Raw genomic sequence first — 72,089 nt, forward strand, 5'->3', positions numbered from 1 at the left:
ACAATGCATATCCTCACACAATGGGGTTGACGAACTAATAGTTCATCATGCAACTAGAATGAGCATTGCACAACAACAAACTATGCCGTACACTTGGGATTGTGTAAGACCAATCTCATCTTTGATGCATAAGTTCATACCTCTTCCATTGACAGGTAACAGGCTAGTAGCATATGAGGTGAAGGATTTGATTCAAAGAAAGCGGCTACAACTCTCGGAGATGTCGGACATGCACCCCCTTGGTTAGAGGTTGGTGATATCGTTCTAGCAACCAAAAGTGATGGTGAAGATGATCTTGTACACGCAGTTGTTAGAGAGATTGACCACCAGGGCAAAAAATGCAAATTAGCTTGGCTAGTACATGATAGTTTTGATCATTGCACATGGAGGATACAAAGCCAATAGTATGAAGAGAGAGATTGGAACTCATGCAAAGTGGTGATACATGATTTTATTGTAGTTAGTAGGAGGTGCATGTCTTCAAGAAGTGGTGCACAATTAAATTTGCCAGTAGTTTGGAGATGCAAAAGTGCTTAGCCTTTGATGTATCAAACATTAAAATACTTTAATTGATCGGAAAAAAAAATTTGTTGTGGTTTTTAAGTTTTATACACTTTATATGATTTAAGGTATAACTTGTGACATTGTAGCTATTACATGGCTTCTCCATCTGAAACAATGTCTCTCAAAGAGACAATAGCAATGCTAGAGAAAAGGGTAAAAGAGCTAGAATCAAGTGGTGGAGAGTCCTCTAAGGCTGATCATAAGAATAGTAAGGCAGCTGGAAGATTGTCTCAACGGCATAGCAAGGCTATACAAGTTGCAAAGGAAGACACAGTTGAAAAACCAGTTCCGACATATGAGCAACTCTTTGGCTTCCCACTCAAGAAAAGTGATAGAGATCCAACACTCTTGTATGGAAAAGAGTTGCTTGCAAAGTATTATGCTGACAGTGTACATGCAGTCCATCGCTCCAATCTGAGAACTGTTAGAGGTTGGATGAAAGCATTTGATTCCAAGCTTTGTGACCTACGGCACAATCTAGAGGGGAAGGATGAACTTGTGAGCTTCATTCAAGAGCACCATGATGAAATTGAGGAGGTGATGTTCCGTGGTGCAGAGTACCATTGGAAAGTGGAGGACATCTACACATTCTGCTTGCGTCACAGGCAAGCAGAGCGAAAGAATGAAAAGAAAAAATCAACACTGGTCAATACCACAAATTTAATATCTGTAAGCCACATTATCATTATTTTTTCATTGTTTTTAGCTATCATATAAGATTGATTATGTGAAGTTGTGCACTGTAGGGAACCGACTTAGTGAATGCAAAGGCGGAAGACAAAGAAAAACAGCTTGTGGAAGTTTCTACATTCTTTGTTTTTTTTGTTTAGTTTTAATAAAAGTTATTTAGAAATGTTATACATGAATTGTAGATTGAGGAAAATCATTTACAACCTATCAATGAGGAAGTGTATCATCCTCAGATTGACTTTGAGAAAGACGAGAATTATTCAGAGGCAATTTTCACTAGTGTGCAAGTTGAAGCCCTTCTAGATGTATGTTTTCTCAACTTATACTATGTCGAATTATTTTGTACACTTTCTTTAATCTAGTTATTTACTATTAGGATGTAGAAGAAGAGGATGAGGCTTTAGCTTCAAATGGTTCTTTCTTGGCTCTTATTGAAGATGTCACAAAGGTATGTCTATGTTATTGTCCTTTACAATAATTAAACTAGCTATGTATTTAATGTGTTTTATTTTGAGAACATGCAAAGGTTGATCTCATTAAAGAACAAATGGATTTTGAGAGCTCTCACGAGGAAGATCAAGTGGATGTGAGCTCTAGAAAGAGCAAGCGTGCACCTAAGGTTTACTCACATCTTTTAACTTTTATATGCTTCATATCCTTGTATGCTTTGAGTTTTAACTTAACTTTTTTGATGTAGTGGAATCAAAAGATGATGGATATGATGCAGACTAAAAAGGCAAAAAAAGATTGCACCAAGAAAAAGGTAGTTGTTATCTATTGCTCAAAATTTCATAGTCTAGAGCTCTAACTAAACTTTTATGCTTTTAATTTTCTATGCATACAGAGTGTACTGAAGAATGTTCTTAATGAGAGTGTTACTCTTCAAATACAAAGGCCTTCAATGAACTCTCAAATGGGTTTCATGAATATGTAAGGAGATTGACTCTAGTTGTACTCATCTTTTGGCATGGATTAAGCTTTTTCAATTAAGTAGTGACTTTTTACAATTGAACTTTTATTTAGGAAATGAACTTTGATAAAGACGACCAAGAGACGATTTTAATCAAGTTTTTAGAGGTTCCAACAGTTGATGCATTGTATATTACGCTGAAGGCTAGTTTCAATCTAGCAAAGCGTAGTACGGATTTCACAGGAGATGGTCAAGAGCAAAGTGTGGATAGAATGCGCTCATCATTTGTAGTGTACCTTTTGGCCACAAACAAAGTTAGAATTTCCAAATGTGACTCTTCTCCACTAAGTGTGGATTATGTAATTGTGGTTGAGTGATCTTATGCTAATTTGATTAGTTTAATGTAACCTTGAGACCCAAAGAAAGGGTGAACATTCTTGCATCAACTATTTTCAATTGTTAAATTTATGACCTAGATTGAATTCTTCAAAAGCCTACTGTGAGTTACTCTTATATGTTGTTCTTTTCTTATGAGGTAGTCTCTGCTCCAAATACCCACGCATAATGAGTTCGATGCAAAGATTTAGTTTCTTTGATGCAAGATCTACGACATATTTGTGAGAGTTGTTATTATAATATTATTATTTTAATTATAGAGTCAATAAATTTATATATAAGAAAAAACTTAGATTTAGGTTAGTCACTTATGTGACTCTTTTTGTCTAGCTATTGTATATAAAACTAACGTGAATATTACTATATAGATTTTCTTCCGTTCCAATTACTTTGTAGTTTTTTCTTGTGCATATGTTGGTCAAAAATCTATATAGTTTTCTTTTCGTGCATGTTGGTCAAAAAGCTACATAGTTTTATTATGTGGGTCATTTTTACTGCATATATATACAATAAAAGGTTCCGTTTTTACTAGTATGGACTTTTCCTACATATGTTCAAGTTTTATCTAGAAAAGTCTTTTTTTTTGCTATGTAGGAATTGAATTAAAGTTACTTGTGCCAGTTGCTTCGTTACGATAATCCATAGACGACAGTTGAAGAAGCTTTTGTGTTTGTTGCTTATCATACAGTGGAAATGTTTATGCACCGCACTTACTGTGTATCAACTTGAGTCAGCAGGTCTACATAACCCCCTTGGAGGTCGCCTCTCTTTGCGCCTACTAAGGGGGCTGAAAAGGGCGCGTATAAAGTGAGAATGCTAGGTCGCCGGTAGGATAGCCGTCGTTCGTCTCTCTCTCTCTCTCTCTCTCTCTCTCTCTCTCTCTCTCTCTCTCTCTCTTTGCGTCGCTGTGTGGCCAGAAGGCTACAGGGAACACTGGTCGCTTGAAGGAGCTTGCGCCATGTGGCAAGGGGGGGGGCCGGAATCCCCACCCCTTTTATTATAGTACTAGTTCAAGCGGTGGGCTTCGCCCGCCTCTCTCTCTCTCTCTCTCTCTCTCTCTCTCTCTCTCTCTGTGCGTCACTGTGCTCTCGGAGCTGCAGGCCACACCCGCCGCTTGAAAGACGTTCTGACGCGTGGTAGGGAGGGGGAACCGGAATTCCCTCCCGCTTTATCCTTAGTATAGATAGATACACATGCATGGACATGCCAATGAGACCCTTTCACAGAAGCACACATCACTTTAGTACTTTGTCTCAATTCTAATTCCTAATTCCTGCGTTTTTAAACAAAAAATATGTTTCTAAGAAACGCACCCAAAAGCCTTTAGTGCCCAAGTGTCCAAACCCAATAGCCGAGACGAGTATGTGCCAAGGAGAAAAGTATTTTTATAATGGATCCAAGTTAGAGAGCCTTTTTCAAACAATATCAAACAATTGTGCAAGGGGTGCAGTGATGCTCTCTCTCTGTCTCTCTCTCTCTCTCTCTCTCTCTCACACACACACACACACACACACACACACGCGCACACACACAATTGTGCAAGGGGTGTAGTGATGCTCTCTCTCTCTCTCTCTCTCTCTCTCACACACACACACACACACACACACACACACACACACACACACACACACACACACACAAACATCTGTCTTTTGGCTTTACTTGTATGAACACTAAATACACATATTCATGGATGTGTAACAATCATAAAAACAACTTGATAACCATTTGATAATGTTAAAATGAAATGGAAGAAAAATTATTAAATTATAAAAACTCTGGCAATACCTAATCTATACGCTATGGAAGGCTAAAATTTAAGATTCATGGGTTGAACCAAACGGAAGAGAAAGTTTTTGGAGTCTTTGAAGTTCAAATAATGCTTTTGTGTAACATGGGTATTGATGTGACAAGTTTCTGCACATGGTGGCATCCCCTTGAGGCTTCTACGAGGGGCTTGGTGGGATGTGGGTGCTTGGCTCACCCGTAACAGCCCGATCTTCTGGTTCAGGTGGTTTATGATTTCTGGCATTGACAAAACTGGCAAAGTACTTTTGGTATTGAAAGAAAGGCTATGGGGATTAAGACTCTTGGTTCAGAAGAGATCGTGGCATTTGTTGTTCAAAATGATATATATGCTATTGAAAGTTTGGGGATTTACAAATACCATACTTATAAGTACTTCTTTAAAATCTTTGGAGTAACTAAACAAAAAAAAACTAAGAAACATGAACACTTTGGACAATGGTTTTAAGTTTTAAAAGTTGTAAGATAGACATGGATAACAACGATACAGTCCACTGACACCTATAAAACACATCCAAGACTAGCGTATCTGTTGTCTTGTTTGGATGGATACAGGTGAGGACGCTATCCTTTCTTGGAACTTTTTTGGCTTAAAGCTATTGTCTGTCAGATAGTACATTTGCTCCTACCTCTTGGGAAGTAATTCTTTATTGGATCACTACTAGAATGAGGCTTTATTCTCATATGCCATGTACAAAAATAATTCCAAGACTGAGTTGTTTTTTAACTAATTTTTGGCTTTTCTCTAAAGCTAGTTTGTCTTTTGAATGTAAAAGTTCATTTATGTCTTATAAGATAAGTTAAAACAGCTACACACACATGCATGTGTGTGTGCATGGTAAATGCTTAAGTAAGGGTCTATGTACGTCTTTGGGGAGGTTTCTCTTCAAATTGCAGTGATTTTCGCAAGACCACAATCCTCTAGCGCAATGGGTTGAAGAGGAATCCATTATCTGCATGTACATAATGGGTGAGTGTAGCAGCATGGCCTCTCCACTTTACTTTATCTCTTCATGCTCGGCATAACTTCACTATCAATATTGAATGGATTTCTATAGTCTGTTAGAGAGAGAGAGAGAGAGAGAGAGAGAGAGAGAGAGAGAGAGAGAGAGAGAGAGAGAGAGAGAGAGAGGTTTTGATGGTGTGCAGCCCTGATGTCTATATTGATGGTGCTCTAGGCCAAAATTTGGCAGCAGCAAAGTAATGTTGTTGTTGCAAGGTGTCCATGAGGCATAACTAGAAGTCCCTTGATGACAGGATAGGAGATTGGATAGCTAAGAGATGAAGAGTGGACCAACATAAGGGATCGGCCATCCAGACCTTGGGCACCATTAGTGAGGTGCGCATGAGGTGCATGCCTCATCTCAGTACCATTTTAGTTCATTGGATCTCTGCTTACTGCCAAAACTTCTCATAATATGGATTGTGGTTCAGGCACTCCAACGTCTTCTGTAAAATCTATTCCAACGAGTGATCCAACTTCTCATAACACTATTCATGGTTATGCAACAAGTAGTCCTCTTGCAAGTAGTGGGCCACCAAAAACTCTATCATTGGGTCTATGTTTGTGTACTTTGATGAGAAGGATATTCATACAATGATACTCTTTTGCTCTGTCGTAGGCAACCACGCCGTTGGAGATAGAGGGAGTCTCACTCGTAGACATTAGAACCATCACTTTTGACATCTAAAGGGATTCCCTCTTTTGACATTGGGAAAGAGTTGGTGTAAAAGAAGACTGATGTTCCAAACCAGCATACTGGACGGTTTGGATTATTCTGCCTTTTTTGTTTTTTTTTGGGGAGAGAGAGAGAGAGAGAGAGAGAGAGAGAGAGAGAGAGAGAGAGAGAGACTACAAACAAGCTCTACCATTTCAATGACCGGGTATACAGAATCCAATTGTTAGGCATAAAAAATAATTGATCTAATCAAATCAATGAGAGGCTTGAAATCCATATATATTTCTTGTTAGGTAAAAGAAATAATTGATCTAATCAAAACGATGAGAATCCCAACACTCGCACTATTGAAAATTTGAAGGAACAACCTTTAAGCAAAACAATGAGAATCCCAACACTCGCACTTTGTCTCAATTCTAATTCCTAATTCTTACGTTTTTAAACAAAAAATATGTTTCTAAGAAACGCACCCCAAAGCCTTGAGTGCCCAAGTGTCCAAACCCCATAGCCTAGACGAGTATGTGCCAAGGAGAAAAGGATTTTTATAATGGATCCATGTTAGAGAGCCTTTTTCAAACAATATCAAACAATTGTGCAAGGGGTGCAGTGATGCTCTCTCTCTCTCTCTCTCTCTCTCTCTCTCTCTCTCTCTCACACACACACACACACACACACACACACACACACACATGTCTTTTGGCTTTTTTGTATGAACACTAAATACACATATTGATGGATGTGTAACAATCATAAAAACAACTTGATAACCATTTGATAATGTTAAAATGAAATGGGAGAAAAATTATTAAATTCTAAAAACTCTGGCAATACCTAATCTATATGCTATGGAAGGCTAGTATTTAAGATTCATGGGTTGAACCAAACGTAAGAGAAAGTTTTTACTTCGTTAGCGAAGTGGCAATTTTTCGCTCCTTAGCCCCTCAACAACCCACGTGGCTGCACCTCATCTCACTGTAAAGCTCTAAAAAAACACCGTCGACGCGCTGTAAAGCTCTAAAAAAAACAGCCGACGCACTACACCGCCGACGCACTGTAAAGCTCTAAAAAAAACAGCGGCTTTTGCAGTCGTTCTCTCTCTCTCTCTCTCTCTCTTGTGCGTTGACAAAAAATCCATCTCTCTACGACGTTAAAATACTCTCCTTCTTCTTCTTCTTCTTCTCTCTCCCTCTCCCTCTCTCCGTTGGTGACAGAGCTGTGGCGACTATTTCTTCCGGTAATGATGTTGCCATAGGTACCATGATTACTGATGCCATCGACAACGTTGGTCCAGATGGTGTGTTGTGAATTGAATCATCATCGTCCTTTGAGACGACAATCACAGTCAAATAAGGAATGGAGATCAACAGGGGGTATATCTCCCCTCAATTCGTGACTAACCAGGAAATGCTCGGAATGGAGATCGACAGGGGGTATATCTCCCCTCAATTCATGACTAACCAGGAAAAGCTCATTGTGGAATTTGATAATGCAAGAATCCTTGTCACTGATCAGAAATTAGCCACCATCAAAGACATTCTATCAGTTCTAGAGAAAGTTTCATAGCTGAATGCTCCTTTGGTGATTGTTGCTAAGGATGTATCAGGAGAAGCTTTAGGAACTCTGGTGGTGAATAAGATGAGAGGAATCGTGAAAGTGGATGCTCTCAAAACACCAGGATTTGGTGAGAGACGGAAAGCCTTACTGTAGGACATTGCCATCGTCACTGCTGCTCTCAAAGCACCAGGATTTGGTGAGAGACGGAAAGCCTTACTGTAGGACATTGCCATCGTCACTGGTGCTGAGTTCATAGCAAGTGATCTTGGCTTGAAGCCTGAAAGTGTTACTGTTGAGCAGCTGGGGATTGCCCCGAAGGTGACAATGACCAACAACTCAACGACCATTATCGCCGATGCAGCCACCAAGGATGAAATCCAAGCTCGCACTACTCAAATCAAGAAAGAACTTGCAGAAACCGACTCTGTATATGACCAAGAAAAGTTGTCGGAGAGAGTAGCAAAGCTCTCTGGTGGGGTTGTTGTCATTAAGGTGGGAGCAGCCCACAGAGGCTGAGCTGGAAGATAAGAAACTCAGAAATGAAGATGCAAAGAATGCTACTTTTGCTGCAATTGAAGAGGGCATATATTGTTTCGGGTGGAGGGGCAGCCTTTGTTCACCTTTCTGCCTTGGTCCCTGGTATCAAGGACACAATTGTAGATCCTGAAGAGAAGCTCGGTGCTGATATTGTACAAAAGGCTCTACCAAATCCCGCTGCTTTGATTGCAGATAACGCAGGGACTGAAGGTGCTATTTTTATTGAGAAGCTTCTTTACAATGCTATGATTGACAAGTATGAGAACTTATTGGAGGCTGGTGTCATTGATCCTGCAAAGGTGACCAGATGTGCATTGCAAAAATCTGGCTTCTCATCCTCCCACGTGGCACATGACCGTTCCTTTGCTCATCTTTTTTATCGACGTCTTGCTTTCACACAGTAATTTTAGAGCAGCGGCACATAGCATAGCGAAGCGCTCTCTCCATATGCAATCACCTACGCATGCATCTTTTTTTATCGCAGAAAACTCTACTCCAACTGCAATCACCTGTGCAGCATAGTGAAGGCATGTGGCTCTACACATGCATCTTGAAGGCATGTGGTTCTACGCAAGGTGCTGATATGGGCACGGAAATTCACAATTATATTGTTATTCAGAGGCTGTTGAAAAAAGAAGCCGTGCTTGGCTTTGTCTTCGTCGATATGTGTGCCACTCAGTAGCTGCAAAGTGAGGGTCTCTCTCCATATGCAATCACTTATGCAGGTTGCGGAAGGCATGTTGCTCTACGCATGCATCTTGAAGGCGTTGGGACAGGGCACAGAAATTCACAATTATATTGCTAATCAAAGACTGTTGAAAATAGAAGTCATGCTTGGCACTGTCTTGGTCGATATGTATGTCAAATGTGGTGCACTTGAGAAGCTTCCTATCCAGAACGTCGCCTCTTGGACTGCATTGTTTGCAGGATGTACTCAACGAGAGAAAGCTCTGGGCTATTTTCAGCAGATGCGAAGCGAGGGCCTCTCTCCGGGTGCAATCACCTACACATGCCTCTTGAAGGCATGTGCCTCTACTCAAGATGCTGATGTTGGCAGAAAACTTCACAATCAGTCGAAGACTCTTGAAAAAAGATGTTGTGCTTATTACTGTCTTGGTCAATATGTATGTCAAATGTGATGCGCTTGAGAAAACACTAAGTGCTTGAGGAGCTCCCTGTCCGAAATGCCACCACTTCCAATAAACGCAATGATTCCATAATGTGCACAACGAGAGCATGGTGAGCGTCCATGTGACTGTCCTCTTTTTTAACATTTATTAGCTATGTGGGAAATCTCTTTGTCGGTATGTATGCCAAATGTGGTGCACTTGAGAGAGCACAAAAATTGCTTCAGGAGCTTCCTATCTGGAATGTCAGTATTGATTGCGGGATGTCGCTATAAGAGCAGGGCCAGAAAGCTCTTGGTTGTCTTCATTGGATGCAAAGCGAGGGCCTCTCTCAAGATGCAATCACATAAGCGTGCATCTTTACTGCATGTGGTTATACGCAAGATGATGATATGGGCTTAAAAATGAACTCTGAAATTGTTAGTCAGGGGCTGTTGAAAAAGATTTCCGTGCTTGGCAATGCCTTGGTCGATATGTATGCCAAATGTGCTACGGGAAAGCTGTAGGTTGTTTTCAGCGGGACGCAAAGAAAGTATATCTCTCAAAATTCATTCAAGGCATGTGGCTTTGCGCAAGTGCTCGAGGAGCTTTGTGTCATGAGTGTCGACTCTTAGAATGTGTTGATTGCATGATTTGCTCCACAAGGGCAGAGCCATCAAGCTCTATTTTGTTTTCAACAGATGCGAAGCGAGGGCCTCTCTCCAGATGCAATCCTGTACACATGCATGAAGGCATGTAGCTCCACGCAAGAGGCTGATATGGGCAGAAAAAGTGCTTGAGGAGTTTCGTTCCCGGAATGTCGCCTCTTGAAATGGATTGATTATAGGTTGTGCAAAACAGATCCCAAGAAGGGTCTCTATCCAGACGCAATCAACTACGCCTACATAGGAATCTAGAAAGCATGCGGGTCAGTAGATGCAATGACATACACAGCCATAGATATTAGAATTCACGATATGATCGCTAGTCAACGTTTGTTGGGAGTACGATTTCATGCTTCATGGTGGTTTGATCGATATGTATACAAAATGTGGTGTTCTCACAATAGCACAAAATCTTCTTGAAGGGTATTCTCCCAGGGATGTCGTCTCTTGCAGCGGGTTAAGTGCAGGAGATGCCCAACATCGTTGATACAAGCAAGTCCATTGGCGATAGACATTCAATCGCGCGGTGAGTAAACATTATTATTTTTTGATTTTTGACACTCAGAATGCAGTTAATGAACACACTGAAAATTGCACGCTGCCGTGGGAATGGCACGTTCCCTCGTATTATAAAAATTGGGGAGGACTCTGCAAACTCCCCCATGCAACGAGACTTGCATGTTTCCTTTTTTTAAAAACATAAAAATGGAACAACAAACAGTTAATAACATTGTATGATCATGAACATTGAGCTTGACAGAACTCTTAACACTCCTTGTGGTTTTTGGCTAGGTATCCCTCTGAAGCACTACGATCGGTAACCAATTTATGCAGAGCTACACGACTAAACCACGACGATCGGTATCCCAAACAATCTCAGGTAAAAAAACCTAACACTCTTTCATGAAATCTCTCTCTCTTCTCTCTCTCTCTCAGTTTCCAATATTTTATTCGATCTCGATTCGATGGAACATAGCTAACGAAGCAATGTAGTTGGAGTCTTTGAAGTTCAAATAATGCTTTTGCGTAACATCGGTATTGATGTGACAAGTTTCTATGCATGGTGGCATCCCCTTGAGGCTTCTACGAGGGGCTTGGTGGGATGTGGGTGCTTGGCTCACCCGTAACAACCCGATCTTCTGGTTCAGGTGGTTCATGATTTCCTGCTCTATCTCCATTTTGGTTCCTGGCCCTCATGAGGCACGGTGATACTGGTGGTAGCAATGATGCGATGGTGGCACCTTGAGAGGCGCTCCTGATGGGTGATGGGGACTCCCTTCTTCGTATGTTCGTTATGGTGTCTTGTCGAGGGTGGCTCCCTGTTCAGCCGTTGTATGTAATGGGTGCTGAGGGTTTAGTCGAGGGTGGCTCCGTGCTGGTGGTTGGACACTTTGCGGTGCCATGGCTCAATCCGTGCATGGCTTGGCTTTGTAAAGTTTTTTGATTTTGTTAATATACTACACTCAGTAGATTGTGAGTTCTGAAAAAAGAAAAAAAAAAGAGTTAGCAGCATACGCCATTCTTCATAAGTCTACTCAAAGCACATTTCGTGAAAACCAAGACACCCTTAGTTCATCAAATTCTATATTTTTTAACTTTTCCTATGTAACTGTGGCCATGCCCTATGCCCCAAACTATATTTTTTAACTTTTCCTACGTAACTGTGGCCATGCCCTATGCCCCAAACTATACCACTCTATTGCCAAGCATGATGTGCAACATTCTGTCATTAAAAATCTCATCACGAATCGGTCTACCCATATCTATTGTCTCACAATCACTTGAAGCATGTCAAAAGCTTGCTATGCTTTTCCACCAGTGTCAACCATAAGCACAACCCTTGACCTTGACCATGAATCTCATAACTAATAGTTGTCCCATGTAAAACTCTTGAATTATGTTACATACTTTCATCCTTCAAGCGTAGGTAATTCTATATGGAGAAAATCCTTGGCTTTTAGTTTACTAAATCTACCCAAAGCTTTTGGGCCTTATCCATATCGGACATGAACGCTCAATCCAAGAGAACCCCTTGGAGCACCTCAAAAGGACTTGTTGTGCTTTCATAAATAGACCACCCTCCCATGTTGTTGATGCTGCTAAAATTGCAGCACATAACCAAAAAGAGCAAGCAACCAAGGCTAAAATGTTGAGGAAATGGACAAATTTGGCAAGGCCATCAAGGCCAATCCTAGTGGTGCAAGGGAATTGACTCTCATGGCAACATGATGGATGCCCGAGGCTATTGGGTTGAAGCTTCACATACATGTGACCACATCAAACTGATAGCCCCAACAAAGTAGAGGAAGATGATCGCTATGTATGCTCTAGATACTATATTGAATTGATGAGCCATGAAGGAGCTGAAAAATAACTTTATACCCTAAAAAGAGGACACCTATTGTCAAAAAAGCATTGAGTTCAGATGCATTAAAAAAATTGACAAGGAAAGGTAGTTGAGGTGATGCTACCTTGCCTTGCATGCCACCACTTTCATGCTTTTGCTACTCTTCTTTGGACATCCTTTCATCCAACACACAGGCTGCATCCTTGCTCATTTGCATTTAATGCATTACGCAAGGGTCTTTCACATGGAACATGTACATGAGAAAGAGGTGAAACATAAAGGGAAGTTATCTTGACCTTGTCGCCCCTTCTTCTCTTTGTTGCTAGAACCATTCAACTCTTCCCAATCTCCTATGTGCGTCAATAGGCTAGATGCACGAATCTAGATACTTCCTTTGTTGTTTTCCCCTCAGGATGAGGAAAAGCTTTCGGAAATCATAAAAGGGAACAAAAGAGAAGGGTTGGAATTCAAGTTGGAAGATGTCTATTGTTATTTTTTGGAAAAGGGTAATTTGTGAGGAGCCGTTGAAGCTTTGGTAATGGCCTGCACTCAATCTATCTATACTAATATAAAAGGGGGAGGGATTCCGGCTCCCCCCCTTACATGTGGCGCAACCTCTATCAACGGGCATGTGCGCCTTGCAGTCCCCGGCCACACGGTGATAGCGCAACGATAAAGGTGTCGGCAGGAGAGAAAGAGAAAAGGTAAGTTCCTCTGACGGAGCCTGCTTTTCACACAGTACAAGAGAGACAAAAAGAGATAGTTGCAACTCATCTGATGGCCCCCGCATTACTGCAACCCCTCTCTGTCTCGCGCCACACCCTGACACGTGGCAGACTCTAGACCATCCGGCCGGGTGTTCTTTGGAACCGGCGATTCAAGACTGAGAGAGAGAGAGAGAGAGAGAGAGAGAGTTTCTTGATGGCTCCACAACACGAGGGAGGGGCTCAATCGGTTGCGACCGAGAGAGAGAAAGAGATGGTAACATTTTTTCAGCTAACGAGGGAGCCAGAGAAAGAGCTCTGCCTGCTACACAGAGAGATATGCTTCAAAAGCAAAGCCGAGAGAGAGAGAGAGAGAGAGAGAGACCCAGAACGTTGAAGACCTTTGCGCCAACGACCTCCCTAAGCTCTGCGCCAACAACCTCCACAAAACCTCCCTCGATCAGCTCTACGCCAACCAAGCATGTAACTTTCGTCAACCCTGCAGTGTGTGTGTGTGTGTGTGTGTGTGTGTGAGATCAAACTCCATACCGTCACCTTCCTGCATATCTCATGTTACTACACATGCACATCCTCCATCAAGCGTACAATAACTTGGCAGAGCTTGCACAGAGAGAGACAGAGAGTCGCCATCACAACCTTCCATCATCAACCCTGTAGAGTGTGTGTGTGTGTGTGTGTGTGTTTGTATGTCTCAGTCGAACTGCATGCATTACCTTGCTACACATCTCATGTTACTGCACGTGCATGTCGTCCATCAAGCGTACAACAACTACCGCTACTGCTCCTTGCACATAGAGAGAGAGAGAGAGAGAGAGAGAGAGAGAGAGAGAGAGAGAGCTGCAAACAATGCTTATGAGGGTGCAACCATGGCGGTCGGCAGCAACCCTGAGGGGCTTTGTTATTGTGTGTGTGTGTGTGTGTGTGTGTGTGTGAGTGAGTGAGAGAGAGAGAGATTTTTGTGCTGCCGGATGTCGTGCATCGTCCAGATTGCGAGATAGAGCGTTGTATGTCTCGAGTAGCCACCATGCATGTTTCGCTATTAAAACACAAACAAATGATGGATGGCTTTTAGCTCTTTATTTTGAAAGTGGATCTTGATTCCTGATGTAGACAAATTTTTCGCCATCGTGCATGTTTCCCAATTAACACAAAAAAAATGGTTTTCAATATGGATGGTATTCAACTTTTTTCATAAATTTTATTTTCAGAGTCAGATGGATCCTGATGTAGACAAATTATCGAATTAACTTGCATATAGTCTAAGCCCATGTTTTGGTTAGAAACTAATTCTTGTCTGGTCCTCCACAAGAAAGGCCTGAAAACTTGGTCTCAGCTATGGGACCCCGGCTCTCATTCTTGGAAAAGTGACATTGACTTCTCCCTTCACTTCAGAGTTAAGCCTTGGGACATTCCACTTATTCGCTCCAGAATAAGGCTCTTTCCTCTTGAGTTGAGCTGGACCCTGCAAACTCCCATTCCCCTGGATCTCAGAGCGGTTACTTGGGTGGGAAGGTTTAAACTCCATAACCCGGTTTGGCATAGAGATAAGGCAGCCTCTTCTCTCCATTCTGTTCTAAACAAAAGATGGAAGTTAATTATACAAGTAATCAAGGGAAGTTCAAATTTAGGAATATCTGGTCCTCTGCCATAGAACCCAAAAAATCTGTCCTTCTTTGGCTGAATCTCCATAAGGCCTTGTGGACTGGGAAGAAGGCTGTTCATGCCTGTGTCAGCATAGGTCTTTGCTGTAGATGTAAGTGTGTTGTGGAGGACATTGGCCATCTCTTTCTGGTTTGTCCTGAAAACAGGAAGCTTCTGGCTCCCCTCATTAGCTCCTTGGGCTTCTCTCCATCATGGAAACAGTTTCTTCTCGGTGCTTTTTCTGGGGTGCTGTCTATTTTTTGGAACAAAGCCAGAGCAAAGTTCCTTTGGCTTATCTGGTGTCAACGGAATTGTATAATGTATGAAGTTGCTTACCAGACCCCAAGTCTGAAAAACCTTCTTTCATCTATTATTGTGCAAGACCTGCAGATTATTAAAGATCAAGTCATCCTACATCGGACTAAGGACATTCTAAAGGATTCAAAATATTTCTATGATCGAGCTCATGGCTAGAGATCCGGAGGTCAAGAGTTTGAAGATAGGATGTATACACGGGATGACTAGGAGAAAGAACTGGATAGCGAGCTTGACCAACTAGAGGGAAAGATCGTTGAGGGTCATTATTATTTGGAAAGGCTCCAGGCCGAAATAGGTAGATGTTCTGGATGGTAGTAGATCCTACGACTTTCTTTTTGTTGAAGTTTTGCTTGTATAAGGATGATGTCATATAGCAACCGTGTGTAGCTGCCCCTCTTGTAAATTTTCTATTGCTCTTCTAATTTATTCACTCGCGTTTATGGTTTAATTTTTCTTTAAAAAAAAAAAGAGCAAGGGGCTTGAAGGTAAGAGGGGCCCGTGAGGCCTAAACGGCATTTTAAAAGTACATATAAGATATCGATGACTCTTTATGCTAGAGCTAAGAGCAATATGTACCTAACGTAAATGTACTGCAGTTCAATCAATGAAGTCCATGACACTAATCCAGTTTCTGTTTTGCGTAAAAAGAAAGGTACCACGTAATATGTGTTGTGCACATTCCCAAGCGAAACAGTAGACAGTTGAGAAGGTACGAGACAAATATCTCTCTCTCTCTCTCTCTCTCTCATATACACACACACACACACTTTTTCTTTCTTAAAAAATCCACATGTGTGATCCATTCGAGAAGGGCTACGGCATCGAAGCAAATCCCATGGAAAGTGTATCTCAAGAGGAGGAGGCAGGAGTCGAAGGACTGAGCAGTGAGGAGGAGGTCCTCTGTGAATTCCGAGGAAGGTAATAAATTTTTTGTTAAAAATTGAGCAAGGTACTGAAAAGCAGATGGGGCTTGGGTCATGGGCCATGGATTATGGAGGAGTGGCTTGGGTACAACACATGAATAATAAATTGTTAAAAGGTGTACCAAGAAGAGACCTAACAGTACATGGGGAGAGGGAGACATTAGTCAAACTGAGAAAGCTGAAGAATTATTGGGGAGAGAGAGAGAGAGAGGAAGGACTATGAGCTTTACAATGTTTGTGATGGAGTAATCAAGAGAGGCAGCAGGTGCTGCAGATGAAGACGTTTGAGTGCATTGTTTATGTTGGGCGCGCTGCTCTCAAGTCGGCGTAGTAGAGGCGCAGCCAGCGCGAGATGTGCTTCTTCTCCTCCTCTCGTTGCTGCACCAGCCACCCCGGGTCGCTCTCCGTCGCAGCCCGCAAGTCCACATGGTGGGCACCTACAAACACATGCCACTCTCTCTCTCTCTCTCTCTCTAATTGTGGGCCCGTGCAATGTGCATGCACATGAGCTTTCACAATCTCTCCTCTTTCCCGAATCACGCAAACAGATCTTGGGAGGTCGACCCACCATCATCCATGCCTCACGAGTCCCCGCTTTATGTTTTGTCGCTGTGTGAGTGCACGTGCGCATGATTGCCACTTTTAACCTGTGAGTTGCCGTGTTACTAGCTAAAGTGTGATAATGCAGGGTGCCTTTTATTACAACATAAGAACAGGAGGGCTAAGGGCTTCTTTTCTGATGGTGGACGCACTTGATGGCAAAACATGGAGGTACAAAGAGAGAAGGTTGCGGATGGTGATGGGCCACAGGCTTTGGCAGAACAAGAACAACCTTCGCTTTGTCTACGTCATGTTTCAAGAGAAAGAAGGGAAACCATGCATTTTGGGACGAGTACTCTAAAAGGAAAAACAAGATTCGAACCATGTACGCAAACTTCAAAGCAACAAGGAGAATCTGTGCTTGGGTCAATGGGTCCCCACGTTTTGCGGTCCACCAAAGCAACAACACTATACCTTTTGGAGGAGGAGAAGAGAGAGAGAGAGGGGGAGAGAGCGAGCTACCTTTTGCTGTCACCAAAGCAACAACACTATCCGAAATGTCACTCAATACTCTGCACCCAACAAGCGAGTTGCAATTACAACGTGGCTACAAATTCAACTGGCTTAAGCTTAAGAGTCACATGTCAGACACATGATCACAAGAAATGTAAACATCCTTTTTGTACCCTCCATTACTCCAAGGATCAAGTAAACCATTTGAAAATATGATATTGCTCCCAAATCGCTTCAATACCTGACGAATATCCTGCAACGCAAGACAAAAATGCAGATTGTCCAAAAGAAAATTTTGAAAATTAAAGCTAATTTTAACCAATTTCACACTATTTTACTCAAAATCTAGGCAAACTTTTATCTTTCCATCTTCCTTTGAATTGGCATTTTTGAGTTTCAAGGCAACATGATTGTTAGCTGAGACACATATAACCTCAACACCAACTCCTATCCCCTATTTGCAACTTCACTGAGCAGTGAGCCCACTGCAATGTTCGTCCAAGGACCTGTTTACACGCTGCCAAAAATGGCCCATTTATGGCCTCCAGTGGCAAAGTGTTGTGGCCACACACAGGGACATCATTTTGAAGCCTTGATGTGAAGTAGTGGCATTTATGCTACTTTTTGAGTCCCCATATGGTATTCCCTAAGTTCTAGGTGATATTAAACACCTAAAAGGTGTTTTTCACAATATCCAAGCTGGTTTCAACTTTCCAAGCGTGACCACCATTATCGAGACGTGAGCATCATTATCGAGGGCCACCACCAACCATTCAAAGCCACTAAACCTCACAGAAATGGGCCATTTCTGGCAGCTTGTAAACAGGCCCCAAGAGGTGTGTAGGCAAAGTGACATGATGTACTCATAAAGGCTTACTAATCAAAGAGAGAAAATAATTACAAAGATTCTGTATGATGTGATGTGTCGAATGTTCCCCACAGTGCAAAATTGAGTTTAGCTCTCTCAAATTGCCGAAATATTACCCAATGACCAAAATGTGCCCCCCTGTATGGACACCCTTTTTTTTTTTGCAATACTCCCACAGAGTATTGCAAAAGAGTGTCCGAGCGAGAGAGACGGGCCTACCTCCAACAATGCGACTCCACGAGAGAGAGAGAGAGAGAGAGAGAGAGAGAGAGAGAGAGAGAACGCTTCGGGATGTAAAGAGCGAGAGACGGCCCATGCCTTGACACAGATTGTTGTGTGTGTGTGTGTGTGTGTGTGTGTGTGTGTGTGAGAGAGAGAGAGAGAGAGAGAGAGAGAGAGAGAGAGAGAGAGAGACCACGCTTCGAGATGTAAAGAGCGAGAGACAACCCATGCCTTCACACAGGAAGGAGAGAGAGAGAGAGAGAGAGAGAGAGAGAGAGAGAGAGAGAGAATCTACTCGACTAATGCTGGGTTTTTTGAGTTAAAACAAAAAAGAATTAAAGAAAACAAAAAAGAATTACAATGTATCTATGTTCCACCAAGCCATGGAGTCAATATATTCTTCTGGCTAGATGTGGGAGCCACCTGGCCGACAAACACTACTAGAGGCTATTCATATTAGCGACGCTCACACAACGACGCTCAAAAAAAAAATTCCCGGCATCGCTATGAGCGTCGCAAATTTACTTGTAAATTTACGACGTTCATAGCGACGCCGGATGGGCTAAAAAAAATAACAGTCGGCGCCCAAAAACAAGGTGCAGGTAACGCTCTCCCTTTCTCTCTCTCTCTCTCTCTCTCTCTCTTTCTTCTCCACACACACACACACACACACACACACACACACACCACACACACACACACGAAGAGAGGAAGGAGAGCCAGGTATGCTCCTTCCCTCTCCTCACTCTCATGTTCCCTTCCCCTCTTTCTCTCTCCCTCTCTCTCTCTCTCTCACACACACACACACACACACACACATAGTGTTTTTGAGAGAGAGAGAGAGAGAAAGAGAGAAAGAGTACAAACATAAACAAAAACACAAACACATACATAAACAAAGAATGCACACACACATTGAGAGAGGAAAAGAGAGAGAGAGCATGCATAAACAAAAAACGCACACATTGAGAGAGGAAAAGAGAGAGAGAGAACATGCATAAACAAAAAATGCACACATTGAGAGAGGAAAAGAGAGAGAAAACATGCATAAACAAAAAAATGCACACATTGAGAGAGAAAGAGAGAGAAACTAATTTAACGTCGTACGAAACTAATTAAAATTAAAATACCTAAAGATCTAGCCGACGAGGAGTTGAACTCAAGACCTATTATTCAAGAGGGAAATGGCATAACCAATCTATCATACTTGGCATGGGTGATAGAAAGGTTATACCATTTATCTCTTTTTATTGGCACACACATCCACACATACGCACACACACAAGAAGAAGAGAGTTATAACGTCGTAGGAAACTATCCTAAACGACGTTAAAGATTAGGTTAGATGTAGACTTACGTTAAATTAGATTTAGGTTTATTTAAGTTAAATTAAATTAGATTTAGGTTTATTTTTAGTTAGATTTACGTTTATTTATGCTAGATTTAGATTTACGTTATATTAGATTAGATTTAGGTCTCCATAGACTGCGATGACTGCATGAAGCGGGTGAAGAAAGCCCTCAATGGAATATAGGGTATTGCTGCCTTCACTCATGGTGGGCTCCGTCGATCCAAAAGTACTGGTGAAATGTCTTCAGAAGATAGGGAAGAAGGTGGATCTTCAGGGCGGCAAGAGTCACTACATTCCCGACAATGACCATCTAGACAACCTCTAGTCATTCAACAGCAACTTCAAAGTTAGTAACAAGAGCAAGAACGGTCCAAAGGGCCAATTGCTGTCGTCAGATGTGGATGGAGATGAGGCAGCGTCACCGCCGGAAGTTAACTCTCACATCTTTATTGATGAGAATGTCAACTCTTACCGAGTTATGTGAAAAATTATGTGTTAAAGATTCTTATAATCCCTGTTAGTTTAGTTCTTTGTTTTTAATATAACATAATTTACGTTAGATTTAGATTTATGTTATATTAGATTACACTTAGGTTTATTTAGGTTTACCCCCACACACACACACACACACACACACACACAAGAAGAAGAGAGTTTTAACGTCGTAGGAAACTATCCCAAAAGACGTTAAAGATTAGGTTATATGTAGACTTACGTTAAATTAGATTTAGGTTTATTTTTAGTTAGATTTACGTTTATTTAGATTTACGCTTATTTACGTTAGATCGAGTACACGCAAGAATTACTTATGGTTTAGGGTTTAGAGTTAGACGAACAGTGAAAAGATCTACTGTGAAAAGATGTTAAGATGCTGTGAAGTGCTACAGCTAGAGAAGAGGCAAAGGGGTTTTGTCCACTACATGCAGTATCATGTAGACGTGGGTCTGTAGATTTCTTGTACCCACAAATATAGGTATTGACCAATAAAGACGAGATTATAACCCGGTGGTTTTGATGTCCGTGCACCTCTAGACCGAGGTGTGCGGGGATTGGACATGAATAGAGAATGTGAGGTAGAGAGAGAGAGAGAGAGAGAGAGAGATAAGACGAAGAATGCCAATAGAATATTAAATTTGTTGTCCAGGTTATAAGATTTTTATCCTCATTATGAGTAGTGACGAAGATGTGGGACCGTCCAACCGAAACACCTATCTCTCAACGAGGGTCTTATGTCCTTGTAATCAATGCAAGCATGCTGTGCGACGGACAAGACGTGTTTCTTTGCAGCACGTTCGCGAATTTGGCGAGTTCGATCCATCTATTATAGTTCGAATTGTTGCCAATTATAACTCGTCAGACTCTGACACTGGCCAACAGGCAGCAATCTTGCAACCCAATAGACGTGTTCGCAGGCGCTTTGGTCAAGCAGCATATGTGAGGCCACAAGATGTAGCCTCTGACAGCTCGGGGGATGATCATGCAGAGCACATTCCCAACGAGGCAATGTTTGAGCCCGAGATTGATGAAATGATCGAAACGATCATGGATTCAGAAAGGCTTATCTATGATGATATGAAAAGTGAAGCCAATACGCCATTGTATAATGGAGCACGCATGTTTAGATTGAAAGCACTCCTGGTTCTTCTCAACATGCAGGCAAAGTTTGGATGGAGTGACACTAGCGTCACAGCGCTTTTCAGGTGATCTATTACAATTAGTTTACTTTAATAAAACTCTAAATGTATAATGATCTGATAGATTTTTACACGACTGTATCGTATTTTTATGTTGTGTAGATTGCTTAAAGAGCACATACTACCAGCTGACAATGTGATGCCAGATTCCCGAGATGAAGCAAGAAAGATTTTGCAAAACTTGGGGATGGATTACAATTCTATCCACGCTTGTCCTAATGACTGTATTCTTTTCAGAGGGGAATACATAGACATGGAGAAGTGTCCGAAATGTGATTCCAAAAGATATCGAGTAGATCTCCACGGGACAAAAATTCCACAAAAGGTTTTGCGACATTTTCCTCTGCTTCCTCGCATCAAGCATTTCTTCGAATGTAAGTCCATGGCCGCCCTAGCATCATGGCATGAGGAGAATAAATCTTCGGATGGTGTGCTACGAATTCCTGCAGATTGCGCAGCCTGGAAACATATAGATGGAACATGGTCGGATTTTTCCAGGGAAGCTCGAAATTTGCACTTAGGCCTGGCTATGGATGACGTAAATCCATTTGGTCAAAGATCAACATCTTACAGTGTATGGCCCGTTGTCCTCGTCAACTACAACATTCCCCCGTGGTTGACTACGAAGAAGGGGCACCGCTCGAGTGGTGGTGGTGGCGGTTGTTGTGGGGATTCCACCGCCGATGCCTCCACACCGCCTCGTGTTCGACGAGGCTCTTTACCCTCCCCTTCTTTGCTCGCCCCCACACCAGCCACAACATCGCCATCTACGCCAGGTTTTGCGAGGCTGACTGTTCCTAGCAGCTACACACCTCTACCTACTCCGCCAGGAGCCACCCCACTCGACACTCCTCGCTTCGGGGCCTATACACCGGTGGAGACACCTGACGTCCGTACCCCCATCGACACGCCGCTAGAGACCCTTGCCGGGACACCCAGGTTCACGCGTCACCGGCCAGAGGGCTTGCCTTACTCCGTCGACTTCAGCGACGGCATCATCATGGATGATGACGGCAAGAAGGTGATCTCGCGCATGCGTGGTCTTTGCTCTCAGCTGTTTAAACACTACATACTAAACAAATAGAGTGAAGTACCAAGTGATTTAAAAAACAGTCATCAGCATACTTCATGATGAGCTTCCCGTTCCAACACGGGATCAGCGCTTCAATGAAGACCTGATGAAGATTCGAATGCGTGAATACTGCAAACACAAGCGTTCCAAAGTGCAAAAAACAATCAAGCATGGGTGGAACAGGCCAGATTGGCTGGCCAAAGAAGATTGGAAGAATGCGAAGAAAGCAGCGCGCGAGAATCCCGACAAGTGGAAGCAACAAAAGGATGCAGCCAGAGCGCGAGTAGAGACAGGGAGCTCGCACCACTTGGGGAGCGGTGGATGGGCATCATTTGAAGCCGATTTTATAAGTGTTTTCGCATTGCTCTTTATGTTCGATAGTTTAGGGTTTATGAGTTTTTTAATTCTAACATAATGAAATCTTTGTATGTTTTGATAGTGGTCGATGGCAGGACGTGATCCCACACCGTACGAGCGCGAGTACGCAGGCAGGAAGGGCTTAAACGCCCTGATGGACATTCTCAGTTCTCGTGGCGGCATGGTTAGTATTAAGGTTTACTCTTTTCTATTTTTTGTATTGTTTTATAAATGTCGTTATATGTTTATACTTACTGAAAGCTGCATGTCTTATTGTCTTTTTTTGCAGAATCCGACAGATACGCCGCTTGGACGCGATGAGACGTCTGACTAGACGACGTCAGTTTAGCCGTAGCTAGATAGCATTAGTTTAGGGTTTCTCATAGCTTATGTATCATGAGACGGATTTTATACGTCTTTTTGAACCATGTATATTATTACATTTGTCACCGCAGTTCATTTTGCTAATCAATTCTTTATGCCTATGATGTTGTACAATTGTCATTATTACATTTGCCAATCAATTCATTTTGCCTATGATGTGTACAATTGTCATTATTACATTTGCCAATCAATTCATTTTGCCTATGATGTGTACAATTGTCAATTTTACGCTGGTCAATTTTGCAAACAATGCGTCTTGTGGGTGACTATTTTGGGTCTATTATCTACCCTTGCACCTTTTTTAAAAAGTGAATCAAGTACAATATGGTTGATGGGTGGCAGGGCATTCAATGCCCTGTCACCAAAAAAAATTCTCTCGGGCGTCGCTATAACCGTCGCTATTTATGGCTCTGGAGCGTCGCTATGAGCGTCGCTATAGACTTCTGTGTAACCGTCGCTATCACCGTCGCTATAAGAGGCGCTATATAGCGACGCTTGTAGCGACGGTCATAGCGACGCATATGGCGACGCTCTCGTAGCGACGCTATTAGCGACGGTTTTAGCGACGCCGGGGGTTATAAAAACCCGGTGTATTTCCGTCGCTAACAGCGTCACAAGAGCACACAACCTCTTGTAGTGAAAGTAGACGTCGATTTTACAGGGAGCCACCCTCACCAATGTTAACCATAAAAACTTAAGAGCTGAGAGAGAAAGAGGCAACATGCAGGGGGATGCCACCATGCCGAGTTAGTTGCCACGTCACCCCAACATGTCCACCATGCAACCGGAAGAGAAGAGCCGGAACCTAGCAAGAGATCCAGTGAACCACCATATAGGCACACATATCCCATCCACAGAGAAGCCAATCCCGGAATCCGATCAAGCATGTCACAACAAACTAGACCGGAGAAAGAGGGTGCCACCACGGGCGGCCCGCTGCCATCACCAAGAAGCACATGCCCCCATTCACCAACCATCAATAACCCGAACATCGAGGCAAACCTGCTAAAGACTCGATCCGTGCCCAACACCACGAGCCGAACCAGGGCAAGCGCATTTCTCTCCGAGGGAGACCCTTTAGCAAAAAAAGGAAGATACAATGATCGAGGCCATCCAAGGAGCTGGGGCATTGTCTGCCAATATATCTTAAAGGAAGATGAAACTCCCGTAGTATGGGGAGAAGAATCTTTTGAAAAGGTAAGGGAAAGAGCTAGCTACAAACAAAAAAGTTTTTACAATTGGGCACCAGCCAGCCAAGGTCCCCTCTCCGAGAACACCTTGGGACATCTGCACAACAGATCCTAGCTCCCACGACAGCTAAACCGTCATACCTAGCTTCACAATAGTTCAGGCTATGCTCCCATCCCGTGTCCTTCCTGACTCATGCACCTCCTCTAGAGGTGACAATAACACAATAGTGGCACATTTTTTATGTGAATTATATAAAAGACAAAGCAATCAATTTCTTGGTTTAAAACATGTCTCCCTTTTTGTGCTCTCACACCCTTTTTTTGGTGGTGCATGGTAATACAATGGGCATCCGTGAGCACTACTAGGGATGCTTAGCTGCATTCGAACCAATGACCCGGTTCTCGAAGGATGAATGCTCAACCAGCTGAGGTAGCTCCATCGTTGCTTGTGAGAAACACCTAACCACCACTCCTTCCATTCATAAAGCCATGATTGCCCTTCATCATGGCTGACTGGCGACGAAGTAGCTCGACTCAAGGAATTATGAACGGGGTGCAACAGCCAGCCTACAGGCTGCAGCTCCGCCTCCCCTACTGCTCACGGACCTCTGCCTGTAGCTACACTTCCTCCTACCACTCACAGACCTGCGCGCACCTGCAGAGCGTTAGGCCCTCCATCGTGTGTGTCCACAGAGAGCGCACGCGCACGCGAGAGAGAGAGAGAGAGAGAGAGAGAGAGAGAGAGAGAGAGAGAGAGAGAGAGAGAGAGAGAGAGAGAGAGGCCTTTGCTGCCTTGGGGGGGACTCGGGGAGAGAGATCCCAAATTGAGAAGAGAGAGAGAGAGAGATGCCGAAGCATGGCCTCCACATGGATCTCCTTGCCCCTTTCTCACTCTCCTCTGAAACTTCCCCAACATCATCTCAAGATTCTATCTATTTTTACACATCAAAAATGATTGGGCCCATCTTACTAGTGCACCACCTTATCATGCTTTCACACTACTAGTACATTGTTTAGCATTCCAACACCACATCCCTTCCCTTGCTTGTTGAGACTAAGCTCACGAGTACCCCTCTGTCATTCTTTAATTATGTTTTCTCTCCTTTTTTTGCTATATTGTTATCATTGGTGAATTGCAATTGCTTGATTTTTTTTTATAAAGTTATTTTCTAAGTCAATCCTCCAAGACCGATAACTTGGTAATTAGTGGAAAAGCCAAAAGTTTTATGTGGTGGACTGGCAAGCATAGGTATAGCACATGACTATGCAAAGACATAGCTATCTAAGCCTCGGGTGACCATAGCCTTACTATGACGTCTAACGAGCTAAATTTCCTCCTTAAGCATTGTACTAACTTAGGATAAGTGAAGACTGGAATGGCGTCAACAATAAAAGGCATGGACTCTTAAATGAAGACCCCGTGATGGGAAAGTTGGAACACATATGTTGAGGCGTGCATAGCCCTTAGATCTCCTGTGAAGTAAGCATGCAAGTTGTCCAAGTTTACTTATGAAGCTAAGGTTTACCATTGTGGTCATGAATGCATACGAGCGTAATAGTCAAGGAGTTTTTTGAGTCGTCCATGGTCCTCAATCCGCACAAGCAGGGATTCTACATAAGCAATTTTTTAGTGTTTTGATTATGAGCACGATTGGCTTTGTGCATGAGCTGCGCAACATTTCAACAACGAGGATAGAAGAGGGGGGTTTGCTAACTCTGCCGAAATTGGCAGAGTTGGGAAAAGCAAGCAACGTTTGTTGATGTCAACGGGCAATGGTTCAACACAGATTGTGCGAAACTGTCGTCTATCCACAGCTCTAGGGTAATAAAGACCGTGACTTAGTGTTGTTTGCCTAGTGTTAAAAACTCCCAAATGAAACATAATGTTAGTATCTTATAATATTTATAGTAAAAACTCACAGACAATCGATAGTGTTAGTATCTTACTTATAATATTTTAAATATCGCCATTAACGTAGCAATATTAGAGGGCTGCGGGCGTGGCAATAACTGCGACGACAACAACAACGGAAGATGCATGCAGCTAGACTCAAGAGGAGAGAGAGAGAGAGAGAGAGAGACTTGGTCTTGTTGCAATAACCTGCAAGCAAGATGACAAACTCTCAGAGGAGCGAAAGGAGCATCTATCAGAGACCACACGCCAGCGGGGGGAGAGAGAGAGAGACACTACCATCCCACCCTCACGAGGAAGGCCGCGAGAGAGTTGGCCCCCGGGCTCGGGGGGGGGGGGGGGGGGGGGGGGGGGGTTTGGTTTGTTTGAAAAAGAGATATCGAGCCTTTTCATGGTCACAGTTGCTACTTGAAAAATAGCAACTGTAACTCGCCTTTCAATTTAAGAGAGTGGAGCTGTGGAATATTGGGGTTTTTAGCTTTTCATGGTCACAGTTGCTACTTGAAAAATAGCAACTGTAACTCGCCTTTCAATTTAAGAGAGTGGAGCTGTGGAATATTGGGGTTTTTAGCATGTAGTTGCCCTATTGACTAGCCGTTTTGGACCGGCACGGGCGGGGGTTCCACTCCTCAGCTATTTTGCAGTCAGCGTGAATAGGCAGATTGTCTGGGTAGAAGACTTCATTTCCAACTTTGCCGATTTCATAGGCGTCGTTTGCTGGCGATAGCAGGCTGGGGTAGACGGATCTGCCCTTAAACTCAGCTAGAGTTCGCAAAAGCGACAAAAAATGCGTGGCCCCCGTCAAGGAACGGACTCAGGAATCAGGCGACAGGGTTATTGCCAACATGTCAACTACTTAGCGTAGGGCGGCGCGTGTCGGTGCTAGCTAGTATTAAAGCCAGGAAGCGGTCTACACAGAGTCGGCATTGTGTGCTGCACTGTACTGACACAGAGAACGACCATTTACTTTTAACTACACAGCAAGATGAATTAGGCAAACACAGCACAGTTTGCAGAGAATGACGACTCACAGGGCCACCAAACTGAAGAGTGATCCAATGCGGGCGAGGGGAGATGCCATAGTAATCGGAGCACAACTTGATGGTGCTCTGCAGCGAGTAAGTGTAGGCAGGGAACATGCTATTGTTAGGGTTGCTGCTCATGGGCATCACCATCTCTGTGCATGCCTGCATGGCATTCCAATTACGAGCCACTTCAGTGACTGCTGTCTTTTGTAGAGCACACGCAAGGTACCCGGTAAAACTTTTAAATTGTACCAAGCAGAGATTAAAATCACACGGTAATTACTTGCCAACTCCAGAGGGCTAGCCCATGCGGGTCGGAGGACAACTGGAAGCAGGGCACCTGCCCTGTGCCATTGTAGTACACATTGGCTCCCGCTACGATTCTGGCCAGTAAGTCACTACCTTGTGGCAACGACTCCATTGCCTTGCACGCCTGCATTGTAAACAGAAGGCAGAGTAAGTGTGTGTGTGTGCGTGCGCGCGCATGCGTATGATGGAACACAAAAGGAGAGTACCGTTTCCACCGGGTTAGCCGGCATGGGCTGCAGGAAGTTTGTGGGATAAGGGTAGTCCGTCATGGCCATGTACACCCATGCTGTATACAAAAAGTCCTGCACTGACCACAGGTCTGCCGATACATTGCTGCGCCACCAATTATCCTCATATAATAGCTCAATCACATACTATTAATAATCCACAATGCTAAGCTCTAGCTATATCATGCATCAAAAATCGAAGTGCCAGTCTACCTGCAAAATCCAAACAACTTGGCAACCTTCTCTTGGCCCCTGCTCTCCTCGTACACCGTACTCAGTGCATCCCATGAGTCCCTAATGGTTTCGAAACAGCTTGTGCTTGCATTCTTCCCTCCATAATTGATATCAAATTAATGCAAGACAGGTATTATATCAGTCTCCCAAAACCTTACTACTGGAGTTGTGAGTAACAACAAGGTGCACCACATCATTTCTACCTTGAAATCTTCTGAAACAATTCTGTAGAATCCGTCCAAGGGAACCAGATCATCAAATTGCAATATAGGGGCCGACGATGCGAGTGCACCGATTGCAATGTGAGGGTACTTAAGCCGAAACCAAGCTGCCAGCACTACAAACACAACTTTTGTCAGTAGAGTAAGTAAGATGTCTGGTCATGTGAACTTAGCAAAAAAAGGAGGTTATGAGACTTACTCCCCCCATAGGAGCCCCCGAATAGAACAACTGGTGAGTCTTCTGCCAAGTGCTTGTGTTTCAAATCTCGAATTAAACCTGCATAATCAGCAAGAGCTTGTTCGGAGGTGAGGTAGCCGAGCGTCTCCGCCGTATGATTTGATTGGGCAATGTCTGGGATCGATTGCCCATAGTAGCGGTGCTGGAGTAATACAGAGGATAACTTAGTCGATGAGCAAAAGTGGAGATGCATGGCATAATTAGTGCTGCTTACAATGCGCATGAGTAGGCTTGCTGGTTCCAGCATTCATGAAAAGACATGTCTTTTTGTGTATTATCCAGTGTCTCAAAGTTGGGGTGGCAACCAACCACAAACGTTAACTCTGGATGGACATGACTTGTCAATCACAAAAGTGAACAGAAATCATGTCCTATCATGAAACTATATTGCAAGCTACGACATTACAACTACTCCTGCAAGGCTATACTCTAGTAGACTATGCTTCTGCTAGCACAGCTTTTTATTTATGCCCTTGATGATGGCCTAGCTGTATCAAGCCTCTACCCACAGATTTGGGCCTTTCTAAGTATGGATATTTACTTCAAGAAAAACCCTAATGGTGAGTTCTTGTTTGTTATTCTAGCTAGTTACCAACTGGTAATTGTGCTTAGTGTAAACACCACCAAATCCCACAATGAAAAAAAACCAAGCCTGTCACTTTGTCCCACTAGTCTCAAAAAGGAGAGTAATCGTCGATGTGTACATCACATAATTATTCTCGTGCCAAGTGATGCCCTAGTGCAATTCTCTATGTAAGAGATGATGTGCAAATTTTGGAGACAATGGCATGCATCAAAACCAGCTTTTTGTAGTCGGAAGTAAGGAGGAGGCATCCAAGCATCTTCCAAGAAACATCATAGCGTGTGGTGCATGATTTGAATGCTCAAGATGCTCTACCCTTTGGACTTAAAAGAACTCCCCCATATGTGCCCAAGGTGGTGCTTAGGTAGGTTTGCAATCCTCAAGTCCAAACTTACATAGCAATGTCTCTATGTAACTTTTCTGACACAAGGCAATACCACCATCACATTGCTTACACTATACACCCGAGTAATGATGCAACAGCCCGGTACTTACTGTTTGTAGTACTAAATGGTTTGAGTTATTAGGTATATAAATACATATGTTTTTGTTTTCTAAGCCTAAAATTAGGAGGTTTAGAGAGTGCTGGAAAGCAGACCGAGCTGAGCACGTGTGGAGCATGAGAGAGAGAGGACCTCCCCCTCTCTCTCTCTCTCTCTCTCTCTCTCTCTCTCTCTCTCTCTGCCAGGGCGAGCAAAAGCACCAGGGGAGGTTTGCGGCAGACTGCAGCGCTGCCTTTGTCTCTCTCTCGTTAGGAGGCAGAAGGGCCAGGTCTGCTTCGTTCCATGGTGGGGCAAGGCAAGGCCACCAGAGGGTCTTGATGAACCTAGGCACGTGTATACAAGCATACTAGTAGCCTCATTTGAACTCATTCATCCCTATGAGAGATCCGCACAAGCACGGTCAGTACATGGTGTTGCCAGTATTTAGTAATTCTGCAGATAAGGGGTGTGTTGACCCATCGACAGGGTGCTCAAGGGCGCCCTCAACCTAGCCCCACCAATATGGGTGTCCTTCGTAGGAGATACTTCACAGAGCGACTGGCAGCGGTTCTTCAAGCCTACAAGAATGTTTTAGCACATTGTCAAGCCCGAGTGGTATGTGAATTATGGAAGGCCTTTGTGGTGGGCGCAGTTCACGAGTTGCATGGAGGGCTCAAATAATAGTCCTCAATGAAATCACATACGCTCTAAACTGTTTTCAGTTGATGCAAAGAGAGGGTATCTCTCCAGATGCAATGTTGTCTTAAGGAGTGCATTGATTGATTTGCACGATATGTCCAATAGGGTCAGATCAGGAAGATAGAGATCTGCTTTCAACAGATGTAGAGAGAGGGCATCTCTCCAAATGCAGTCAAGTACACTTGCACCTTGAAAGCATGTGGCATTACATAAGATGCTGATATGGGCAACAGAATTCACGATGATATTATTAGTCAGTGGTTGTTGAAAGAAAACGTCATGCTCGGCACTGCCTTGGTCATGTATGCCAAATGTGGTGCACTTCATAAAGCACAAAAAGTGCTTGAGGTGCTTTTCGTCCGGGATGTCGTCTCTTTTGAAATGCACTGACTGCAAGATATGCCTAACTTGGGTAGGGCCAAGGAGCTCAAGGATGTTTTTAGTGGATGGGACGTCATGCTTGACACTGCCTTGATCGACATATATGCCAAATGTGGTGTACTTCATAAAGCACAAAAAGTGCTTAAGGAGATTCCTATCCCGGATGTCGTCTCTTGGAATGCATAGATTGCATGATATGCCCAACTTGGGCAAGGCCAAGGAGCCTTGGGCGTTTTTCAGCGGATGCGAAGTGAGGACGTCTCTCCAAATGCAATCACACATACGTTGTTTTCAGGTGATGCGAAGTGAGGGTGTCTCTCAAGATGCAATGTTGTTTGAAGGAGTGCATTGATTGCAGGATATGTCCAATATGGTCAGATCAGGAAGAGAGAGGGTTGTTTTGAGCAGATGCAGAGAGAGGATATCTCTCCAAATGCAATCTGCACATGCACTTGCACTTTGAAAGCATGTGCCATTAGACAAGATTCTCATATGGGCAAAAAAATTCACAATGATATTGTTAATCGATAGTTGTTAAAAGCAAGGATTTCATTAGAGTGATCACAAACATGGTAATAACATCGAGTGATCACTATTTCAAACACGTGATCACGTTAAATATTCATGCGACCTTCCTATTAACCTACAAAAACATGCAAACAGTAGTCCCACCTGAAGTTTTTCATATCCTGCCAGACTCGTTGGTGGATTTTTGTTATATCCTCGTGGACGCGTCGAGAAAATATAATAGCCCTACGAGCTTTTGGTGGGTTATCAGATCACCATTCATTAGCTTAAATGTCATCACATCAAGTGTATTTATGTGAATATGATAATAAGACATGCATGGCAATCACAATTTTTTAATGTGATCAAGTTATTATTGAATCCCTGGTTGAAAGAAAACGTTGTGCTTGGCACTGGCTTGGTCGACATGTATGCCAAATATGGTGCACTTCATAAAGCACAAAAAATGCTTGAGAAGCTTCCTGTCCGGGATACTGTCTCTTGAAATGCATCGATTGCAGGATATGCCCAACTCGATCAGGGCCAAGGGAGCTTTGGGCTAGCATTGACGGTCAATCATAGATGATAGTCTCTCTGTATTGAGTTTAATAAGGGTCTCTCATCATCCCAAAAAAAACAGTATACGGATTCTCGTACGCTAAAACTATACAATATGATACAAATCCATATCATACAATATGATTTGTACGCATTGATCCCTATACAATACGGCCGTATAGTACAATACAGATCCGCAGGTATATACAGATCCTACCTTGGAGGTGCATATGCCCTCCAGCACAGAAATGGCGGTCCCATTCTTGCTAACTATTAGCTCCTAAATAGTCAGAGAGCGATCCAACATTTTTTATGGGGGTTCTTCAACCACCCACCATTCGCATCCTTGCCCGTTTTTGGAGGTAAAAAGATTGCAAGCAAAATGATGAGACGTTTGATATAAGAAGAGTTGGAAATTGCAATGTGTAACTGCTATCCCAACTCATTTGTGCACCATAATCAATTGGACATACCACTGCTATGTTTTGGACGGGCACACATTTGAAAACGTTCACACATGCCCTAGTTAAGGCACCCCCACGCGAGAGGGGGTAATTGTTATTGGATTACCCCCCCTCCCTCGCATAACTGCACCTCTTTGAGGTCTAGTTGGATTTTGCAAAGGTTGCTTGCACAAGTCAAATAAAAAAAGTAAGTGTCTTATCTTATGAATTACCCCCTCCCGTGTGGGGGTTACCTTATCAGTAAGATGTTACTGATGCAACTATGCCAAATTCAAATTCAGCATAGTTACAAAAAGTAGAGCACTTGTGACCATACATGTGGCACAATTATTTCAAAAAGTAACTGATACTTATGCATCGTGACCACTACCTAAGAGAGATTCTGCACATTGCTACAACAACGTTTTGGACGACGACGAAAGACCGCTTGACTCATTTCTTGATAGCAATGAAAGCAGCAAGGCAAATATGAGAGAGAGAGAGAGAGAGAGAGAGAGAGAGAGAGAGAGAGAGAGAGAGAGAGGACGAAGTGGAAGAGAGAGAGCCAAAATTGGTGCAATTGGGACTGTGCAGGTGTTATTCTTGCTATGAGACAGAGGATTGCTGATGGCAGCAAATCCTGCGAAGTCTTGGCCCGGAAGAATGCTCATTGCTGAGCATGAAAGCATTCATGTGAGGATAATAATCCCGAAAATATGAGTGTGGAAGAAATCATAAGCTTTTATTAGAACCCTTGAACTTTTCACATCAATCATTGCTTTCTACTTTAGACTTTGGGGCTGGTAGGATAGGGTAGGCTAGGCTGGCAGAGAGGCTACTAGTGTCCCTACCAATACACACTCTTCTGAAAAGCAGGCCTGCTTTTGGAGAATCATTCAAATGTAAAGGAAGTGATGATTATTAAAACATAGATTCCTCCACCCCCTTTGTCTCTTCTACTCATTCTTTAACAAGGAACTAATAAAGGCAGCAGCTTGTAATTATTACATCAAAGCCATTACTATCTGAAAAGGGCTAGGCTTGAAGGTAGAGAGAGAAACTCCTGGAATTTTTCAATTTAAATATACAAATGAAATATAGTTTTCTCTCTCTCTCTCTCTCTCTCTCTCTCTCTCTCTCTCTCTCTCACACACACACACACACACACACACACACACACACACACACAAACCATCTTCTTGAGAACAGATAAACCAATTGAAAACCATCATGGCTTTGCATGCACCATCTTCTTCAGAACAGATAAACCAATTGAAAACCTCTTCTCTCTCTCTCTCTCTCTCTCTCTCTCTCTCATGTAAGAACTCTGTGCACCTCTATAAAGACCACCATCGCTGAGTAGAGAGGAGCAATCTCCCACATGAAACCTGTGTTGTTTGCGAACCACTCAATGTCGCCCTCATTACCGCAGTAAACAAAGATAGGTGCGCGCCGCCTCGCTCCTCCCCAATGTTCGTCGTTCACGAGATACCTCTGCCGGAACGTGCGATAAGAGAAGGGAGTGAAGCTGAAGTGGTCCAAGGTCTGCGTGTAAAACAATGTTTTGTAAGTGTAAATGGCGCCATGGCTCTGGTCAGAGGAGCTGCTTTTTGGAATGTGTGACGAGGATTGATGATGAAGCAGAGAAGCTCTGATGTGGGCAGGGGTAAACGGAGGATGGGTAAGCCTGTGAAGTAGGCCCGCGCCATTAGAGCTGATTGAAGGTGCAGCAGCAATAGAATATTCAAATGTGAAGGACAAGAGAATGATCAGGAAGATGATTGCAGGAGCTGGGGAGGATGGAGTGGGTAAAGGTGCCCACCCCATAGCCAGCAGGCGGAGAGAAGAGAGAGAGAAGACTGAAGAGGGACACAAAGAACATGGCTTGTCTCTCGTCCTCTTTTCTTAAGACGAGGCCCAGTTCCCATGCAGGACTCGGAACTTACGATGCCCAAGTTGCCCAGCGCAAGAGCGCATTCCCACTCATGCCACGTGACTCTCGCTTTGCTTTGGGGTGTTTTCCCATGCACTCTTTTGTGTGTGTGTGTGTGTGTGTGAGAGAGAGAGAGAGAGAGAGAGAGAGAGAGAGAGAGAGGATGTTTAATTCCAAACCAAAAGCTTACATCAACTTGCAATGGGGTCTACTTTATAATCATCAAATCTTTATTCATCATCGTCAGGGAAATCGCATGAGAAATTATTCACTTCAAAAGCCCAAAAATTTGAAAATTGGTTTTATTGCAATAGCCACTAGCAAATTTTGCACCAAAACATCAGATGAATTTTCAGCATCGCAGGATCAAGCCCTAGTGTTAGTGCAATAGAGGAGGAGGAGAGCGAGAGAGATTTGAATGTCATGGGGTCAAATCTTCTCCAATTTGTAGAGACTATAAAGGTTGACGATGGTGTCCATGGTTGATGGTGTATATTGTAGAGAGGCCAGTGGGAGGGGGTGGCGGGGTGCAGAGAGCAATAAATAGCATTGATTTGGGAGGACACATGGGGTTTAAGTACCTCCCCCCCCCCCCCCTTTCATAGTTTGAGATCCATTAGTGTTGATGGGGTTAGAACGCCATAACCCACAGTGAGTCGCCTACTCTGCCAGGGGGCTATATATAGGGCTCGCAAGGGGTTGGCCTTGGGTTCTGAGATGCCAACAATGATGTTGAGTTGGTAGTATCTTCTATCTCCATGTGGTTGGGGCTGGAGTCGGGCTAAGGTTGAAGGTACCTACCCCCATTCTTGCTTTCAATAGCATGTTGTGGTTAATCCAAAATAAGGAGGGGATGAGACATCCTAGGTAGAAGCTTATCAATGACTTGTCTTGCTATGATAATCATATCTGAGAACGTGTGTTTAACCCTGTCAACATCTTGCATAATCCACACGTCCAAGACTAACAACCTCATCAACTAGTTGTGTGCCATGATTGGCAAATGGGTTAGTCATGGTAATGGATACAACAAATCACGTAGGTACAATTCAATCTTAGTGATTGAGGATGATGACCACATCAAGGACGAAGGTACAAAACAACAAAGTTTGACTAGAAAAAGTGATTGAATTAGAGAACATTAATTGTCATAGTCAATACATTGGCAGTATCAAGAGATTTATCAGTAGAGGAACTTGAAAGTTGTTGTAGATATGTTACTAGTGTCATTGAAGTATTTCAAGCCTCTGCTTCAAAATTGTGGTAGGGATGAATTTTCATGAAGTTGAAGTTCATTGCACGAAAGAGGTCGAGTTTATCCAAAATTTGGGTAAAAATCATGAGATGGCCCTTGGTATGATTGGTCCCTAAAATTTCATGTTAATTTCAAGTGTTCTTGTTGCTTCATTCCACTTTGCATAGTTGGGTATCCAAAGTTATGGGTGCTATAAGTTTTTAGCCAATCGCCCTCATTCAGGCTATGAATTTGTTTGTGCGACCATTTCCACATGCACGTCATCTAGGGGCAATGTGAATTGCAAGCTTTGCATAGCTTTGTTGAACTTGTTTAGAGTAGCATTTGTCTTATTGTGTCTAGAAATCTACATAAATGGTAAGACTGGACCTGCAAGGTTTTTGAAATGAGAAGAGCGTGATGGTGGATAGAGTGCAATTGAAACAATTGAAAGTGCAATGACAGGATAAAGTGCAGAGGAATATTTTAGCAATAGGACTATGTGTCCATTAGAATCAAGTTACCAAACAAAGTACGGAATGAATTTGACTCGAGATGAAATTGTGAGATGGATTAATATGGCTTACACAAAGAGAGAAACAAAACAAACACTACAAGAGGCTATTTATATTAGCGACGCTCACACAGCGACGCTCAAAAAAAAATCTCGGCGTCGATATGAGCGTCGCTATGAGCGTCGCAAATTTACAAAGAAATTTGCGACGCTCATAGCGACGCCGACCGTGCTAAAAAAATAACAGAGAGCGCCCAAAAACTCAGATCTCAGATCTAAGTTTTTCGGCGTCCTCAAGCAAGGAGCAGGTAACGCTCTCCCTCTCTCTCTCTCTCTCACTCTCTCTCTTTCTTCTCCACACACACACACACACACGAGGAGAGGAAGGAGAGCAAGGTATGCTCCTTCCCTCTCCTCACTCTCATGTTCCCTTCCCCTCTTTCTCTCTCCCTCTCTCTCTCTCTCACACACACACATACACACACACACACATAGTGTTTTTGAGAGAGAGAGAGAGAGAGAGAGAGAGAGAGAGAGAGAGAGTACAAACATAAACAAAAACGCACACACACATACATAAACAAAGAATGCATACACACATTGAGAGAGAAAAAGAGAGAGAGAGCATGCATAAACAAAAAACGCACACATTGAGAGAGGAAAAGAGAGAGAGAACATGCATAAACAAAAAACGCACACATTGAGAGAGGAAAAGAGAGAGAAAACATGCATAAACAAAAAAACGCACACACATTGAGAGAGAAAGAGAGAGAAACTAATTTAACATCGTAGGAAACTAATTAAAATTAAAAGACCTAAAGATCTAGCCGACGAGGAGTTGAACTCAAGACCTATTATTCAAGAGGGAAATGGCATAACCAATCTATCATACTTTGGGTGATAGAAAGGTAATACCATTTATCTCTTTTTATTGGCACACACATCCACACACGCGCACACACACAAGAAGAAGAGAGTTATAATGTCGTAGGAAACTATCCTAAAAGACGTTAAAGATTAGGTTAGATGTAGACTTACGTTAAATTAGATTTAGGTTTATTTAAGTTAAATTAGATTAGATTTAGGTTTATTTTTAATTAGATTTACGTTAATTTACACTAGATTTAGATTTACGTTCTTTTAGATTAGATTTAGGTCTCCATAGACTGCGATGCCTGCATGAAGCGGGTGAAGAAAGCCCTCAATGGAATATAGGGTATTGTTGCCTTCACTCATGGTGGGCTCCGTCGATCCAAAAGTACTGGTGAAATGTCTTCAGAAGATAGGGAAGAAGGTGGATCTTCAGGGCGGCAAGAGTCACTACATCCCCGACACAATGACCATCTAGACAACCTCTAGTCATTCAACAGCAACTTCAAAGTTAGTAACAAGAGCAAGAACGGTCTAAAGGGCTAATTGTTGTTGTCAGATGTGGATGGAGATGAGGCAGCGTCACCGCCGGAAGTTAACTCTCACATCTTTAGTGATGAGAATGCCAACTCTTGCCGAGTTATGTGAAAAATTATGTGTTAAATCAGTTTTAAGGTTCTTATAATCCCTGTTAGTTTAGTTCTTTATTTTTAATATAACATAATTTACGTTAGATTTAGATTTATGTTATATTAGATTACACTTAGGTTTATTTAGGTTTACCCACACACACACACACACACACACACACAAGAAGAAGAGAGTTTTAACGTCGTAGGAAACTATCCCAAAAGACGTTAAAGATTAGGTTAGATGTAGACTTACGTTAAATTAGATTTAGGTTTATTTTTAGTTAGATTTACGTTTATTTAGATTTACGCTTATTTACGTTAGATCGAGTCCACGCAAGAATTACTTACGGTTTAGGGTTTAGAGTTAGACGAACAGTGAAAAGATCTACTGTGAAAAGATGTTAAGATGCTGTGAAGTGCTACACCTAGAGAAGAGGCAAAGGATGTGAAAAGATGTTAAGATGGTCTTTGTGTCATTGTCTACTCTATTCATTCAATATTAAGTTTAAATATTCGTGTGTTTAATGCAGGTATGGATGATGTAAAGATTCTTTCTTCTTTGTCACCGCAGCAGAGACAGTGGTACGTGGAGCGTCATCGCTTTGGCGCATTATCTAGCGTTCCTACTCCATCCGCATCTCCCTCTATTTCGGAGCATTCGGCACGCTCCGAAGCTTCGGCGTCGACGAGACGAGCTTCACACTCGTCTAGACACCGGCGCTCTAGTGGTGGCGGTGGCGGTTGTTGTGGGGATTCCGCCACCGATGCCTCCACACCGCCTCGTGTTCAACGAGACTCTTTACCCTCCCCTTCTTTGCCCGCCCCCACACCAGCCACAGCATCGCCATCTACGCCAGGTTTTGCACGGCTGACTGTTCCTAGCAGCTACACACCTCTACCTACTCTGCCAGGAGCCACCCCACTCGACACTCCTCGCTTCGGGGCCCAGACGCCGGTGGAGACACCTGACGTCCGTACCCCCATCGACACGCCGCTAGAGACCCCTGCCGGGACACCCAGGTTCACGCGTCACCGGCCTGAGGGCTTGCCTTACTCCGTCGACTTCAGCGGCGGCATCATCATGGATGATGATGGCAAGAAGGTGATCTCGCGCATGCGTGGTCTTTGCTCTCAGCTGTTTAGACACTACATACTAAACAAATGGAGTGAAGTACCAAGTGATTTAAAAAACAAAGTCATCAGCATGCTTCATGATGAGTTTCCCGTTCCAACACGGGATCAGCGCTTCAATGAAGACCTGATGAAGATTCGAATGCGCGAATACTGCAAACACAAGCGTTCCGAAGTGCAAAAATCAATTAAGCATGGGTGGAACAGGCCAGATTGGCTGGCCAAAGAAGATTGGAAGAATGCGAAGAAAGCAGCGCGCGAGAATCCCGACAAGTGGAAGCAACAAAAGGATGCAGCCACAGCGCGAGTAGAGGCAGGGAGCTCGCACCACTTGGGGAGCGGTGGATGGGCATCATTTGAGGCCGGTTTTGTAAGTGTTTTCTCATTGCTCTTTATGTTCGATAGTTTAGGGTTTATGAGTTTTTTAATTCTAACATAATGAATTCTTTGTATGTTTTGACAGTGGTCGATGACAGGACGTGATCCCACACCGTACGAGCGCGAGTACGCAGGCAAGAAGGGCTTAAACGCCCTGATGGACATTCTCAGTTCTCGCGGCGGCATGGTTAGTATTAGGGTTTACTCTGTTCTATTTTTTGTATTGTTTTATAAATGTCGTTATATGTTTATACTTACTGAAAGCTGTCTTATTGTCTTTTTTTGCAGAATCCGACAGATACGCCGCTTGGACGCGATGAGACGTCTGACTAGACGACGTCAGTTTAGCCATAGCTAGATAGCATTAGTTTAGGGTTTCTCATAGCTTATGTATCATGAGACGGATTTTATACGTCTTTTTGAACCATGTATATTATTACATTTGTCACCGCAGTTCATTTTGCCAATCAATTCTTTATGCCTATGATGTTGTACAATTGTCATTATTACATTTGCCAATCAATTCATTTTGCCTATGATGTGTACAATTGTCAATTTTACGCTTGTCAATTTTGCAAACAATGCGTCTTGTGGGTGACTATTTTGGGTCTATTATCTACCCTTGCACTTTTTTTAAAAAGTGAATCAAGTACAATATGGTTGATGGGTGGCAGGGCATTCAATGCCCTGTCACCAAAAAAAATTTCTCTCGGGCATCGCTATAACCGTCGCTATTTATGGCTCTGTAGCGTCGCTATGAGCGTCGCTATAGACTTCTGTGTAAACGTCGCTATAACCGTCGCTATGAGAGTCTCTATATAGCGACGCTCTCGTAGCGACGCTATTAGCGACGCCGGGGGTTATAAAAACCCAGTGTATTTCCGTCGCTAACAGCGTCACGAGAGCACACAACCTCTTGTAGTGAAAGACAATGTGGTTCTTCATCATGTTGAACTTGAAGTGAACATACTTTAAAGAGGGAAAATGTGAGTAACGACTCAATCAAATTAGAAGTCCAAATAAAATATAGGAATGGAACATCATATATTTCTATGGTTTTTAAACAAGCTGAAGTCTTCACAGGGACCTTCAAAAGGCAAAAAATTGACTATTGAGGGGTCATGAGTGTTAAAAAACTATTTTAAAAAGGTAAAAACTAAGCCTCTCACTTGCAATTGAAAGCCAAGCACTGTTGATGTGTACTTAAACTGTCAGATTCTGCTATTTTCAGCACCTGTGGAAAGCCAAGAATTGTCGTATTTTTTAGAATGACACCATGGCAGCTAGCTTTAAGGACATTATCCACGAAAGCAGTGAATTGATTATTGCCATGGGAAAAAAGAAGAATTCAGATGAGTGGAGCCAGGCACCTCTAGCAGTCATGACCTCTTACAACGAGTAAGGGTGTGTGGGTAATGGTTCACCATTACTTGGCATTGTGTAAGCCTTCCAATGTCTCAAACAACCCCTCAAGGCTCGATATGAGCTTGAGGCTACTGTACATTTTTTTATGTTTAATACATTACAACTACTCACAATTGTGAGTTTGGCAAAAAAAAAAAGATACTCTGTAATTTTTTGTTAGTCTTTTCAATAAGTTTCTTCAAAAAAATTTAAAAAGAAATTAATGTTTTTTTAATTACAAAAGTAGATTTGATAAGCATAGAAAAATGATAAAACAATTTAATAAAATAAGTTTTCATTTAATCCTTAGCTGAAAGGACCGTTATTATCATGGGATCAAACTCCTGTATATTGTTTATTCTTTTGTTCTCTAAAAGCCTTTGTCAAGCATGCCAAAAAATGAATGCACCTTTGGACTTTTGGAGAATAGCATTTAAAAGTCTAAGATCTCTTTCTATTCATTCATAAAACTTTTAAGCTTAATTAGTAGGGACACTTGTCAAACAACCCAATTTGAATGACCTTGGCCCCTTGGGTACTAAGGCCTTTAGAGGCCAAAAAGTGGTACTTGACACAATGTGGTGGATGTACTACTAAGTTATTATAACCTTGCTTGATGTTGTGCTTTACAAAACAATGTTTTGTGGCTCTAGCGCTACCGCTATAGTGCTACTACTAGTCCTATGCAAAATTTCAAAGGCAAAATTCTTGTTGAATGGCTTGAAGGTCTCCACGTCCTTTCACATGCATTGGGGGGCCTTTCGAGCGTGGGATTTCTTCCTAGCTTCAAATTCCTTTGTGACAAGTACATGCATCTTTTAGTTCTTTTTGCATGTAATGAAATACACTATGTATTTTGTTTCCTCAATTGTCATAGTCTCCTTGGCGGGGGCATTTCAATGGAGGTTGATGCCATAGTGTCCACCTGATTTACGTGTTGTTTTAATAGATGCTTTTCTAGCGTTCGCTTGTTCTCCTACACTACAATTGAGGATGTAAACATATCAAGTATACATAGAACAATTCAAACTATAGCATTGTATGTTGATAAGTTACTCACCTGTTTAATTCTCCTTGTTTGCAAAGGGATTCGTACCATCTCCGAATTGGCTGTTTAAAGCTCTCTACCAACATGGCAAGTAAACTTGTCATCAATCAGTATGGGCTCGCTATCCGTGTACCCCCAAGGGGGTCCACCTCAAAATATGTAAGTGTAGCACATGAGTTCACCCGGAGAGGTTTTTTATATACCAAAGAGTTACAGAGTTACATGTACAAAAGGGGCTAAAAAATGGAAAATTGAAAAAAAAAAAGGTTTATGAAGGAAGAAGGGTCTTTTAAATCATGATGAAGTGTGTATGTAGAGGGGTTCTAAAAACACCTCTTGAACTCACATGCTATATGTATTTTTGAAAGGTGGAACCCCTGGGGTATACCCAAGGTCGTTCTTCATTTTGGCTAGCACACTGTTTGCAGATTTCCTATTGATAGTGAGGTTTCATGAGACTGATGTTGAAGCCGAAGTGGATTTTGAGGGAGAATATTGAGATCCCTTTTGTCTTTGAATATAAGAGCTCCTGCATGTCAGCTTCGAGGAGTGGTCCATTGGTCTCGCCGTAATCATTGGTGAGATGTTGTAGTAGTTTCTTATGTAAGCCAATCACAAGTCTAGCATCGAGCTCATTTTGTTCTTCCAAGACCTTCTTGCATTTATTAATGTAGTTTTGGATGTGGTAGTAATTCAAATGCGGTTCTATGAATATGGAGGGAGATTTTCTTGCCAAGTTTACCATCCTCACTTGTGTGGAGGTAAGAAATGCTTTTGATCCATTGTTGCAATGTAGATGTGGAAATTTCTCGACTGTGTTATCCTTGCAGAGGTTAAATTAATGAAAATAAAATGGTGGAAGGTTAGAGGGTGTGTAGAATTTGAAAATAGCTTCATTGCATTGTATTATGATGGGGTTAGACATACCTTGTTGTTGTCCATGTTTTTGTACTTGGATATCCAAACCTACAGTGGAAAAAGGATATTTAAACTTTCATAATTGATAAGTTGAATGTGACAAGAAATGACCATTTGACTCTTCATTGAGTGGATCAATCATGGGAATGAACATTTCAAGCATGGATAGTTGTTATAAACTCGAGTTTTCTTTTGGTTACTTATAAAAGCATCGCATAAGCTAGCCCTGGCACGAACCCTATCTTTATGTTGAACGGATTTTTTAAAATTGTTGCTAGCGAGTGTTATCGAGAATGTGGTCTTGTGGTACCAGAGTTTTTTGAGTGCTTTACATGTACAAGGGTTTTAGTAGTTGTATGTATTCTCACCTCGATGGCTATGACCAGTCCACCATTGTCATGTAATATGTTATCCACTTTGCAGGTGGCTCCGTTCGATGCACCTCTTGTTAGGTCCATGTTTGTTGTGATCATGCACTTTGCTCCGAATGCGATCATGTCTGTCTCGTTAAATTTATCATCGTTGATCCAGTTTTTCAAGACTGACTTGTTGTTGGAATTTGTTTTAAGCATGATAGGAAGTATAGCAAAGTTTGAAAAAAATTTGTGCAAGATAAGGTTTTTGAATTTGTGGACGTTGTCTTTACATGTATAGATTATTATTGTTGTATTGTCAATATATTGTAGCAACATGTCTTCCTCAATGAGGCATTAAAGTGTGGCTTGGATATCAATGATTGTGGACATGGAGAAATTTGAGGAAGCCTGGATCAACTGCATGGCGAACTGAGAATGTCATGTTGTGGACCCGTGCATGCTTGATGTGTGCAGTTTGAATGATACTGCATGACTCACAAAATAGTCCAGGATGTTTGCAAATTAGGGGTAGTTGTGCAAGGTCCCCAAAGAAAGAGCACAAGCTAGCTAGGGAATGGATCGTGTATTGAGCTCCTTCTTGTGATGTTGACTATCTGTCTTACAATAATGGCAAATGTTGCGCTTGTGATGTAATGGAAATGGCCTATGAACTTTGAGACTAGCGAAATTGAGAGAATTAGAGTGAGCATTTTTGTGAGATTACTTTGAGAACATAGAGGGTGAACTTAATTGATGGTAGTAACATAAACATAGTACTTAATTAACTTGGTATGAACAATACTTTTGCAAGAGAGAGAGTATTAGAGAACATGACAATAGTTGAGGACCGGATTTACTTGGAGCTGCCTGCGATCCCCCCTCCAAAAGGCGTTTGTATTATAGATTCTCCCATCAAGAGAGACTTGATACAATACAATCTTTGTGTTCCTTGTGACCTAGGTGATGCAATGAAGATGGAAAGCTTCATGAATCACAAGCATAACATAAACTTTGCAAAAAGCATTAACTATACCAAGCCTCAGTCCCAAGGCCTCAAACACCTTCGAAGGTGGAGAGAGCTAGCACGGAATGAGGGTAGGGAAGAGGAAGAAGAATCATCCATAGGAGAAAGAAATAGTTCCCCACTTATCATCACTCTTTTTGCTTAGCATAGCATAATAGCATAGTAATGAAGATGAAGAAGATGGCAAGCTTAAGCATTGAAGCATGACTCTTGGTTGGATTTGCATTCAATAGCCAAGACTGTTGGTGTAGGCTCTCCACTTCTCAACAAGCTTGGAGAAGGAGGTGGAGCTCTTCCACTTTGCACTCCACACAATGAGAGAATGTGTGTGTGTGTGTGTGTGTGTGTAGGAGAGTATAACCCCCTCTCATGCTTGGTCCTCTCTCTCTCTCTCATATTATTTAATTATTTCATTTGGACATGTGTCCTCTTTTTTCTCTTTGAGAGAGAAATTAATTATCTATTTTTATGCATATTAATTCTCATTGGACCCCTTTAAAGCCTATCCAATAGGATTCAAGCACATCATGAGGGCCACATGTGGAGGATCATTTAGACGTGTCTTTTATGCTTCTTAAGATATCATGTTTGAATTGAACACTTCAAGCACCTAATCAATTAGGTGGAAACCGTTTATGCCTCTTGAGAGTTTATGTTTGAATTGAACACTTCAATAACCTTAGTCATTTAAGAATGAGAAGCACCTCAAGCTTGGACAAGGTTTCCACAAACACTTTAATCACTTTAGATAGCAGGTCGACAAGCACCTCATGCTTGGGTAGGGTTCCCACCTCCAGGTCAGGCCTAGCTTGCCTAAGGTCAAAGGACTTTTTAAAACTGACTTTTGGAAGCCTTTAATGAATCTAACCCTAAGGACTTTAAGCTCTGTTGGGTAGAATTGCTCTTTAACAGACCATCTCTCATTTGGACCCCTTTAACCTTGGTCCCATGTTGAGACAGATCCATAAGCACATGTCTATATTCTAACCCTTGTTCTCGTTTATTCTCCCACATTAAATGATCAATTTCATATGAGAAAATCATTTGGGTAGGTTAGATATTAGATTTTATGACATGTGATGAGCATCGATATCTCATCAATTATGATAACATCAAACTACATGATTGCAATGAATCTCTCATCTATGGATGAAATGATTCTATGTAGTGACCTTGAATCAGTAACAAACAATGGTTGTGATTATTTTCTCCTGAAGTAACCTTGAATCAGTAACGGACAATGTTTGTGATTCTTTTGTCATGTAGTAACATTGAATCATTAATGGACAATGGTTGTGATTCCGCTTAGTCGCGTTGCAACTACTTCAGTCGATGTATAGAGAATAATTGTTTTGTTATCGCTCATGTAAGAACTAGGGAAACTAGACTGAAGATCCTCCTCCCAATCTCCCTTTATATAGGCAGGCTCCTAGCCCCTTGCCCTAGACGGATCTCCTATCCACTGTCTAGCCCGACGCTTGGACGTAGTTGGCCGTAGTCCATGACCATCCTAGTTCTTAGGGTAAAAGACCCTTGTCCTGACATTACTCCCCCCTTAAAGAAGAGTTTTCGTCCTTGAAAACAAAAGTGGGAAACTTCTTCTTAAGAACACTAATGTTTTCCCAAGTGGCACCTTCTTCAGGTCGGCGGTCTTTCCACTTGATCAAGGCTTGTTGTCGTACGTGATGTTGTGTACGCAACTCATGATAATCCATAACACGTTCATGTTCATGTGGTAAGTTAGGAGGTTCAATGTAATCAACCAAAACCTGTTGGTCAATGACGTTGTCGTCTCCATGTAATCGCTTTCGTAGATGGCTTACATGAAACACCGGATGAATGCGAGAATGTGATGGTAGTAATAGTTTTTAGGCACGATCACTAACTCGCTTGAGGATTTTGAAAGGCCCACAATATCGGGGATAATTTAGGTGTCGGTCCAGTTTTCAGACTTTGTGAATGTTCTGGCACACGTAAAAATACTTCCTCCCCTTCTTCGAAGGTAACTTGCCGACGTTTCTCATCAGCATATTTCTTATACCGATCCTGTGCTTGCCAGACATTCTGACGAGCAAGTTTCAGCATATCCATGTGGTCTTGGAGAAAATCCTTAACTTATTGGAGTTTTTCGGTTGCCAACCCCACCGTAACTGGTGACCTAGGTTGAAACCCATACATGAGCATTAAAGGACTAAAACATGTTGTGACATGCTTAGAACTGTTGTAGGCAAACTCAAGAATAGGTAAGTATTCTTCCCAGTCTGTCTGTTTTTTGTTGATGTATGCTTTTAGCATATCCTCTAGCACCTGGTTAACCCGTTCCGTTTGACCATCCGTTTATGGATGATCAGCTGTACTGAGGTTGAGTTGTGTACCCGATCATTTAAATACAGCTCTCTAGAAGTGGCTGTTAAACTTGGGATCACGGTCACTGACAATGTTACTTGGCAACCCATACAATTTGTATAGATTGTCCACAAATAACTTTGCTAGTTCCGGTGTCTTAACCATCGATTTGGTTGCAATAAACTTGCATAGTTTAGTCAACCTATCTACGACCACCCATACTGAGTCATGACCTCATATAGTGGTTGGTAAACCTACAATGAAATCCATGGAGATACTTTTCCATTTTCCATTGGGAATTTCCAAAGGATGTAAGATTCCTCCTGCTTTCAGGCGCTCTGCTTTGTTAACTTGACATTTTTGGCAATGCAAGACATAAGCTTGAACAAAGCCATGTAGACCTAGCCAGTAAAACTGTCGTCGTACGAGAGAATAAGTTTTTCTAATCCCTGGGTGCCCTGCACTTGGACTATCATGACATTCATAAATAATTTGGCGTCGATGTCTGTGTCCGTCGGTACACAAACTCTCCCCTTGTGGAGTAGGTACCCATTGTCGATGGTAAAATGCTACCATCGCTGTAGTTCATCACTTGATAAAGGAGAACTAGGTGTGGAGGTTAACTGTACACTACCTGCATTGGAGTGAGAAGGATCCCTCTTTTGAACATGGCTCCACACTTTGGAATATGTTTCATCATGCTCATATTTGCCCTTGAGAGAATGTAGAAATTGACTACGAAGTTCCGTGAACAAGAGCGAATTGATCTCTGGCATTCGACTTAGAGCGTCTGCCACTACATTGTATTGGCCTTTGCGATACCTTAATTTGGCATCATATTCCTAAAGGATCTCGGCCCACCTGGCTTTTCGACCCTTTAAATCTGTTTGTTGTGTAAACCATTTGATGCTTTCATGGTCAAACACAATCTCGAACTGAGCACCATACAGATAGTGCTGCCGTGTCTTTAAGGTAGACACTATTGCATAGAGTTCGCGTTCGTAAACAGAAAAATTCTACTGAGCTGCGTCCAGCTTCTTACTTTCAAATGCAATTGGCCATCGGTCTTGTAAGAGGACTGCTCCAATAGCACGATCACTGGCATCCGTTTCCAAAACGAATGGTTTCAAAGGATCTATAATAGCCAGTATAGGAGCTGTAGCTAATGCATCTTTGAGTATTTCAAAATTGTGCTATTGAGCGGAACCCCACTGAAAAGCCTTACCTTTGCCTTTTAGTTGGTCCTTCATAGGTACAGCAATGTGAGCATAGTTTTCAACGAACCGTCGGTAAAAACCTGCAAAGTCTAAAAAGATCTGTAATTCTTCCAGATTTTTAGGAGGTGGCCATTTCCGTATGGTATCCACTTTGGATTGATCCATGTATAGGACATTAGCTGAAATAACATGCCCTAAATAATGAATTTCCTCCTTGAAAAAATCACATTTAGATTCCTTGGCATATAACTTGTGTGTGCGTAACAACTCAAACACCTGTCTGAGATGTTGTAAGTGTTCTTCCTCAGAAGCACTATAAACTAGAATGTCATCGAGGAACACAATGACAAATTTGCCCAAAAACGGCTTCAAGACACTATCCATAAGTGTCATGAATGTCGCGAGCACATTGGTTAACCCAAAGGGCATCACCAAAAACTCGTAATGTCCAAACCGTGTTCGGAATGCAATCTTAGGTATATCGGCAAGCCGAATACGGACTTGGTGATATCCTGACCGCAAGTCAATTTTCGTAAAAATTCGAGCATGTGTTAGGTTATCAAATAACTCATCTACCCTTGGCAATGGGTATCTGTTCTTAACTGTAACCGCATTTAAACCCCGGTAGTCCACGCACATGTGCATACTTCCGTCCTTTTTCTTCACCAAAAGGATAGGCGAAGCCCATGGTGAAGAACTGGGTTGTATAAACCCTCTGCTAAGGTAGTCAACAAGCTGACGTTCCACCTCAATAGCTTCTGAGTAACTCATACGATAAGGTGGTTTACTAACAGGTTTACACCCTGCAGTCACGTCAATACCTTGTTGTACTGAGCGTGTCGGCGATAAACCTGATGGCAAATCATTAGGAAAGACATCTTGAAATTCCTTTAATAATTTTTGTAATTGATTAGCAACGTTTGCTTCTGTAGAATTAGCCATTGGTGGAATAGAGAAGAGAGAAGCATGTGGCGTTGAGGAATGTTCAACAGACTCAATGTTAGAAAGAAAATGAGACAGTGAGTAACACAAGAAAACCTGTTCTATTTCATTATCAGAAACGAGCTGCATAAGCTCGGCAGTACAAATCAGTGGTGATGAAGGTATATCCTTTTCTCCTAACAACAACACATGTGTGCCATGGGAATCAAACATCAAGATGTTGTGCTCATAGCTACGCATCAGTGATGGTCCTAGGCTATGCAACCACTCCCTACCAAGAACCACATCAGCCCTTTCCATGTTCATAACTTAAAAATCCAAATAAGTAGAGTACCCTTGTACCTCCAATGGAACAGATCGGCATTGAGTATCCCATATTTCAGTATCATGTCCATTCATCATTGCTACCTTGTAGCGGTGGGTACTCGGAGTTTGAGGTAGCTTGAGCTTTTTCACCAATCCATAATTGATGAAATTATGAGTAGCACCGTCATCTACCAAGATGCGCACCTTGTGCCCTTGCAGATATCCGTGCATACGTACTAACTCATGTGGTCCAAAGGTTTGTTGCCACATGGAAGCTGTGAGACACCATTCATGCACGACCTCAGTGTGTGTTACTTCCACTGTGGAGAATTTTGAAGAAGACTCAAGAGGCAGTAGTTGCACCGTGTGCACTGCTTTCTCCTTCCCTGAGCAGCAGATTTCCCCTTGGGACAATCCTTTTTGCCATGGCCTCTTTCTAAACATTGAAAACATAGCTTCTCTTTCTTGGCTTTATCAAAATCCTCAGGAGAGAGAGGACCCCTGGACCCCTTGGGATTTTTAGATGCATCTGAATTAGCAACTATAAATTTTCTTTTATTGTGCCCGTATTGAGTGTGTGTATTACCATGTATACTAGCAAGCACGTTACTATTACGTGTTTTCTTATCATCACCGTCATCATGAATATGTGCTTTCACTATGGCTTCCTCAAGTGTTTTAGGGTCCCGGGACTTGACATACTTCTTAAGTTCTGGAGTCAGACCTCGTATGAACCCTCGTACTTGTTGAAAGGTATTGAAGCCTTCCAACTTGAGGATGACGTCCCGATAGTGAGAGATATATTCAAGGAATGATGGATATTGGCGCATGGAACACGTGTCCCAAGCGGTCCAATTCCGATCGGCCTCGTTTGTAGGCAAAAATTCCTTGCTAAACATTGATTCAAAGGCTGGCCAACTCTGTGGTATGATGTTCTTCTCCTTGAGAGACATCCACCATTTGTAGGCCTTGCCTTCCTGAGTTAAGCTCGTTTGCAGAGCTCTAAATGCATCCGGAGTACGCCGTAAGGGGTGAATTCCATCCCATTTATTGAGAAAGATGTTGACTGCATCCTTATTGCGGTCCCGGTCTTTGCCCTTGAAAACTGGTGGTTTAAAATTCTTCAACAAATCATCTACCTCTTTGGCAGCATGCAATGTTTCATTAATTGGGCCTTGCCCTTGTGTTCGAACGTGCTCATGCATGTTGGTGTCAGCAGGACTCTTAGTCTGCTGTTGCATTAATTGAATGACTAATGTGGAAAGTTTAGTAACATTTTCATTTAAAGCCTTAAAATTTTCATCCATGACTGTCATGCGTGTCTGAAGTGCACGAAATTCTTGAATATCGAGCAATTCATAAGTATCTTCTCCTAACGTAGCGTCGCGGGTACTCTCCTTGAGAGGATTCGGCCGCGAGCCGTGATTGGCAGGATCGGGAGTACTTTGCTCAAAATCAAATGTCATGTTGATATCGGAATCCATGGCTACACTGTGCAGTGAAAGAAGTACTCAGAAAAAAATACATGATTTTGGTAGTACTTGCCAAGTATAGCTAACTCCCCTTTGTGCGTTGTAGCACTTGACCGTCGAAAAAAGAAGAATTTGTACAAACGGCGTAAAAGACGAACTTTGCACAGTTGCCCGTGGCTCACCACACGAGTGAAATCGTGTAGGGTAGATGGTTGAAGCGTCACCGTTGCGAAGAAGGTTGATTATTGAAAGCTTACTTAATCAGCGGACGATTATGTTGTATAAACACCAACTGAAAGTGTCGTAACTGTAAAAATATGCAGGTTTTTGGAATTCTCTGCAATAACTGAGCGTAACCGTACGTCGTGAGACTCGATGAAAAGCCGAGTGCTCTTGTTGCTTGCTCTGCCTTGCTTGTGCTGCCTTGACTTGCCGCCTTGCTTGTGGGAAGGGCCATTAACAATGGCCAAGGCTCAAAACCAATGGCCAAATGGCCTTGCAATGTGAAAATCACGTTTTTTTTGAAGCAAAAAAACGCAGGCAGCGTGCCGTCAACAACGCGAGCAAGAAGAAGATGACTATGGCTTGCTCAGGCAAGTAGTGGCCGCAAGCTTTTGGCAAAAACCCCTTCCTCCCTAGGGCACTACTGTCAAGCCCAAGCACGCGAAAATTCATGCACCATAGCGCCCTTCCACAACGGGAAGAGTTACCCGATTTAGACAATCCTCTTGCTATTTTTGGAAAAAGCCTTACAAAGGCCACGGTTCTCACCTAAAGGCCCTATTTTTAGGAGCCAAAAGTGACCACGTCTAGAGAGAGCGTGGAAGAGAGACCTAAGCTCTGATACCAGTGTAAGAACTAGGGAAACTAGATTGAAGATCCTCCTCCCAACCTCCCTTTATATAGGCGGGCTCCTAGCCCCTTGCCCTAGACGGATCCCCTGTCCACACTGTCTAGCCCGACCCTTGGCCGTAGTCCAGGAGCATCCTAGTTCTTAGGGTATAGGACCCTTGTCCTGACAGCTCATCATTAGGTATTTTATTAGGATAAATTCTCCACTTCCTGGAACACCTATGATGATGTGCAAGCTTATCATTAGGTATTTTATTGGGATAATTTTTCCAATTCTTGGAACACCTATGATAATGTGCAAGCCGCTTTTTGAGTGGATATTACGTCAAATATCTTCTGTTGGTGTGCAGGGAGAATTTATCACCGCAAACTCCTAAGAAATTTGTAGCATGTCTTGTCATCCATTCTCAATGTCGAGCAGTATGTCTTCAGTTGTTGATGGAGGTAGACCCTTCTGATTAAGTGCAAGATTTTGTTAAACCAAGGTCAGATGTGACCCGTATGTTCGGTCAGTAGCATGTTCCAATGTGTGTACTCGATAATGTAGAGCTTGAGGTTGTCTTCATTGGTAATCAACTGATGTATCTTGCACTCTATAAAGTATGAGGCAACTGAGTTATGTGAGGATATTAGCTTGGACTTGTTGTTTAACGTTATTTTTTGTAGCAGTAGGTTAAAAAACCACGCGTCCATTTGATGCCCATGATGATATTTTGTGAAGGGAACAAGATGAAGTTTCTCAATGATCGCATTGTGTAGAGAATCATACAAGGTATCATGTTTGTTGTTTGATTTTTTCTTGAGAATCTTGAATTGTTTATGGTAATTGCAAAACGTGCAATGATCTATTTTTTGTGGCGTTGCACAATGTAAGATAAATCGGTGCATCACAATAGTCTGGCTATGGGAAACTAGTATTTGCCTCAAGAAAGGTGGAGAAGATTCAATGTATCTGTGGATTTTCTTTGTTGGCACAAGGTGTTGTAGGTCCTTTGAAAGGTCTGCTATATTCTACTATGGCTCGAGATGTACATTGTTATTTCATTAGCAATGCAGCCTATGTTGGCCTTGGAAATCCATAGGATTATGTGAGCATGTAGGGAACCTCGGTTTTGGATCTCGCATTGTATAAGATGGTACTCCACTTTGCCTAGGATTATATCTCCTCCAAGTATGTACATATTCAAGAAAGTACGTAGACACTCATGGAATAATATTGCACACTCAATGAGAGATTCCTTCCAAGTATAGGTTATGTTGAATCTTTGTGCAAGTTTCTTGATTGTTTTAATTTCCTGCTATTTTCACCCTGTATCTGTCACTTCATCGGCTGTGAATGTGAGGAACAGATCTGGTAGCCCCACATATCCCCCATTGCAATGAGGTCTCTCAAGTTCCTTTGATGCCACGATTGTGTCCCTAGCATATTGGATGGAAGATGTATCGAATAACATTCCTTACTACATGATGATGGACACATTCTTGTTCTTCCTCTTGTATGTGTCTATGTCATGTTGTAGCATTGTGATGTCGGAAGAGTTTGCAATCATTAATGCTTGTTTTAATCGGTACATTATCAATGGGTATGGCTTGTACAATGTGTATACACAGAACACACTACGTATCTTATCTCAATGTAGTTAGAGAATCTCATGTCATTGTGGTAGTTGCCATTGTCAAACGAGGACAAGAATGGGAACATGACCATCTCTATTGTGACAAGATCTACTTTAGATTTGTCGCTAGGTATTCCATCGTATCAAAATACTACATTGCATTCAATGAGCCCTGTCTCATCACACGAATAGAGCTAAATCTGTGTGTTAGCGGGTCGCCGCAATGGGCGTCTGCAGCATAGCTTTTTGGTACTAACTTAATGTCAATACTCAGGGAAGTGACTCGGATGGGGCACGGAGACTCTTTGAGATCGTAAATCTCAAGAAGTAAACCTTAACAAGCAAACACACCAGCTCAACAAGCAAACCAACACTCAATGATCAGGGAAATCTGCCTATGTCCTTTCTCATAGCTCTAGGTCATCATGCCATTTTGGCACTCGAACGGGCTCGACATGTAGCAAAACTTTAGAAGGAGGTTTTAGACACCTAGGGGCACAATCCTACCAACTCTGGTTGCAATCCGACAAGGTACCAAAATCACGATTTATTATGAAAAAGGTCCTGAAAACTGCAACAATAGATCAATCCAGAAAGGTCACCCTATGGTCTAAGAACACTCTCCTATGATCAAAATGACTAAAAACAGTGATTTAAGCACTCAAATCTGCAATTAAGGCTCACTAACACGTAGTCACGAACCACAACAAAACTGACAATGCTTACACTAGAATGAAAGAGCAAAGAAAGAGGAACACAATGCAAGTTTCGGAATTGAGAACTGATTACCCATTCATTAATTGCGATGATTACAAGTTGGAGCAGCTCGTAGCTTGAGCGTATGTTTTCATAGCTCCCATCTTCTCTAAAAGATAAGCCCCCTTTCCTATTAAAGTTATTGACCTTTATACCTAGGGCATTCTAAATGTCCAGTGGCCGACTCACATGGACCTTTACAAATATCATGATAGCATTACAACTCAGGGAATTGATCCACTACTCTGGAATCAGGATTTACACAGAGTATTACTACAGTAGCTCGAAAAACTAATAGAGTACAAATGTGGTGTCTGGCTACATGTCCGATCAATTGGGTGCCCGTTTGATCTGTCCTCAAACATTCCCCCTTCCTAAATCATGTCGTCCCTTGACACGACCTTGTGCAGTCTTGTCATGAACCAATCCTCTTTGTGACGTGGACTTTATGATGGGTATGATTTCCATGTCCATTGTAATTTGAGTTGTCTGCAATAGGTCATCAATGTTGAAGCACTATGTGAGCTACTTTTGATTGTTGTTGATGACCCTCTTGCGGAATTTGTCATTGCTAGTCATTGTAGGCCATTCTTTGACTTGCCAGTGTTTAGTGGGGCTTTGTTGTCGACCTTGGAGGAGATAAAAGATTATCTTGATAAGCATATGGAGACCTGCAGTTTTTGCTTCAAGTCGTGGTCGATTGATTTGGGTAGCCATTTCCTTATTGTTGCTGATGTAGAAGGAATATATACAAGGAGTTGAGGATGAGGGTTTCTAAAGTAGGGTCTAAAACCTGGTTGACCAAAGGGGAAAAAAACCCAGTGAAAAAAAGATACCTTTGGTATAAGCTCTTATTAGAGTTTAGCATTTCCACTTGAAGTACCTGTTATGCAAGGTGAGTGCTTGGGAGAAACAAAGGAAGAGTGCCTAATGCAAGTGCCAATTATGGGACACTCCATATGCTTATGAGAAATTTTCAAACAAAAGCATGCAGTGTAAGAGATAGAGTTAATGGGTGCCTCAAGGAACAAATGTAGCACATGTGACATCAAAGGACATCTCAATAGCTTCCATGTTTCCAAGAAGGGTTTTTGATGTAGAAGATTCTCCACTCATACCTCACTGTGATGAGTCCGTGAGTGTCTTTTGGATTTTCTCCTTCACTTACCACTATACTACAATGACTTCTCGACTCTTATGCTCACCTATACTAGCATGAGCGACACAACATAATTATGCTCAGCTCTTCCAGCTTGAGCAGTAACTAGAATAACTAAGACGCTTAGACCACAGAGAATATTACATGAAGTTTTGGGACTAACACCTCACTCATTTAGTGGCTTAGCTGCCCGCCTTTGACCTTTATGCCATGTATTTTTAATGGCAACTTGGACTTACCTGTTCAAGGCTAGAACCCCAATTCCATAAGATATGAAAATTTAGGCCTCTTCCATTGTGTTGGTCTTTGGATGCCACCATTTTGTCGAGTAGGTTGGCATATTTTGGCTCCTCTTGACTTGCTTGTCGTATGTTCACATTGCTTTGTGAAACAAGTCCTTCGGCTCTTGTAGGGATTGATGTAGCCTTTGCTTTATCTCCCATGAGAAGCGATTGTTGATGTCTGTGGGTTCTTTGTGATGAGTTTCCATGAGAAATTTTGGAACCCATTTTGTTTTTGGTCTTTGGAATTTTCTCTTCTACTTTGACTTGATTGACACTAGGCTTCGGTATCCATATTTGATGATTTCCTTTGTAGAAGCCTCGATTTTGGTATTGATGGTGAGATATCCACTTAGAGAATACAGTAGCCTTGGTTTCATTTGGCTTCTGCTGGTTATCATTGCTTACCTTTGGGTAGAATCTTGTGTTTCCTGATTTCTCTTGGTTGTTCCAGATTGAGCTACAATTTTTGGTAACCATATTTGAGTGTTACCTTCATAAAACCCTTGTGTTTCGAGTAGCTTAACTGGAATCATCCGTTGATTCACCTGTTTGTGTTGGGTAGCTTCGTTGAAGTCTGACTTTGGAACCCAAACTTGTCGCATTTCTTGCTTGGACGGTCTTTTCTTCTGCCTTTTGTGGTTTTTCTTTTTCCTATTTGAGTTGTTTATCTTGCGTCTATAGCGCATCTTGTTCTGTGTAGAACACGTTGGTTGAGGTGGGTAGGTCCAGGCTATTAGTTTAGACTTTTTGGCCCAAACATTAGCGTTTCCTTGGAAGTAGCCCTGAGCAGTGATTGACTCGTTTGAAGCTACCCACCCTATCACCTTTTGTTGTTGATGTTGAACTTGTGTTTCATGTATCCAAATTGGGTCTTTGACTTTGATGTGCTCTTTGTTTCGGTTTCCATTGCATTGTCAATGGTTTGGCTCTTGATGTAGAGGCTTCATTGGAATTTTGATGTAGGCTCGTTGAAGGTAAAGTGGTCTTGCGAGGTTGATATACTTCAAATTTTACCTTAGCTTTACCTTTTTCTGCAATGCTTGGTTGCTCCTTTTTTGCATTGACTTGAGGTGCTTTTGGGGTTTTTGATGGTGTTGTTGTTGAAGATTTTCCTTGTGGTTGAAAGAAGATGTTCCTCCAGCTTTCTGTCAGGATCAGATTCTCTTTGATATGATGGGATTTAATTATGTAGAAAGTATCCTTGTACTCCCTAGTACTGAACTTGAGTACGGCTTCAGACATGCCAAAGCTAGGAAACGGTATTTTTGAACTTGTATACACTATCTCCTCGAGCTCGGTGATTGGCGGCTTCCCCATCATTATCCACGTATCATAAGACATTAGATTCTTTGTTGCTTTTGGATCGATCACAGTTGAACGTGTGATTTTGAGTCCTGTTTCTCCGCATATGCTGAGTTTGATTGTCATAGGAGACAATCAATCTTCGTCCTTATCCTTGTTCTTCTTTTGACCTTACGTTTGTTGAAGATTTTCCGTTGAACTTGGAAGATTTTCTCCTTCATCTACTTTCATTTGCACTTTTTCTGGAGTCGGCTTTTTTGAAACAGCTTTTGTTGATCGCTAGAATTATTGCCAATATTATTGCTCCGTGCTTTGGCGCTAAAATATTCAAATTTGGGTACTTTATACTTCGCTTTAAAATAAAATTTAAAGAGCATGATATTTTTTTAAAAAAAAGACCAAAAAATGGTATTGAGACATGAAATGATGGTTATATTAAAATAGACCAAAAAATGGTATTGAGACATTAAATGATGGTTATTTAATTTGAATAGTTTAGCTTGCGCAAGACACTTGGCCGCTTTGTCAATAATAATAGCCCGCATGTAAGACATGCATTATAGTTCAATGTCGACAACTCTGCATGAAACACAAGAGGCTCGCAGTCTTTTCTCAAACACGGCACACATTTCACCCAAGTGACTGCATCCTTACATTTGCCTCATATTCTAAAAGGCTTTACACAATGGTGGAAACGAGCTCTCTTGCTTTGAAGAGATGTTGATCAAGGAGCATAAGAAAGGAACTCTTCTTCAAAGCAATCTTCACTAGCGAAAGCACTCTCGCATTGCACACAACAAAAAACACTAGCTCCACTTGTAGTCATATCTCTTCAAAACAACAACATAATAAAATGTGCGAAGGTGGATGTGAGAAAGGGAGAGAGAGGTTATAACTGTCATTATTACCTCTAGAATTATCGCAAAAAGATTTGCATCCAAAATATTCAAAATTGAGTACTTCTTTCTACTTTGTTTAAAAAAACTACAAAGCATTTGATATTTTTCATAAATAATTGTCCAAAAAAGGATAGATATTTAATCATTATATTAATCACACCCACTTGATTACCATAAGTTAGCATGCTTGATAAAATGAGAGAGAGAGAGAGAGAGAGAGAGAGAGAGAGAGATGAATGGTTGACACGACAAAACCTTTCAGAAAATAAATTAATCAATAAAAAGAGAAACTGAATCTTCATTTGTAGATGTGTTGGCTTCATCATCTTCCATCTCATCATCATCATCATGAAAATCATCCTCCTCGTTAAGATTGGTGGTGGTGGGACTTGAATCATTGATCTCTCTCTCTTATTTCTCCTCCATATTTAAAGTAGTAGGTGGAAGAGGGTCAAAGATGGTCTCCACTTCATTATGGCAAAAATGGTTCTCCCTTGAGGTGTTACTGGAACTATGAACCAAAGCTTTGGTTGATGGATTGATGGGATATAGATGACTTGTAGAACAAAATTTGAAAGTGAGTGACATTGGTATTATGCTACAAACAAATAAAGGTAAAGAAGGTAATCACTCATCTGCTCACCATTGCATTGCAAAACTAAGTTGTCATACCTCCCCATGTGATGCACATTATAGTTCACCATGTAAATTCCATTCTCATGCGATCTAGACACATTTGCAAACCACTTGCACTTGAAGATGAAGATATGAAAGGTTCTCTAAATGATCTTTAGTATCCTTTCAATAGTCCCGCAATACCTAGCTTCATCACTATCTATGTCAAAGTTGCCCATGACACCACAATCCATGGTGTTTCGATGCTTGTCAATGTGGCGTGTACAAAAGTGTTGACACTTTGACCACATAGAGTTAAAGGAAAGACACTATAAAATGGAGAGAGGGATACAATCAATTAAAAAGATAAAATTAAGAAAAAACTATACAATATGGTTTAAATGTATGAGTACTCTACCTTTGGCATGCAACATCATGCATACTCCCATTCTTTGTTGATGATGTCCTCTCCACGTGTCTTTGCTTTGGTCATTCTCTCATGGATCCACTCGGCACTAATGAGATCTGGAAAATGCAAGGTGTCAAGGAACTGAGGTTGCCCTCCTCCCTCCATGAGGTTGCTTCCATGCTTCCTTCTCTTGTAAACGCCTTGCCTTTGCAATTGCCCACAATTCCACCCACTTGGTTATAACCTTTGCATTGAGGATGCAAAAGTTGTGGACCACTCAACATAGATCCATACTCACATTTATTTTCCCCTTCCACTTGGCAAGTGTGAAGTCCTCCTTGCATCCTCCTCATACCACATGCAAGGCATAGAGATGTTCGAAAATAAAACGTAGCTAAATAGATAATTGAGTAGATTAATTAATGGAGAGAGACAGATTTACATACACGAGATTATAGAGTAGAGAGAGAGAGAGAGAGAGAGTACACACGATATACGTGGTTCACCCAATGTGGGCTACGTCCACGGGAAAGCAGCCACTCAATGGCTTTAGTACTTCAAAACAAGAAGTAGTTTACAAAGGGATTATACCCTTAATGGAGCTCCCGCCTTGCTTCACTCTCACCACCTCACACTCACCTTGTTGGATCAACTTCACACTATGAAATGTGTGTAAAAATGGCCTCCGTTTATAGGCCAAAAGGGCTACCCTCTCTCATGAGAGGCAGCCATGTGTAGCCGCCATTGTGTAGATAAGTCCAAATCGGACCCTTCAATCCGCCCATGTGTGGCCGCCCTTGAGAAGACAAGTCCGCTTTTGAATTCGGCCACCAACCATTGAATTCGGCCACCGGCCATTGACTTCCGACCACCGGCCACCGGACATTGACTACCGGCCACCACCGGCCAACCGACCACTTTCCGGCCGCCGTCCGGCCATAATATTCTGGCGAAGGAAAAAAAAAGTCTCGTCTTCCGCCCTCGAGGCTCCTAAAGTTGCCCCTGATTTTTGGCTGTGAAAATTTTGGTTTCCGACGAGTGATTTTCTTTCACACACGATGGCTTCTCCTCATAATGGGGGCCTTACAAATGTGCGCTTTTACCACAAAAGATTATAAGGTAAATCAGGCTCTATACTTAACAAGAGAGACGATCAATAGAAGCCAAATACTTTGAAATATAAACAACTGCCTCTTGCATGATCCATCCTTCGGCCATGCATGCCTCTGGGTGGGCCCGTTGTTGCACAAAAACTTGGAGAGTCCTTAAAAACCTCTCTAAAAAGAACATCCATAGTGCAGATTTTACTCCACCTATAGTGATCTCCTCAACCACGTGAACCAAGAGATAGACTTGACTAACAAGAACGGATTGAGAAAATGCATCCTCAATGGCACACACTATTTCCACAACAAGTGTTGAGCAGTAGGGATGGCATCTATTTTGATTTCTTTGGACCTTATAAATCTACAAGGTAACACACAAGAGTACACCAAGTGCATGATGAGGATTTAGTGTATAAAGAAAAGTTTAGTTGAATAGAGATGGGTGAAAGCATGTATAGGTGGACCGCTTTTGCCACTATATAGTATATGGTTTTTGGGGTTGAGAAAATGGGTGGTTTAGGTGTTTGAAACAGTGGGATTAAATTCAAAATTTATGGAAAAAAAGGGTTAAAATTTTACGTGTACTAAGTGAAAGCGCTTACTCATTAATGATCACCTCAAGGAACGTTCAAGCACTTAATGCAAATATTCTCTTGAGTCTCGTCCCTCCCACTCTGTCTCGCTCGTTCCTCCCCCCTCTCTCTGTCTCACCAGCGCCATTCAGGTTTCTAATTCCCTCTTTCCTCCCTCCTTTGCGTTTCTCTGCTAGCCGAAGCAACAAGCAGCAACATCACAACAACAGCAAGCAAATTCAGGAGGAGTACTTTTTGCTGGGCTGGTCATCAACTTCAGTAAAAATCCCCTGCAGCAGCAACAGGTATGTGTCATCATGTAGCTTGAAGCATTCTATCTCGAGTGTTGGTTGAATTTGAATGTGGCTGGTTTTCCTAGGTAGCATTTCCAGGTAGCATTGATCCATGTTTTAACATGCTTTATGTAGATGTAGAAGCGCCGTATGCTTGTCTCTGAATGTGCAGGGGGCTTGGCCTAGTGGTTAAAGTGAATGGGTGGGTGCATAAGGACCCAGGTTCAACCCCTGGTGATATAGTCTGCCCTTTGTTGGGTGGCAAGATAATCATGGATTGTAACTATTAATGATGCATGTGTAAGTTTAGAATTTATTTTTGGAATGGATATGCATTGTGCACATCTAATTGATCACCCTTGTGAATGCTTTATAAGAATGCATCATGCAGCTTGAAGCATGAATGCAGATTTTATCAACTGTGTGTGCATGCTTATACGAATGCCGTATGCAGGTTCAAGCATGAATGCATTTAACTATTGATCTTGTATCTATGTGTCATTTGTGATTTTTTCAGGATGAAGAACCAAGCTACAAAAGGACCTTCAGACTCTGACAAGGGTACACCTGAGAAGGGAAAGATCTCTACGCAGGAGTTGCCTATCAAAACAGGTTAGATGCATCATGCATGCATTTCTAAAATTGGTTTTATGTCTTGTAAAATTTCTGAATTTTTTGCACATGCATGCTACAAAAAGAACTTCCGAGTCCCCCAAGGGTACACCTAAGAAGCAAAACGTTCAGCAGGTTAGATGCAGGTATTTCCCCCATGGATTCAATTAAAGTGTTTCTTTATTAGGAAAAAGTAGTGTGCACACCACTAGTAAATATCAAGTGGGTGAACCCCACTTTTTTAGGGTATAGCACCACTGATAGGCTGTGTTGAAGTGGTGCACCTACAGCACCCTTTAAAGTTGGACAGAAACCATGGTTGCATCACTACATAGTTATGCTGATATGGTGCACCATCTCTTAAAAGTGATACTGGACCACTTTAAAGTGCTGGGCATCACTAAAAATGGTAAGGTTCTAATAAAAACTGACGATACAATGGGTGCATCCCTTTCCAGTGGAAAACCCTAACTATTTTGTGGTGAAGCATCACTTTTAAGCGAAGCATCACAATGCTGCACCACTTTTCAGTGGTTTTACACACTTTTAAGGTACCGAATAACGTTCTAGTTAAGAAGCACCACTTTCTAGTGGTGTTTACCACTAGAAAGTGGTGCTTCTTAACTAGAACGTTATTCGGTACCTTAAAAGTGTGTAAAACCACTGAAAAGTGGTGCTTTTTAACCTGAACGTTATTTGGTTTAAAGTGGTAAACACCAATAAAGTGGTGCTCACCGCTTTTTGTGGTTCAAATCACATTTAAGTGGTGTTTATAGTGGTGAAGACCACTATAAAGTGGTGAACATCACTATAAAGTGGTGCTCCTTAACTAGAATGTTATTCGATACCTTAAAAGTGTGTAGGACTACTGAAAAGTGGTGCTTCTTAACCTGAACATTATTTGGTATAAAGTGGTAAACACCAATAAAGTGGTGGTCACCACTTTTTGTGGTTCAAATCACATTTAAGTGGTGGTGCGTGATGGTCAATCACTTTCAGTGCTGTAGAACCACTTTTTAGTGATGCTTTACAAAAGTGCAATAATCGTTAGTTCTGCATCTTTGCTAAAAGTGGTGGTTAAGTGCTTTTAAGTGATGAAGCTTTACAAGGAGATACCACATTCTATTGGTGTAGCACCACTTTTTAGGAGTGTAGCACCAGTTTTAAGTTGTGTACAACAATTCACATCGGTGTAGCACAACTGAACAGTGGTTCAGCCCACTATGTGCTGGAGCACCACTTTAAAGTGGTGAAGAAACACCAAAAGGGGATGTATCACTAGAAAATAGTGGTGTAGCAGGACTTTTTAGTGTTACCTAACCAGTTTTAAGTGGTTGAGAACCATTTAGTGGTACACCACCACTTAAAAATTTTGCAGTACCACTGAGAATGGTGCAGAAATCATTTCAACCACTTCTTATTGTTGATAAAACAAGTTTAATTATGGCTCATTATATACTAACATGCATTCTTATATGTTTTTACAGGGAGGTGGACAGTACCATGAGTGGCCTTACCCACTCAAACAAAATTTTGCTTCACCAAGGAAGATTTTCATACAGAATATGGGCTATGCTTGGTTGGCCAGGATCCGAAGCTCCTATGTGATGATGATTTCTCAGATGAGGAGTGGCTTAGTGTATGGCTTTTCAAGAGCCACCAAAAGGAGAAGATGCATTTAAAGGGGCTGAGGCGTGAAATGTATGAAGAATGTCTCCTGCTATACCACAAAGTATATCAGGGAGCTCCCCCAAACAACGAGGTAGGCGTGCATTTTGCACATGGATTTACTTGGCAGAAGTGCAAGGCCGCTGAAGATTCTGAAGGTTTAGTTGCATGGGCTGTGTATGCTGAAGGTGTTATCAAAATGTTACGCCAACAGAAAACTTTAAATAGGAAATTGGAGGAATGGAGGTCCACAAACGGTCCATGTCTTGGAAGCGAGTGGAAATTTAATGAAGAAAATATGCCTAATTACACTGACAGTACTAGCACAGGCTTTGACTGGCAGACATACTCAGGTGGACATCAATTTTCAGGGTAGGCTAAGGAGGAATTTCTAAAGAAGCGGGACTTTGGCTCGATGGGAACATTTGGAATGTCAAATGTTTCCTCGACTACATTTTCTGCGTCAACAGCTGATGTAGCAGCTATTTCTAACATGAAGGCTAATGCTGCTGAAAAGTTAAAAGAGAAGCAGCAATGTCTCGAAGAAATAAAAATTGCTTTAGATCAATCAAAGACAAAGAGAGATGAGCAGGTTGGTTTGATGCGAGGCGCCGCCAAGATCGTAGAGAGAATGAACAAGGATATGGAGGAACTCAAGTTGCATAAGGTTGGGCTTGTACCAAACGAGGAAGCAATGGAAAAACTTGAGACCTTGATTCAAATCATAAAGGAGGCTCTCAAAGACATGGGACTTGATATTGAAGTGCACAATCTCGATAACCTAGGTGAAGAGGCAGCACAGTTACAGGTATGTAAGCTTGATTGATTCACCTAGTAGTAGTTGATATTACTTAAAAGTGGTTAAACTCTAATTAGGAAAAAATGGTTAGAGACCATTTTATATGGTAAAAGACCACTTAAATGTGTTTATATAACACTCTTAAGTGGTACCACATAAAGTGATGAAGACTCTTGAAAGTAATGCACAAACACTTATACTGTTTTATAAAGTATGCAGTGCTATTTTTTTACAGGGTCAGCATGACACTTTGTTATGGGAAGTAGAAGTGGCGACAGGGCATCTTCGATTTGTGGAAACGATTATTAATTTGTTCAAGTCAAGAATGCCTATCCTTCCTGTCAGGCCGCCTGTTCATTTGGGATCGGACAATAGCTGTGTACAGTTAGGTGATTGTGTTGCTTGTGGGATGTCTATCATGCAGATTGTTGTTACCGGTGTCTACATGCTCCGGTGTCAACATCCGTATCACCCACTTTGTTTTGTAATTGCCTGTAAGTCTACCGGCTAGTGTCTATTTCATGGATGTGAGGAACCTTTAAAAGATGCTTTGAAGCTGCTAGCACCTGGAGAGGCAAACATGGATGAGCATGTTGGTACAGGTAATCAATGTTTTTATACCTTATGATATGAAGCTGATTGTAGATTCATTTCTTGACCATTTTGTTTCTTTTCTCCATGTAATTGCAGAGAAAGATCCAATGGAAGGCATCTTTGGATCTCCTGTTGATGGAATTGGTAATATTCTGTGGAACATTCTTCTCTTTGAATGTTCACATAACTTAATATTGAGTATTATTACATTGTCTTTTATGTAGCACACTCCCAAGCTGGGTCATCACGCAAGCCCAATATTGATAGCATGTGTGGTGGGTGCGGGGATAAGAATGCATCCCAGAAACAAGCAGGTGAAGACACTCTGGGCCAACAAAAGGCAAAAAAAAGGGTTGAAAAAAGAGCAGATGTAGTGGGAGCTCAAGGTGACACATCCAAGGAGTCAGCCGAGGTGCCTCTGTACCACTTCACTGTTGGAGTCTATACTCTGCCCTATACTTGCAGAACATGGTTTCCATAGCTACCAATGCTTAATGGGAACATGCAATGCATGCGGTGTAGGTAATATTCAGATCTGTCCAAGATAAGAAGTTGAGCAGAGTAAGCAAGTATCTGTGAAGTTTTTTGAAAATATAGTGGGTGCCACTGGATTAAACAATGAAGCTAGAAAGAGCATTGTGAAAGACATTTTCCACAAGAAAATGCTGCCTAGAGAACTTTTGCGAGTGTACCAAGACCACTTGAAGAAGTATGTCACTCACAATTTTATATTTAGGTGGCAAGCACAACAATTCAAGGACTACATTTCTTTGTTTCCAGATGATGTGGTTGTCTCCGTCGTTGACTTTGCAGAGAACTACTCCTTCAAGGAGCAAAATGAGATCCAGGCAATGCATTGCTACACTAAGCAGGTCACTATCTTTGTCCTGATTACTTATTTCCGCATCGCATCAGGTGCAATAAAGAAGACCATGCACTTCTTTATCTCAGATGATAAACGACAGGACACCTTATTTGTGCAGCATGCTTTTCTCTTACATGCTCAATGGTTGAGAGATCAAGGGCTAAGCTTTAAAAAACATTGGGTTTGGTCAGATGGCGCAGCTTCACAATTTAAAGCAAAGCGACCGTTTTACTTTGTTGCTAGATATTGGAGCCTTACTGGCATGGAAATGAATTGGAATTTTTTTTGCTCAGGACATGGAAAGGGGGAACATGATGGGGCTGGGGCTGTCATTAAAAGGGCTCTAACTCATGAGAAATTGAAGCAAAATAGCGTGCGGTTGACTTGTGTAGTTGAAGTTGTCTCTTTTTTGAGAATGCATCTCAATACTAGAGCAACTACTATGTATGACAAGCAAAAGAGGGAGTTCAGTAGGGTGTTCTGGGAGGTCAAGCTAGGCGATGTTCAGCGATCCCATCAATGGGACTGCAAACCATTGAAGGGCTCAAGAGCAATGCACTGTGTGAATGGGTATTCTGAGAACAACACTTGTGCATTGCGATCAAAACGGTTGTCATGCTTTTGTTTTCCTTGCAGGCTTGGCCATTGGAGAAAGTGTATGAACAGATCACATGTGGAGACGTGGCAATATCACACTTTGGAGCCACTTGCTAATGATTCCCAGTCATACGGAGACTCAGACGATGAGGAGTTCCATGGTGCCACTTATGCAGGTCATTATGACTCCTTAAGCGATGCTCTCACACCTGGAGACAATTTTGGTGTCACTTCTGAAGAGAATAATGAGGAGGCTGTTGACTTCTACATTTTGAAGTGTGTAGTAGCTAAGGGCCTAACAACTAACGAGCAAATTGATGCATGGGGCAACAAGATAGAGAAGCATACTTATATGGTCACGGGCCATTGGTATAAATCCCTACAAGCAAAATTGTATGAGTTGTGGGATAACAAGACAGTATTTTTCATATATTTCCACTTGATAAGGGCAATAAAGTTCCCTATGGAGCCTGTAGTGCTCGATGGCATAGGAGAAGTGTTCGAACTTTCCAATGAAAACCATGAGGCAATATACAATAGCATGCCCTTTGAATTGTAAATCAAATCTGATTTTATATCATCTAGTGAAAGATTGAACAAGATGGAATTGGTGTAAACGTACGATGGAATTGACATGTTTGTTTTTGGGAATGCTTCACCACTCCCCCCTCCCCCCCCCCAAACATCACCACTAAAAAGTGTTGCAGTTTCAGAAAAACTCAATAAAAATTTTACCACTTTTTAGTGGTACTAAAGTGGTTTAGCACCACTAAAAAGTGGTTTAGCCCCACTAAAAAGTGGTTAAGAATGCTTCACCACTCCCCCCAAACATCACCATTAAATGGTGTTGCAGTTCCAGAAAAACTGTTGCAATAACATAATAAAAATTTAGCCACGTTTTAGGGGTTTAGCACCACTAAAAAGTGGTTCTGAGACATTCAGAAGTGTAGAGACATGTATAGTGCAGAGACAGTAAAGTGCCAGAACTTCTGTATATTAAAAAAAGTATATTACATCAATTATCCAGAAACGTCTACATATCCACCAAGAATGTACAATATATAACGTTTCTGGCACTTCCGGGTGTACAATCTCATTCATCTCCATTTATAACAAAGTGCTCAAAGACTAGACTCGAAGTTCATCTTTGGGATTGCTGATGGGGTTTGCCTTTGTATACTCTAGGGTATTGGGGGTTAGTGCCCATCTGCACAGCCATGGCAACAGTGCGCGCGTGAGGTAATCATGGTCTTGTTCTTCATCAAGAGGATCAAAGGTGGGTGGACATATACAGTTGTCCCAGACATTGAGCAGATTTTTATATCTGGAGTAATCTACCAGCAATGTCCGAGAGGAGTCGTATTCTGGAAACTTGTTCCAAACATGGTAAAGGGGCTTGAAAGACATAGGTTCACCTGCAAGGTCTCTTGGAGCTCCAACAATCTCTTCAAAATACGACCACTTTTCACATTGCCAGTTTGAGAAGAGATCCCTAAAGTAATAAGTCCTATGTTCCCATATGTCTGGCCAACATGTATTGAGGATATGCTCAATGTTAGCAGCAGTACAAGTGCTCCAAATCATTGCATCTTCTATTTGCCTCAAATCCCAAACAAATTGCTCAACATCTCTACGGTAGTAGATCCACAACTTCTCGTCCACTCTTTTTAGTTTAACTCTGTCGGAAGCTGGACGTGGAGGGTGTTTAAGTTGTCCAGTCTTTGGATCACGTTTGGTTACATCTCGTTTCATGAATAGTCCATCGAGATCAAGGATGATGAGCTTTTTGATCTTGCAGAAATTCAAAACAAGATATCCCCATCTAGGGCAGTTTGGTGAAATCTCCTCAATTTCGGGGCAAACTGTTGGTTCCTGGTCTTCCTCTACTTTATCTGGTGCTACATTTGCATCCTGCTATGCATCCTGCTTAGCTGCTATGTCTTCAACCTTCTCATCTGGTTCTTGAACATCTCCAATCTAGCTAAGTTCTGCCATAGACACAGCCAGCGAGCCTTATACACTACCTGAAGAGACACTAGAACCCGCTAAGGCTTGGGTAGATGAGGCCACACTAGAAAGGAAAGTTTTGGCTATATACCAAGGTACCTTCAGAAACCCACAAGGAAACGTGGTGGATATCCCAACGAATCCATGGGAGATGTTAGAATATGCAAACAAAGAAGAAACCCTCACCCAGCTGGAAAGAGCAGACTTATACAACTTCTTCACAGCACCACCAGCGGGTGTGCATATGTAGAGAGTCTACGAGCTAGTCAGCTCAATTCAAAAGGATGGTAAGGCAGTGATTATGGCCTTGGATGGGCAGAAGACAGAGACTTTGATCACCCCTCAGACCATAGCAGATGCATTGGGGCTCCACAATAAAGGAAGCTCAGTTAAGGAAAGAAGAGACGAAGTAAAGGTCTACACCCAAAAGAAGCCCAATCAGACGTTTGAAGACCTAGTGGACTCAAGAGCTACAAAGATCTGCAAGCTCTACAACCAGTACTTCCATGTTTGCAGCAAGCGGCCCCAAAAATACACAACTCCTCCCCATGCACTGGCAACGACCATAACCTGGGCTTTGAAAAGCATTATGCCCAAAGAAGTGACTTACGCCCAATGCCTGCATGAGAAAGTGTTCGGCATGGGCATGGAAAAGCCAAAGTATATTGGAGGAGGAGAAACACTGACGAAGATTGCATATGAAGCCATCGGTGCTAGAGGACAATGGCCGAAGTCACCAACACAAAACGAGTGGTTCAAGTTGAAACCAGATACAGAAGAAGAACCAGTGATTGCAGTGGCTCCACCAATAACCACACGAGTCTATGAAGAAGGATAGAAACATTACAAGATGAAGAGCCTATGGAACCTCCAAAGAAAAAGGGAAAGATGGTAGTAACCAAAGAAGCAAAGCCCAAGGAAACACACAACCAAAAAGCCGCTCGGATTGAGAGGCTGATTCAGTAGTTCAAGGCAAAAAGAGCACTCAAAGGAGACTTTGAGGAGTACTGGATGCCAGACCCAGCAAAAGTCGGTGGAAGCTCCTCTAGACATCTAGAGGATCAGTTTGATCATTATATCCGAGCATATGAGGAAACAGTGAGGGTGCTCGAACATCAGAACTTAGAGCCCTTCACAATGGAGGAAGTTCAAGACATTAAGAAGAAGCTGAGAGAAACGCTGGAACCTCCAGCTAGGCAGGAGCAAAGAAGGTGACAAACCAAAAGTTGAAACCCCACCACCTTCACCACCAGGCTTTTCCACCACTCCTCCAAGTCCAAAACCCTCAACATCCCAACCACAACCCTCACCAGAAAGAACTGAAGAGGTAGCACCTCCACCAAGAAAAAAGGAGAAAGAAGAAAGGGACACGTATGAAGACCTCCTTCAAGCCGGATATACAATGGTAGAGGCTTCAATAGTAGTTTACGACACTCCCACTCCACCATGGTTTGATGGACAGAAACAAGAAAGACAAGATATCCCTACTGAACAGATAAGAGCTGGATCACAGGGACCACAATTAGATCAAGAAATGTAGAGAAGAGCTCAAGAAAGGCATTCCCCACAGCCTGGAGTGCTAGGGTTGGTCCACATCCCACAACCGCCACAGTGGGGACCATTGGCAAGCCTGTGGAGGGCACCTCTAGTAGGGGTCGTGTTAAGTATGGGACATCAGGTTCCTTTTGCTGGCCCTATCAATAGACCATCAACCAAAAACTTGGGAGCAGCAAGTGAAGATGATGTAAGAGCCGCATATCAGATACTTGACCAAGTCAGAATGCAGTCTCTGACCATTGCTGAAGAAAATAGTATGCTACGTACCATAGAAGAGAATATGAAAATGGAACATGATAACCTTTCGAGCATGGTCCAAATTACCCACCTGAAAGCTGAGGAAGCCGAAAAGGAGTGTGAGACTCTCAATGCAACACTAAGAGAGACTGAGAGCAAACGAGATACTCTAACACTGGAAATGGCAGAGGTTTTGAGAGAAGTCAAGACCCTCCAAGAAGAAAAATAAAGAGTAGAAGATGAGCTGGATCCAGCGAAAGATGAAGTGTTGGAGCTGAAAGCAAAATTAGAGCTCCAAGACTTGACAATCAAGAGATTAATGGCAACACCAAGGGTTATACAAGCAAGTGCAGGGGCAGATGGTCAAGTTGTGCAAGACTTGGAAGCACAAATCACCACCCTCCAAAAGGAATTACGGCTAGAGAAAAGACAATGAATGCATATGGTGGAAGGATCTCTAGCCGTAGAGGAAAGAATGAAGACTGAACACAATGAGCATCAAAGAGAACATGAGGAGCTTCAACGGCAAATGGCTACACTGCAAGAGATGTTGGTAGACCAAGCAGAAGAGGCTACTAAAAGAGATGTGCTTGCTCAACAACGGCTAACAAAATTACAAAGAGAAATAGCCAAAGCAAGGACACAAGACATGGAATTAGGGCCCAGTGATCTAGGGAAAAATGCCAGAGATGAGCCCATGGAAGTTCCTAAGGATGCAGAAGATCTGCAGCACCAAGAAGAACAGATAGAGACACAAGTAGAAGAAGGGAAATCATTTACTATAGAGGAGGAGACACGCCTCCAGATTTTGATAGAAAAATCCACAGCAAAGGACCACAAGGAAACCTTGGAATGGGAGACAAGAATGTTACATTCTGTAGGAGTCCAAGGGCTTGCCACAAATGTTCTTAGGGAGGAACGTATGCAACCTACACTCCCATATCCTCTCCTAAAGTATGAAGTGATGGTGATCAGGAAGAGGGTTGAAGCAGAAGCAACGGAGCCAGTATATAATGGAGATGTCAAAATTCAGAGATTGTAAAGAAAATAGTGGACTCCCAACCAAGGTGGAGAAAAGCTTGGCTCCCCAAGTACCCTGGATCTCTAAAGTACTTGGTGGAAGCCCCAAAGGTTATCAGGGATGAAATCCTATTCTGTCCAATCCCTCGTGTATGCACATGGGCAAACCATTTTAGAATCTTGAAGAGACATCCCAATTGGCTTAATTACCCCTCTCTGCCACCACCCAAGGAAGGAGAGAGAATAAGTGTCTCTTATATGGTGAAAACCGTGAAGGGCACCACTAAGACTTTCACTGGCTCTCCTGACTTGACATGTGTGATAATCAGGAGAATCTGCAAAACTTTACTGGCTTGCATTGAAGTGTTCGCACCATCCAAAGCTACTGACTCGACACTCAACGGGCGACACTATCACCACAATGACATGATTTGTCGAGGAAACCATCTCCAGAGGTATTACATCTGCTCTATCAAAGGATCATGTTCTTTCCCAGCTACCACATGAAGGCTTTTGAGGAAGCCTTCTACATTGGGTTCTTTACATATGATAGCAAAATATTTGGCCCCACAGTCACCTTGGGCAATATAAGGTACGAGTCGTACTTAAAACTGCTAAAGCCCCAAGGATTCCATTGACACAAAGACAGGTTCTACTAGAAGAAGAAGATCAAGACCCGTCATGTCACGGATGACATGAACACGGAAGGGGGGAATGTTGACGGACAAACACAGAAGGAGCCTTCCCTATCTTTGTATCATTATTTTTGAAGTGGAATGAAAATTTTGTAATATTTGAGTGGCCAATATTCTTTGTGGGAACAAGCCTCTAATGAGGAATTGTATATAAGCCAACTTTTGTAACCCTAAGCCAACTTTTGAATTAATCAAAGCCAAACTTTACTATGCACTATGTCATAGAGAGAGAGAGAGAGAGAGAGAGAGAGAGAGAGAGAGAGAGAGAGAGAGAGAGAGAGAGAGATTTCTTCTCTTCACTACACGCTCTAGGGAACCCCGATTGCAAAAGAGACTCTACCAACATGTTAGCAACAGCTAGGGCTTCAATCCAATGCCAAGTTTGCATGATTTTGGCATCATCGCGACGTTAGCTCCTACAAGCTTTTAGATGAGTTTTCTTGCAAACCGTGTGTCCGTTTGGTGATTTTTTCATACCTATGGGTTCACAGCAAGTAGAGCTATGGATTAGGATCTAACAAATCAAAAAGTGGTGACCTGTATTCTGCTGCATGTCTTTATACGTGATTATTGCACGAGGTGGTTTGAGGTGGGTTACTAAGTCATAGTCCATAGGTTCTTGATCTCTTGATGAGTAGAGTGTGTCCTATGAATTTCGTGACGTTTTGAATGCGTTTGGTCTAGTTTTTAATAGCATGAGCATCATAGATTGAGTTGCTTTCAGTAGTGCATAGAATGGTTAGGTTTGATTTTCTCAAGTAGAGATTGTCATGGAAGGTCGAGAAGGTGCTTAACATCCATCTTCTTGTTTCCATGCACCTACGGGTTAAGCTTCATCCTTGGCTGACATAGAGTTGTTGCTTTTGTTTTTGCTATGCTAACGTTTGCTCGCGGCGTACCCGCCAACAGATCTCTACAAGAAGCATCATCCAATTCTAAGCCCATGGCTCCTAAATCAATAAAGAGAGAAATAGAATTATCATTTGTGGATGTGTTGGCTTCATCATCTTCAAATTTTTCATCCTCCATCTCATCATCATCATCATCATCATGGAAATCATCCTCGCTAAGAATGGCAGCGCCCGTGGGACTTGAATCATTGATCTATCTCCCCCTCATCCAAAGCAGAAGGTGGGAGAGGGTTGAAGATGGTCTCCACTTCATTAGTGGAAAAAATGGTTCTCCCTCGAGGATGTACGAGAACTACAAACCAAAGTTTTGGATGCTGGATGGGATATAGATGACTTGTAGAAGAGAAGTTCAAAGTGAGTAACATTGGTATAATTAATGTTACAAGAAAATAAGGGTAAAGAAGATAATCACTCACCTACTCACAATTGTGTGGCAAAACTAAATTGTCATACCTCCCCGTGTGATGCACACTAAAGTCCACCATATAGAGTTTAATCTCATGCCATCTAGACACATTTGCAAACCACTTGCTTCCATGATCCCCTCTCCTGCAAATGCCTTGCCTTTGCCATCGTCCACGAGCCCAACACTTGGGCATACCTTTGCATTGAGGATGCAAAATTTATTGACCACTCGGGATAGATCCATATCCATGTTTTAAAAAATCCCCTTTCCACTTAGCAAGTGTGAATTCATCCTTGCATCCTCCTTATCTCACCACATGCGAGGCATTGAGGGATCAACTTGTACCAAATACTCTGGAATGTAAACAAATTCCTCTTGCACAATTCATCCTTCGGACATGCATGCCTCTGGCTGGGACCGTAGCCGCACAAAATCTATGAAAGTCTTTAAAAACCTCTCTAAAAATAACATCCACTGTGCATGCACTACTCCACATATAGCAATCTCCTCAACCATGTGAACCAAGAGGTGGATTTGGCTAAGAAGGAATTGCATCCTCAATGGCACACACGGTTTATACAGCAAGTGTTTGAGCAGTAGGAATGGCATCTATTTCAATTTCTTTAGAGATTACAAATGTACAAGATAACACACAAGAGTAC

General features: G+C 42.2%; 3 protein-coding genes and 1 pseudogene across 4 annotated transcripts in view; 3 read left to right on the forward strand and 1 right to left on the reverse strand.

Moving 5' to 3' along the window:
* LOC147433601 (uncharacterized) overlaps positions 1–247 on the forward strand; it is a 1,539-nt gene extending 1,292 nt beyond the window's left edge. Inside the window, exon 1 of the mRNA XM_086489752.1 lies at positions 1–247. This exon is cut by the window's left edge and continues 1,292 nt beyond it. Coding sequence (XP_086345878.1) covers positions 1–247 — 247 coding nt within the window.
* A 410-nt stretch (positions 248–657) lies between these two features.
* On the forward strand, positions 658–2,188 carry LOC147433602 (uncharacterized). Its single transcript, XM_086489754.1, has 7 exons — positions 658–1,209; positions 1,311–1,364; positions 1,437–1,559; positions 1,631–1,702; positions 1,781–1,873; positions 1,952–2,017; positions 2,099–2,188. Exons 1-7 carry the CDS (start codon positions 658–660, stop codon positions 2,186–2,188), a joined length of 1,050 nt encoding a protein of 349 aa, XP_086345880.1.
* Positions 2,189–2,280: 92 nt separating this feature from the next.
* Positions 2,281–8,540, forward strand: LOC147433603 (ruBisCO large subunit-binding protein subunit alpha-like; annotated as a pseudogene).
* A 7,305-nt stretch (positions 8,541–15,845) lies between these two features.
* On the reverse strand, positions 15,846–33,778 carry LOC147433604 (uncharacterized). 2 transcript variants are annotated; one of them, XM_086490280.1, is made up of 10 exons: positions 33,207–33,776; positions 28,180–28,360; positions 27,963–28,096; positions 27,739–27,851; positions 27,505–27,631; positions 27,273–27,422; positions 26,996–27,151; positions 17,088–17,167; positions 16,924–16,973; positions 15,846–16,298 (listed from the first exon to the last, which is right to left on the reverse strand). In XM_086490280.1, the coding sequence occupies exons 1-10, from the start codon at positions 33,696–33,698 to the stop codon at positions 16,159–16,161; spliced, it is 1,623 nt and encodes a 540-aa protein (XP_086346406.1). In that variant the 5' UTR covers positions 33,699–33,776; the 3' UTR covers positions 15,846–16,158. The 2 variants fall into 2 exon arrangements, with proteins under 2 accessions (XP_086346406.1, XP_086346407.1); XM_086490281.1 differs by lacking the exons at positions 16,924–16,973; positions 17,088–17,167 and having other exon boundaries at positions 33,207–33,778.
* Positions 33,779–72,089: the final 38,311 nt, after the last annotated feature.

The sequence above is a fragment of the Adiantum capillus-veneris genome, chromosome 19 (genome assembly GCF_014529385.1).
Source record: "Adiantum capillus-veneris isolate H3 chromosome 19, ASM1452938v2, whole genome shotgun sequence".
NCBI classification, from domain to species: Eukaryota; Viridiplantae; Streptophyta; class Polypodiopsida; order Polypodiales; family Pteridaceae; genus Adiantum; species Adiantum capillus-veneris.

Excerpts from the sequence above, each read along its gene's own strand:
- LOC147433602 (XM_086489754.1), top strand. The coding sequence starts at position 658 with ATGGCTTCTCCATCTGAAACAATGTCTCTCAAAGAGACAATAGCAATG. Across the intron at positions 1,560-1,630 it reads AAGTTGAAGCCCTTCTAGAT|GATGTAGAAGAAGAGGATGA; the intron begins GTATGTTTTCTC and ends ATTTACTATTAG. Across the intron at positions 1,874-1,951 it reads AGAGCAAGCGTGCACCTAAG|TGGAATCAAAAGATGATGGA; the intron begins GTTTACTCACAT and ends TTTTTGATGTAG.
- LOC147433604 (XM_086490280.1), bottom strand. The coding sequence starts at position 33,698 with ATGGGGTGGGCACCTTTACCCACTCCATCCTCCCCAGCTCCTGCAATC. Across the intron at positions 27,632-27,738 it reads AAGTTGTTTGGATTTTGCAG|CAATGTATCGGCAGACCTGT; the intron begins GTAGACTGGCAC and ends TTGGTGGCGCAG. Across the intron at positions 27,152-27,272 it reads TAGCCCTCTGGAGTTGGCAA|GCATGCACAGAGATGGTGAT; the intron begins GTAATTACCGTG and ends AATGCCATGCAG.